Source organism: Bos mutus, chromosome 23, assembly GCF_027580195.1.
Source record: "Bos mutus isolate GX-2022 chromosome 23, NWIPB_WYAK_1.1, whole genome shotgun sequence".
NCBI classification, from domain to species: domain Eukaryota; kingdom Metazoa; phylum Chordata; class Mammalia; order Artiodactyla; family Bovidae; genus Bos; species Bos mutus.
This window is the reverse complement of record NC_091639.1, coordinates 20,280,280-20,336,042: the sequence shown is the minus strand read 5'-3', so window position 1 is coordinate 20,336,042 and position 55,763 is coordinate 20,280,280. Positions and strand designations below refer to the sequence as shown.

Sequence of the window (55,763 nt, the reverse complement as noted above, 5' to 3'; positions counted from 1 at the left end):
AATCCTTTTAGGAAGAGGCAATAATAACACTCGGGTGACTCCAGACATTTTCTGTTCACTTGAGCTTTGGTTTTCCGTAAGATTCTGCTTCAGTTTGATTCTCAGCACTTTGCTATGAGGCCCCAGAGAGTCTGTCTTCTTTCTACTTGTTTGTCCCATTCTCAGTCTTTGCTCTGACAGTAGGGGATTATGTCCTTTAACTAGTTAGTTTATTTCTGTTTTGGGGCTTATAGGCACAAGATTCCTGCCGCTTGGGAATCTTTCTTAGTCCTCAAGTCTCAGAAGACCCATCACTTCCTCCAGGAAGCCCTCCTTAACTTTACCATCTAATTTTCTACCTAAAGTAGCCCTCCTTAGCTCCCACCCATTCTTCTCTATAATATCATCCTGTTTATTTCTTTCATGGCACAACAGACTGCACATGATCAATACATTAAAGGTGATAAATTTCTTGAGAATGAATGAATAAATAAATATATGAATGAAAGATTGAGTAAAGGAAGCTGGGAGCTGAGTTCTATGCTATTTTATACAGTGATTAGCAGAGCATTGGGTTCATGCTTAGTTTCAATAAATACTTAAAACATCTAAATTTTATGTTTAGAAGCTGCCTTAAAGATGAGACAATTTTTTAAAAAGTAAGAATGAAAACTCTATTTTCCTTAAATAACAACAAAAATCACTTTAACTTGCTAGACCACACTATTTCACTGTGAAATGAGGATTAGTACATTTCTTATGAGAAAGCAAGGATACTGAATAAATAAAAGTGTTTTACAAACTATAATAAAAGATATGCAAACCCACGCAAAGTCTTATTTTATAGAATCCAAAACACTGAAAAGCTGTAATTTTTCTAAGATTAATACAGGCAGGTATTAGTAGCACTTATTTCCTAACTTACAGTCGGGTGCTTTTAGTTAAAACTGCTCAAATGTTATCATGTCAACAGCACCAAAAATAAAACACATGCACATTAATAAACCAGTTTTCCATCTCAACAAATCACCGAGTTCAATGTTTCAGATATTTTCTAGAACGTGTCCATCGTGACACCTTGTTTACTGTAGGAACTGCAGTAATACAATTTTGAACTTTTTAACTATCTTTTAAATTTTTCAGCCAAGTTTTACAATTGGATGGCCGAATTACATAAAGTCCAATACTACCATTTATGCCATAATTTTAAATGCCTGACTCAATTCCAGGAGCCTTTATCCTGCTTCTCAAAGGATGTTTCACAGATTTTTTTTTGAGGGGGGGGGCATCTCTGTTACATTTTGAGTCTACAAAGTTAATATTGTTCCATAATAATAATAAGATATTATTTGTCATTTTTCCTCTCATTCTCTCAGTAGTGTAGATAATGCTTTCTAGAGCCTCCATGACCTGTGATTCCAGCATTGAATACAGAGGCAGATGGTGAGGATCTAGCTACCTTCTAGGAGCCAGACATTAGATTTTCAAAAACATTAAAAAATACCACACTTCGCAATAAACTTTATTTTATATTGGAGACAACAGATAGTGATCATTCCTGAAACATGTTTTACATATTAATCTATAATTGACTTGTTCCTTTTTTAATATAAGTTAATAAATACATTAAAAAATTTCTCAGTTTAATCTCTAATGCCACACATATTGATAGATATAATTCAAATGAGCAAAAGCACTTTTCTGTCCTCAATAATTTTTACGTGTCTAAATGCATCCTGAGGCCAAAAAGTTGGAAAGCACTGCTCTCCTCACTGAACCTGAACTTTGAGATCCACTTGGTCCAATGCTTATCTGCTCATCTGGGACCTTAAACCTTAGGCCACAACCAATAACAAAGTATTGACGCCTTGTTTATTGTAGGGATACCTGAGCCAGGCCAGGCCAGGCCCAGATGCATCCTCGTCCTTCATTCTCCTTCATCCTAGATCATCCTGAATCTAGGCCTGTGGAGCTTTATTGTGTGCTCTGGAAATCCTGGGGGTGGGTTAGAAATGGACCTTCTGTCTTACTTCCTCCATCTCTGACCTCCATTTCTGGCTCCCTGCCCTTCTTACATCTCAGTATGTCCCATTGTCCTTGCCCCAGATCCACAGTGAAAGTGCAAGTGCAAGTCGCTCAGTCGTGTCCGATTCTTTGTGACCCCGTGGACTTTACAGTCCATGGAATTCTCCAGGCCAGAATACTGGAGTGGGGAGCCTTTCCCTTCTTCAGGGGATTTTCCCAACCCCAGGATCAAACCCAGGTCTCCCACATTGCGGGTAGATTCTTTACCAGCTGAGCCACAAGGGAAGCCAAAGAATACTGGAATGGGTAGCCTATCCCTTCTCCAGCAGATTGCAGGTGGATTTTTTTACCAACTGAGCTATTAGGGAATCCCCAGATCCACAGTATCTGATGTCAATTCCAGTCTCGGGCTGAATGTGTCATCCGATGTTAAAGCAGCTGGTTCTCTGCCTGTCACTTTCTCACACTTACTTGTTGGTTGGGAGCCATGTGGCAGCACTTAGTGTTCCTGAGACTGGCCCCTGCCCCATGGTTACATGCAACAAGTTACTAAAGCAATAGCCTAATGAGGGAGACACACGCTCTGGGGCTTGAAGACATGTCCGGGGGAACCCCGGGGGAGATTCTCCTGTGACCAGAAGGAAGGAGGGTAGTATTCCTCCAGGCGGTGCTGTAGTAGAGGTGGCCTGGGTTTCCCTACCTGGCTCTGAGACCAGGGAATTGGTGGTTGTGGTGGGTCTCTGCCCTGTGAAGGACCAGGCCCCCCTCAGGCACTGTGACCCCCTGGGCCCCTCTAAAAGATGGACAGATACAGAGGGGGCTGTCATCGGACCCCAGCCTGAAGAAGGGCCTCAGGGGTCCAGAGAAGGGTGAACGGGGACATGTGTAGATATGTGACCTGTCCTTCATGTTATAGAAGGACACATCTCCAGCTTCATAGTCCAGGAAGACGCCCACCCGGTGAAGGCGCTCTTTCAGGGGAAGAATCTTCTCTGGGGAGGAGAGGGCACGGTATTGGTTCTCAAACATATCCAGGGTCCAGAAGCCGTTCTGAGGAACCAGGAGGGCCTCCCCTTTCCTCTCAACGTTGTCTCTACAAACCCCCACAGCCCACACCATCACGTTTTTGACTTCCACCTCCCAGTAATGTCTCCCTAAGGAGTAGCTCTCCAGGCCCAGGACACAAGGCCGACAGTCGAATCTCTCCGGGTTGTCAGGCACGCTCTGCCTGGAAGGGCCCCTTCTCACACTTCTCCGGTCCTCTGACAGGAAGAGCTCAGGATGAGCAGTGTCTGGGTCCAGGACCACATCAGCTGCAGAGGAAATCTCAGGGTTAGGCCTGGGATCTCACAAAACTGTGAGATCCTGAGATCCTGAGACCAGGACCTGACTCCTGTTCCCCTGAGAGATCCCAGAAAGCATGGGGAGAATCCCCTGGGTAACAGTCTTTTCCATGAAAGCCCCTTGATCCCAGATCCCAGGCAGCTCACAGATAGAACTGAATTACTGAGTCTGCACTTCTCTCTCTTGAGTGGCAGGAGCGCTGCCACGGGTAGAGGAGGACTGGGGCTCTAAGAAATACAGAAAGTTCAGCCAATGAGCTGAAATGAATGGCTCCACTTTCTCTCAAAGTTCTCAGATCTGTCAGCTTTTCTATTCAAGATATATGATCTCTGGGGCTCAAGTTAGAATAAAGTTTCCCACTTGGCTTAAACTAGCAAAGAGAATCCATCCTCTTCCCCTCCCCCAATTAAGCAAGTAAGGCTGATTTTTTCCCTATACAGATAAGGGTGATAAAGGGTCCCTACACGGTCCTCTGTGTCCTACTGGTTTAACCCGCTGACAACTGATTTAAATGACTAACAAGAGCACCCTTCAGAAGCTAAAAAAGGAAGATAATCTCCCCCAAAGTCATCCTGCTGCCTGAGGGCAAAAGGTAGGGGAAACTATATCCATCCATTTTGCTTTAATAACATGGGTGTGATGACTACAGTTATGACCTGTCAGATATAAGAAATGTTTCAGACCCCTGACATTCTGCAGCCGTCTCTGCAGTTACTTTTTGGCAGTTACTATTAGTCAGTCTCCATCTAATACAAAACAACTGTGTTAAAATGATTTTTTTCTTTCTCCAAATTTATATGTCTAACGGTGATAATTTTGAAATTTGAAAGAGGAAACGTCTGAGTGCTGTGGGATCCAGCAAAGGCTGGATTCTATGATGTTCTTGAGCAGAAGGTGACAAATCATAAAACTCAAAAGTGCTTACTAGGACCAGGTCATTGGACCCTGTACTTTCCCTCTTGCCCACATCCCCTCCCCTATACACAGAATATCAGTGCTCTCTTGGAGCAGGAAGGCATTTCTGGCCTCTACACACCCCTGAGCCAGGCCTGGGAACTTCATTGCCTTTCCCACACACGGCTCTTCCACTGTGTAGTCTATATACCATCTCCCACGTTAAAGACAGCTAAGCCAGTATTGTCTTCTTTCAAATTAATCAGGACTCAAAGAACAACGGCTACTAAAATGTAACTTTTGGGGGGCTCTACTATGTGTGGTTTCCTGGGTTTTGGCAGCTTGAGTGTTTATGCTTCTTTGGTGGCTCAGACAGTAAAGAATCTGCCCGCAACGCGGGAGACCTGGGTTCGATCTCTGGGTTGGGAAGATCCCTTGGAGAAGGAAATGGCAACCCCTCCAGTATTCTTGCCTGGAAAATTCCATGGACAGAGGAGCCTGGCGGGCTATGCCCATGGGATCGCAAAGAGCCAAACAAAACTGAGTGACTTCCCTCACTCACTATGTATGGTAGACCTTTGGTGATCATGGATGCTGCTGCTGCTGCTAAGTTCCTTCAGTCGTGTCTGACTCTGTGCAACCCCATAGACAGCAGCCCACTAGGCTCCCCTGTCCCTGGACTTCTCCAGGCAAGAATACTGGAGTGGGTTGCCATTTCCTTCTCCAGTGCATGAAAGTGAAAAGTGAAAGTGAAGTTGCTCAGTCGTGTCTGACTCATAGCAACCCCATGGACTGTAGCCCACCAGGCTCCTCTGTCCATGGGATTGTCCAGGCAAGGGTACTGGAGTGGAGTGCCATTGCCTTCTCCGGATCATGGGTGAAATTATTCTAAAAAAGAAAGAATGGTCAGGAGTAAACTATAGAATTCGTTAAGACCTGTGTAGTGTCTCTGACAGCAGAGGTAGAATCCAGCACTGGGTGGGATCCTGCTAGTGCACTAAGCCAGGCTCCTGCTTCCCCAGCCAGCCTTGGGCCCCCTTGCTCCTCTAATGTGTCGTGTTGGCTGCCTGGTGGGGAGAAAGCTCAGGATCTCAGGGAATGTTAGAGGCGCTCACCCGCATGTAAGAGGTTTCTTCTCCATCCTGCAATGGGACAGGCAGAGAGATGAGCTTCATGAGATAATGGCTAAGAGAGCAGAATACAAATCATGCAGGGAATAGTTTAGGAAATGTTAAACTTACGCAATTCTTCTTGAAGTTGCTCTGAAAAGGAAATAGAAACAAATGAATGTCTTTAAGAGAAGAACTAAGAAAGTCTGAGTTTGTCTTAAATAATGAAAAGTTGATCTTTTCTGTGAATACCACCACCCTCCTCCCACACTGCCTAGGGAACTGTCAAGATACCAGAAATGATATATGATCAGGTGGCTCGATACTATCAGTACTTATTTAGATTTGCTTTTGTCCAACAAGATAGGGCTACATGTAGCCAGGTGAATGGATGCAGCATTTGCAGAGTGGAAGAAAGTCAGGTCTGAGGGATTCATTACTAGGATGTGCGAGTTCCAAGCCCTTGGTGCTGCTTTTATTCATGCCCTCTCTGTTTCCCAGGCTTTTAGCTGGCCGAGTTGTGTGACAGTGAACTGTCCTCCTACTCTTTTACCTTTTGTTTGGCATTCTTTCTCTTTTTCCACACGTTCTTTCCCCAGTTCCTTACGTGCAATTTCTTTCTCTTCATTTTCAGCCTCTTTTTGCATGGACAGAATCTTTTTTCCCAGATGGAGTTTCTTGATGAGATAGATGCTCCCAGCAATGAGGAGAAGCAGAGGGCAGGATGACCGCCAGGGCCACCATCCAGGGAGATGTTCTGGGAATAAAGGATTCTGAAAAGGGAGCCCCAAAATCCTATTTAGTGAGAAAAAGGAGCTCCAGAATGAGAGCCCCTCAGGGCACAGATCTGAAGAGCTCTCTCAGGTCCCTGCTCCACCAGCTTCTCTCTGAGAAACCCCAGCTAGGGAAACAAACTTCGACTTTGCACTGGCTCACCCCACAGTAATTGCCAGGATTGGGGGCTCAGCAGACAAAAAAGCAAGTAACACGTTGAGTCACCATGGGTGGGACAAGGCTGACTAAAAGCTAACCAGCCATATAGAATCAGCATAGCCACTGTGTGATATAAGTCACCATCCCTTCTTGCCTGGAACATTACAATACCCTCCTCCCTGCTTCTGTCCATACCTTCTGCCCTTCTGCTGTCTGTCCTCAGCACAGCAGCCTAAGTGAGATCATGTTATTTCTTTGTTCAAAACCTTACAATGTTTCCTATCTTATTGAGATTAAAAGCCAAAGTTCATTTGTGGCCTACACTGCCCCATACAATCCAGACCTATGGCCTCTCTGGATTCGTCTCCTCCAACTCTCCCTGCCTTCAATTCATTCCAATCATATCTGCATCTTAAGGGGTCTTTGAAAACTGCCAGATAAACTGCCTCAGGAGTTTAAATATAATATTTTTCTACAATACTTATCACTATCTGATACAGTCCACAGTTTAATTACTTCACTCCTTGTTTTAATTAATGATTTCACTTATTGTCCTCTGCTGTTCTAGAATGTGAGACCCACGAGCGCAGGCATCTTCTTGTATTTTGTTCACTGATTTATCTTCGATTTCGAGAACAGTACCTTGAGCATATGAGATACTTGTTTAGTACTTCTTTAATGCATTTATGAATGTCTATAGACAGACTTTCTTGAACACTGTCCCTTGGGAAATATCATGGGGAGGAAGGGAGGGCTTCAGCAGACAACACCCACCCACACCACCGTCCATTGTTTTAGGACTGTTCTAAATGTTTGCAAATTGCTGCAGGATAAGGACCATGATCAAACAACTATCAGATTTACCCTTAAGGAGGCTTTCTACCCCTGTGTTTTGAGACAATTTGATTTTCCTCTTATGACAAGGAGAGGCCTCAGCTCAGCTGTAGCTTCCAGCTCTTCAGGGCTCAGGATCCTTCTACCCCATGGCCCTACCTCCCCATCCTCCTGCTGGGCTCCAATCTGTCTGCTGAGCAACCGGCCTCCATGAATTGAGCCTCCAGGAAGAAAAAAAAGAAAGAAAGAAAGAAATGAGCCTCCAGAGAGCAGGGAACTAACCTGGAATGAAAATCACAGTTTCCTTCTCCTGGTCGAGCAGGGTGTTGCTGACAGAGCAGGACATGTTCCTCACTGAATGGTCCCTGATGATCACAGCCATGGTGACCAGGAAGAGCCCATCTGCACTCACAGAGTAAGCCTCTTCCAGGGGGGGCATGGTCTCACCATGAGGGCCCCTCCACACAGCGTGGGGCTTTGGGTACCACCCTGCAGATGTACACTCCAGCCTGATACCTCCATCCTCGGGGCTCTTCATTTCAATAACGGGTTTAGAGCCCAGGCCTGGGGAGAGAGACCAGGGCTCTGTAACAGAGGTAATAGTGTCTTAGCAAAAGTGTATTAGGAAAGCAGCTCTGGGTGATGAAGAGGCAAGAAAGCAAGAGGCTGGTGTCCAGAAAAAACTATTAGGCACATTCCATGCACTCTCTTCTGTGAAGGGAGAAAGAGGGAGGGATGGAAGAAGGAAGGAAGAAGACAGTAAGGAGAAAAGGAAGGAAGAAAACCTTGATTTTGGAGAATACCAGGAGGCCAACATGTTGAAAAAAAAAAAGTGAGATCTCTAAGAGGGGAAATGCTTACATTGCACTCTTCTTTGGGCTCTCCCTACGGACTCCATCACAGGAGCAAGCATCTATCTGTCTCCTAATAAATGTTTGTTGACTGATTCATTCAGCTAGAGATTTTAATTTTCTCACTTCTGGATGGGTGTGTCCACTCTGATCAGAAACAAACAGGTCTAGGCTTTCACTTTCTGCCCTGAGAGGACTTCTCAGCAGCTCTGGCTTCTTGAAGTTTTAAGTTCAATATAATAAGGACAGAAACCTGCCAGGCTGGCAGAATTTTAAGAAACTTTTTGACTTGAAGGCACTGTCTCCCTTCTCCTGGTTTAGGGCTTCTCATCACCACAGCTATCTGATAATCAAAAGGAGGTGTTGGTTTTTAGAATTGACAGAGCTAGTGTGCAAAGCCAGGCTTTACGCCCCAATTTAGAGATATTTACCTTCCACAAATTATACCAAAGACAAAATTAAACCTCACTTAAGTCTTACTGATTCTTCCTCAATTTGATCTTTTCAAGATGGAAAATAAAAAAAACAACTAGTTGCGGATTGAAAGGCTGGCATGGAAACTCTGAAGTGGGATAAGATTCAAAAGACCTCAACAACTTGGGAAGAAATCCTACAAAACATTTCAGGGGGATTCAGTAAAGGCAAGTATGAGACAACAGATCGAAGGACAAAACCAGCCAGCCAATTAACCAAACCAAAAAAACAGTAAAACAAACAAAAAATTGTCCAACGACTCAATTCAGAGTGGGATAGGCCAGGCCAGGTTCATGTTTACCATAATTTGCCAAGCTCTCTTTCCCTCTGCCAAGGTGAACCATAAAGTTCCAGGCAGGTCTGTATGGAGTAGAGCCCCACCAGACTCATGAAGGATATACTTCATGTGTCAGAAATAGATTTTTGTTGATTTAACCTACTAGGATTTGAGGGCTGCTTAGACCAGAGCATAAGCTCAACAATCCTGACTAAAGCATATGTCAAAGATAATTAAAAGCATGGACTGGTAAGAGGCTCATGGGAAAAGATGAAAAATAAAATAGATCTCAGGCTTAGAATAGAGATAGCTCAGGTACGATGTGATGACCACTTACAGCTTTACGGAGCAGATTCATTTATTCCGTCGATAATATTTACTGAGCATCTGTTATGCTTCAGGTTCAGTTCTAAAGATGTGAATACAGCAAGAACAAAAGAGAAAACAACCCTTTATGAAAACTACATTTTAGTGGAAGAGACACAGTAATCTGGATAAATAAGTAAAATGCATACTCTGTAAGATGGTGATATGTCCCAAGGAAAAAAGCAGGGAAGGGAGAGGAAGTGAAAAGCGTCAAGAATGGTGTTTGATCCTCACAGTCATGGAAAATAACTTACTAGAAAGGAAAAAATAGATTGAAGTCACATGTGAAAAACTTCTCTTTGGACTTAATGAAAAAGGTATGGAGCATCCTATACGATCGGTGAGAGTGTATATTGGTACAAACACTTTGCAAAACAAATGTGTAGTATCTATTAAGGATGAAGATAAATATTTCTCATTATATTTTTAATATTAAATATTTAATATTCTCAAAATATTTAAATGTTTTCTCATTATTTCTCATTTTACTCCTAGGAACCTGTCTCAGCTGGGCATTTTGAGAAACAGCATGTTATGGATTGAACTGTGTCCCTGCAAAATTTTTATGCTGCATCCCTAATCTCCAGTCCCTTAGAACGTGACTGTATTTGGAGACAGGGCTTTTAAAGATGTAATTAAGTCAATGTGAGGCTGTTAGGGTGGGCCCTGATCCAATCTGCTGGAGTCCTTATAAAAAGAGATTAGGACACACAGAGATACAAGAAATGCACACCCATAGAGCAAAGGCCACATTAGGACCCAGATGGAAGACCAGGGTAGCCACCTGCAGGCCAAGGAGAGAGGCTGCAGGAGAAACCAAACCTGCTGACAGCTTGATCTTGGATTTGTCATGAGCAAACACATTTCAGCAGAGTCCGTGGCCTTTTGTCAAACTGCAAACTGTCACTGTAGAAGGCAGCATCCTATCTGTTGATATGAGGAGTGGTTGTAGCTCATAATAATTCAGTAATCTGTACATTAATGTTCTACTAGTTTTTCTGCACGAGTACTCTGTTTAATGGGCCTTCCCAGGTGGTTCAGTGATAAAGAATCTATCTGCAATTCAGGAGACGCAGGTTGGATCCCTGGGTTGGGACGGTTCCCTGGAGAAGGAAATCACAACCCACTCCAGTATTCTTGCCTTGGAAATCCCATGGACAGAGAAGCCTGGCAGGATACAGTTCATGGGGTCACAAGGAGTTGGACACAACACAGGGACTAAGCAACAACAAATTCTATTTAACAATAAAAATGTCTAATTCTAAAACATGTTACTGAGAAATATGCTTAGAGATTTCTCAGAAGTAGGCATAAGGATAATCTGTAGGGACTAAGCATTCGCCCCTGCTCAAGATGACAGTTGTGTGTGTCTCAAGAGCTGATACCCACAGTAGCAGAGCAAACCCATTGAGTCCTTGAGGAGGGAAAAGCCACCCTCCCTGTTTACTGGGAATTCTAGGCACAAACTCCCCTGATCTGCAGGGGGCCTGGAGTGAAGAGAAAAACTTTCCCCAAGAGTCAGGCTGTGAAAAAGCAACCTCACAAAACGAAAGCACGCACCTGTCACTGTTAGGTGCATGATGGCCTCATCGTAAGATCTGCCTTCTTGAAAATAACAGCAGTAGATGCCGTTTTCGTGGGCGGTGACGTTGTGTATGATCAGCCCCACGCTCCCCTCGCTGATGGCTTCGCTCACAAAAGTTATTCTTCCCCGGTATTGCTCCATCTGCTCGTCTGTTCTCTCCCTCCTGCCCTTGTACACGAACACCGCAGGGGAAAACTGCGTCCGGAACCATCGCACCTCCATATCCTCAGCGTTTTTCTCAGGTGACAGGTGGCAGCGTAACGTGGCGTCTTCTCCCACCACGGCCAGGATTGGATAAGCTGGTCCCAGGACAGTAAACTGGACTGTTACACAAAGCGGTAGACTCAGACAAGGGCACCAGCCATCAACTCTCTGAGACAGCAAAGGAACTGGGTGTTCCAGGGGACAGACATGTTCTCTCTAAGGCCATAGGGGCTTCCTGGGCTGAGGATTCTGGGGGCGAAGGGATACGGCTGGTCGGTAGTAAAAAACAAAACAAAACAAAAAACACCTAGTAGGTGTGTCTAGCGGGGGTACTAATGCTTCATGAACAACACATTGAGAAGCCTATGCTGATCACCCCTCATGAACCCTGAGCTCACAGAGGTTTTCTTCTGTTTCCCAAACCAGTACAGTGCCTGCGGTATAGGATATAAACTGTAGCTGTCCAGTGTGATCACCACTAGCTAGTCCCTATTGGCATGTGCTGTAATGTAAAAGACACACAATTTTGAAAATTTAGAATAAATTTCATAATTTACATTATGTTCATATTTTACATTAATTAAAATTTTAAATAATAATACTTTGGTTATTTGAAGTTAAAATGTTTTATGAAAGTTTGTTTCATCGGTTGGTTTCCTTTTCCTTTTTAACATGTAGCTACTAAGGATTTTTAAGTTACATATACAGCTTGGCTTTCTGGCTCTCACTGGATTGCTACTGGAGTGCGCCTAGGATCCATCTGATGACTGTGATCCATATGATGACTGTGTGCAGAATGAAAGGGTGAGTGAGCACAACTGCAGCCCTTCTTTACCCTTTGCAGACTTAAGTGTTGATTTTCCTTTCTGAGAAGTTGATAGGAGTTAGTGGCGTACACCCCTACCTGAGATCGGTGCAAACGAGCTGAGGAGGTGGAAGAAGAGAAGGAAGCCTGGCAGGGAAAAATACAGAGAAGCAACTGGCTCCATAAGCATCCAAGAGGAGTCACCCGGAGAGGCACCGACGGGAGACCTAGAGAGACGTGGAGAATCAGCCAAGGAGACTTGGCACCATAGTTCTGATCTAGGTCATACTTTCCTGTAACCCGTGTTGGTATCATCAGCTCCCAGCTTCTCTCTTGGGCCGCCCTCTTCGACTCCCGGTTTAAGTATTTCCCGATAGATTGATCCTTTAAACACTGCATGGAATGTCAACAATACAGCGATCTGGAAGGCAGTTTTCCCCTCTCCTCGGCTCACTTTTCTAGCCAGAGTTGAGTTTCTTCAGACGTCACTTGATACTCTTCCAAACCCTCCCTCCCTTTTCTCCCAGCGATTCAGGCTAGACGCCAAGATAAGTCCACCCTCGCCCCCGGAAGCCTCCCTTCCCCGGGTCCTCGCTTCTCCCCTTATTGGGTTTTGTTCCTCCCATCTACCGCCTCCCACCCTTTGCCTCACCCCGAGCGGTCGCGCATCCCCTCCCCTTCTTACCTTCTAGAATGAACATCTGCGTTTTCTTTTCTCCTCCCTCCGCTCAAATAATGATTTTCTGGCTGTCCCTCTTCCCCCTAAACCCGCCCAGGGGCATATTCGCCACCCTTCGGGAAGGGGAGAAAAAAACTGTTCTTCACCTCTTGTTAGTGGCGGCGTGGGGCTTGCGGGCCCCGGGGCCCGGTCCACCTGGTGATCACAAAGTCACAATATTTTCAATGAATGATTCAGAGCCGGCTGTGGGTCAGCCAGCCAATGGCATCCCTGAGCTTGCTTTCTCACTAGTTACTGGGCAGAACACACAGAAACAGTACAGGAATTGAAATCTTACAGCTGTGCAGAGCCTTTTAATAATTTCTTTTTCTTTTTTTCAGAAGCGTGATACTTTTTTCTTTTGAAGCCTTGATACTTCCCCAAGGATTTTGGTGTTGCTTGTAATCACCAGGAGAGCCCTCCCCATTTATGTGTGTATGTATGTGTGTGTGTTTAGTGGTTGGGGTGTGGGCAGGTGATGATGTCAGCATAGCACATCTCAATTTCACATATTTCTTAGTGCTGGATCGGAGAAGGCAATGGCACCCCACTCCAGTACTCTTGCCTGGAAAATCCCATGGATGGAGGAGCCTGGTGGGCTGCAGTCCATGGGGTCGCTAAGAGTCGGACAGGACTGAGCAACTTCACTTTCACTTTTTCACTTTCATGCATTGGAGAAGGAAATGGCAATCCACTCCAGTTTTCTTGCCTGGAGAATCCCAGGGGCAGGAGAGCCTGCTGGGCTGACGTCTATGGGGTCACGCAGAGTTGGACACGACTGAAGTGACTTAACAGCAGTGCTGGATAGATGGGATGGAGCCCCGTTGCCACATGACAACCAACTGATTAATGTACCCTTTATGTCATTTTTCTTTTAGTTGGCTTTCTCTTCTTATTTATTTTCAAACTTGCAGTTTCTTGGGATTACATCTCAAACAGACAACCTGACACAAAGTCCTTGACTCAGAGTCAGCTTTTGGGGAACCGATGGTGACTGCAGCCATGAAATTAAAAGACACTTACTCCTTGGAAGGAAAGTTGTGTTCAACCTAGATAGCATATTCAAAAGCGGAGACATTACTTTGCCAACAAAGGTACGTCTAGTCGAGGCTATGGTTTTTCCTGTGGTCATGTATGGATGTAAGAGTTGAAATGTGAAGAAGGCTGAGCGCTGAAGAATTGATGCTTTTGAACTGTGGTGTTGGAGAAGATTCTTGAGAGTCCCTTGGACTGCAAGGAGATCCAACCAGTCCATTCTGAAGGAGATCAGCCCTGGGATTTCTTTGGAAGGAATGATGCTAAAGCGGAAACTTCAGTACTTTGGCCACCTCATGCAAAGAGTTGACTCACTGGAAAAGACTCTGATGCTGGGAGGGATTGGGGACAGGAGGAGAAGGGGATGACAGAGGATGATATGGCAGGATGGCATCACTGACTCAATGGATGTGAGTCTGAGTGAACTCCGGGAGTTGGTGATGGACAGGGAGGCCTGGCGTGCTGCGATTCATGGGGTCACAAAGAGTCGGACACAACTGAGTGACTGAACTGAACTGACCTAAGAGATGAGATCAGTAGAAATTTCACCAGATATCATCAACAGGGAAAATCATCTTTTCTGCAAAGGGATACTTACATATATACCTGAGTTTAGTAATTGAATGAAGAACTACAGATTAAATTTCCAAAAAGAGTCACTCTTGTTGAGAGTCACAGGAATGAATCTCCAATCATGGAGGCCCTTAGCATATACAGAACAGAGGCCTCCTTAAGAGTGAGCGAGGCCATGGCTATGTGTGCTAGGCTGAAGAGTTCACACCATAATCTTCATAGCCTCTTATTATGACACATTACATGGCAAAAAGAGACCTTCAGTTCAGTTCAGTTCAGTCGCTCAGTTGTGTCCGACTCTTTGTGATCCCATGAATCGCAGCACGCCAGGCCTCCCTGTCCATCACCATCTCCCGGAGTTCACTCAAATTCACATCCATCAAGTCAGTGATGCCATCCAGCCATCTCATCCTCTGTCATCCCCTCTTCCTCCTGCCTCCAATCCCTCCCAGCATCAGAGTCTTTTCCAATGAGTCAACTCTTTGCATGAGGTGGCCAAAGTATTGAGTTTCAGCTTTAGCATCATTCCTTCCAAAGAACACCCAGGGCTGATCTCCTTTAGAATGGACTGGTTGGATCTCCTTGCAGTCCAAGGGACTCTCAAGAATCTTCTCCAACACCACAGTTCAAAAGCATCAATTCTTCGGTGCTCAGCTTTCTTCACAGTCCAACTCTCGCATCCATACATGACCACTGGAAAAACCATAGCCTTGACTAGACGGACCTTTGTTGGCAAAGAGACCTTACAGGTTGGAATTAAAGTTATGGATCTTAAAGTAGAGAGATTATCCTGGATTCATAGGAAGATTATCTTGGATTACTTCTTTGAAGATGGAGGAAGAGGACCAGGAGGTAGGGAATGTGGGAGCCTCCAGAAGCAGGAAAGAGCCCTAGGCTGACAGCCAGCAAGAAATGACCACCTCAGTCCTACAACTGCAAGAAACTAAATTCTGCCAACAATTTGAATGAGCAAGGAAACAGATTCTTTGCTAGCGCCTCCAGAAAGGCATACAGTCTGCAGTCACCTTGATTTTAGCCCAATGAGACCCATGATGGTCTTCTGGCCTACAAAAATATGAGATAATAAATTTATTTTTGTTTTAGGTCACAAAATTTGTGGCAATTTATTACAGCAACAATAGAAAACTAATACAAGGAGAATTTTCGTGAAAATATTATGAGATGAATTGTAAAACTTGTGGTGAGTAAACTGTAGGGGCTTAAAATCTAGAAAAGTTTCAGTTAAAGAGTGAGGATTATTAACACGTTTATTTAACAAATGTAACTTGACAACCACATGTCAGATAGAGGGGATACACTGGTGAACAAAATAGTGATGATGATGAAGAGTAATTTCTGCCTGGTACCCGTCAGCTGAAAGGAACATCCATTAACATCAATAACTGATCAGGCGTGGAAATATCCCTTTGCTAGAAATGGACTCTGCTGTGTGATTAAAAATACCATTACAGTTCACCCTGCTTATTTAACTTATATGCAGAGTACATCATGAGAAACGCTGGGCTGGAAGAAGCACAAGCTGGAATCAAGATTGCCGGGAGAAGTATCAATAACCTCAGATATGCAGATGACACCACCCTTATGGCAGAAAGTGAAGAGGAACTAAAAAGCCTCTTGATGAGAGTGAAACAGGAGAGTGAAAAAGTTGGCTTAAAGCTCAACATCCAGAAAACTAAGATCATGGCATCTGGTCCCATCACTTCATGGGAAATAGATGGGGAAACAGTGGAAACAGTGTCAGACTTTATTTTTTTGGGCTCCAAAATCACTGCAGATGGTGACTGCAGCCATGAAATTAAAAGACGCTTACTCCTTGGAAGAAAAGTTATGACCAACCTAGATAGCATATTCAAAAGCAGAGACATTATTTTGCCAACAAACGTCCGTCTAGTCAAGGCTATGGTTTTTCCAGTGGTCATGTATGGATTCGAGAGTTGGATTGTGAAGAAGGCTGAGTGCAGAAGAATTGATGCTTTTGAACTGTGGTGTTGGAGAAGACTCTTGAGAGTCCCTTGGATTGCAAGGAGATCCAACCAGTCCATTCTAAAGGAGATCAGCCCTGGGTGTTCTTTGGAAGGAATGATGCTAAAGCTGAAACTCCAGTACTTTGGCCACCTCATGCAAAGAGTTGACTCATTGGAAAAGACTCTGATGCTGGGAGGGATTGGAGGCAGGAGGAAGAGGGGATGACAGAGGATGAGATGGCTGGATGGCACCACTGACTTGATGGACTTGAATTTGAGTGAACTCTGGGAGAAGGTGATGGACAGGGAGGCCTGGCGTGCTGCGATTCATGGGATCACAAAGAGTCGGACACGACTGAGTGACTGAACTGAACTGAACAGTTCATCTGGTTTCATTCCTCCCAAATTCTTGTTCTACAGACAATCTTTAGGTATTAAGTTAGGGTTTCTAGACATCTTGAACATAGGAGGATTGGTTCTGGCTCCAGGATTCCACATCACATTGACAGGGGGAGGAGAGAAGTTAGGGCACACATGCCCTTTAGTAGTTAAGACTTTGGCCTTTAGTCCTTTTGCACTTCTGTGTATTCATTCTCTGGACCAAGTCACCCTGCTGAGCCAACCCAATGAAGTGCTGGACCTATAGCTGTGACAATCAACCCTGAAGGAACCAAGTTGGGTGTGGCTTCCATAGGCACCTGCAGTGATCCTTAACCTGGGGTGCCCTGGGAAGAAGTGCTCAGGGCTGCACATGGTCCCTCCCTCTCAGAGGCAATGGGGCTGGGAAAATAGCTAGGGGTAGAGGGTGGGTGGGTGGGGGACAGGAGCCCCAACAGCACTAACTCTTTGATGAATTATATAACTTGCTTAACTTGGCCCTGCCTCAGTTTCCACACTCTTGAAATGAGGCTGTGACATAGGGTTGCTATGAGGAGTGAAACATTTAAAGCTTTTAGCACAACACCCAGTACATTGTAAATCATCTGTAAATGTTTTATTATTCAATGCCCAGCCATCATTTACTATCTGAGTGACTTCTAGGAAGTGAGATAATAAAGCAGTATCAAGCTCAACTGTCCATATGGAATAAATAAGTGTATTAATATTAGTAGAGTGCTTCACACTGTGTGTGCCTTTAGCATTTTATGGTTGTGATTTGTTGCTGCTGTTAGGGAAGAGACCCTCAGCTGCAGGCTGGGCAGGGAGAAGCAAGGACGTGACTTCAGCCTGAGGCTCTCCATTCTCTTCAGCTGAGCCCAGGACCACTGGGGTTTCCAGGGAAAGGTCAGGTACTAGGCCAGGAACACCAGGACTCCCTGCTCCTGTTGACACTGGGCAAATGGTCAAGGCAGTGGGTTCCAAGGTCAAAATCCTGAAAACAGGCCACAGAGGCCCGGAGAAGGAGGTATGCGGGAAGGTGTAGATATGAGATGCATCCACAGTGTTGTAGAAGGAGACTTCACCAGTCTCATAGTCCAGGAAAACCCCCAGTTTTTCAGGAGGGCTGGCAACAGTCAGTTTGGTCCGGGCCTCAGTGAGAGTCCGGTAGTCATTCTCATCAGACAGCCCTATAGTCCAGAAGTCATTCTCTCATCTCATTTTAATCCAGCATTTTCTCTTCACGTCCTCCCTGTACACCCCCACATGCCACTCTTTCCTGTCCACCTCCACCTCCCAGTAATGTCTCCTTGACGTGAAGCTCTTGCAGCCAAGCACACAGTAGTACCAATCAAATCACTCGGGGTTGTCTGGCAGATTTCAGCGTTCCTCTGCCCCCTGCAGGCTCCTCTGGTCATCAGACACGAGCAGGATGGGGTTAACTGTGTTGGGATCCAAAATCACATCCTCTGCAGAAATTCTGGGGGGGCAGGATCATGGGTGAACCATTGTTCCTAGATCTCAGAGCCTCAGCCCTCAAGCCCTGGATCTGGTTGAGGAAGCCCAAGTCCAGGGCTGGGTGCCCATAGACTGCCCTGAATGTGACCCTCTCAGCAACACCAGAGGAAAGCCCTAAGGGGCTAGTGTTCAGTAGGAAAGGGGAAAGTGATGAGCATCAGGGTCTGCTTAACCAACATCTAGAGCTGGCTCCTTCCAGCTACATTTTTCCTGTTTCTCTCCCTGAAGTGACTCTGCCCACCTGTATTTCATAGGCATAGATGCTTGCTAAGTCGTTTCAGTTCAGTTCAATTCAGTTCAGTTGTTCAGTCATGTCCGACTCTTTGCGACCCCATGAATCGCAGCACGCCAGGCCTCCCTGTCCATCACCAACTCCCGGAGTTCACTCAGACTCACATCCATTGAGTCAGTGATGCCATCCAGCCGTATCATCCTCTGTCGTCCCCTTTCCTCCTGCCCCCAATCCCTCCCAGCATCAGAGTCTTTTCCAATGAGTCAACTCTTTGCATGAGGTGGCCCAAGTACTGGAGTTTCCGCTTTAGCATCATTCCTTCCAAAGAAATCCCAGGGCTGATCTCCTTCAGAATGGACTGGTTGGATCTCCTTGCAGTCCAAGGGACTCTCAAGAGTCTTCTCCAATACCACAGTTCAAAAGCATCAATTCTTCTGCACTCAGCCTTCTTCACAGTCCAACTCTCACATCCATACATGACCACAGGAAAAACCATAGTCTTGACTAGACGGACCTTCAGTAGTGTCCAACTCCTTGTGACCCAGTGGACTGTACCTGCCAGGCTCCCCTGTCCATGGGATTCTCCAGGTAAGAATACTGGAGTGGTTTGCCATACCCTCTTGCTGGGGATCTTCCTGACTCAGAGATCAAACCCTCATCTCTTACATCTCCTGTATTAGCAGGTGGATTCTTTACTACTAGTGCCACCTAGGAAGCTCGTGCTCCATAGGCATATGGGTTTAAATTTCAATCCTTGTGCTACCACTCATGAAGTGAATGTCTTTTCTCTTTTTTCCATTGACCCAAGCTGTATAATATTTTAAGCCTCAATTTTCTTATCTGAAAAATGGGGCTAAAAAATACTAATCTTTAGGGTAGAAGATAACACACATTGTGTATTTGGTTTAGGGCCAGGCATAGAGGAAGTCCCTGATGTTTTAATAGCTGCCAGTCCTTTTCTGTGCTAAGGGGCATTATGTTGAGGGTTTCATGTGCTCCCAGGCCCACTCTCCATGTTCTTCTACCTTTTCTGGACCCCAGAATCTGTCCTCTTTGGACAGTGACACTGGGCTCCCTTGCCTCTGGTCACCTGTTGGGTTTGGTCAGTGGGAGGCACTGGCTGAAGATTGGAAGGAGCAAGAAGAGAGGCATGGCATTTATTTCCTCCTCCACTTCTTCTCTGCCAGCTTCAGGGAGTGATGCTTGACCGAGGGGATGACTCATCTCAGGCTGCCCGCTCTGTGAGCTACAGCTTCCTGTGGGCCAAACACTCTCCTCCCCATCTCTTCAGGCCCAGCATGGTGACAGCACCCAACTGTTGTGAACCCTTGGGGACTGAATAGTCCTTTGTTGGTTTCCCTTTGCTCTCTTTCTTCCCTTTGTAAATAGTTTATTCTTTAAGCCCTCTTCAACCACCCATTTTGAATATACCGTCTCCTTTTTGCTGGCTTTTTGACCAAGTACACGTTCATTAGCTAATTTAGTCTTTACCTCAACTCTCAAATAAATAGGAACTACAATCATTGTTTACAAGTGAGGAGACTGAAGCTCAAAACATCAAATAACTTGAGGACACACAGTGGCAAGAGGTGGCATATGGACCTTGGTAAAGGACATGACCTTTGAACATTGCTTTCTCTCCTTGGTCACGTTGCATCTGCACTCTCATTGCAATATTAGTTTACCCTGCCTGTCTTTCCCCTCACCTCCACCGTTGATGCCTCTTCCTTCCCATAAAGATCTGTGGAAGCCCAGGAGACCAATTCTTACCAGTTCTCTTGGCACTCAGTGGAAGGCTGCTGGAGACTGAGATCTCCAGTCAGAACTCTCCCAGTCACAGGAACTTGCTGTCCCAGAATCTCAAGACGTGGAAAAGAAAAAGGGAATATGGTCCCTCGGGTTTTCGTCCTGGGGGATGTACAGTGATTCACTCACCAGCTTGGAAGAGGGCCTTCTTCCACTCTGAAAGAAAGGAGACACAAAAAGGAATGCTCATTAATTCTGATCTTTCCCTCACCCATTCTCCTCACTGAGCCTTTTCTGTGTCCCTTTCTTCAGTCTCTTTCTTCATCTACAGCTTGGGTAAATCAGGCATAAAACCTCTCAAAACTGGTGGATTTTCTTCACTCTATTGTGCTGGGGCTGCAGGTGACATGGCCAGGCTATACTAGGCTGTGTGTGTGTGTGTGTGGGTGGGTGTGTGGGGTGTGTATGTGTGTGGGTGTGTATGTCGGCAGGGCAGGGAGTGGTTAAACTGCCCAGACACTATATCTGAAGGTCCTCTCTGAGGCTGTAGAAAAGCAGGGATGGTACTCCCTACAGAAAATGAGCCTCTGGGTTAGATCTGAGTATTCCTACTGCAAATGCCAGTGGGTCACGCAGCAGGGAAAAGGTTTAAATGTTTATCTACCTGTGCCAGGAAACTCAGAGAACATCCAGGTCACTCACCTGGATAGGTTTGAGACTTCTCCCCACCTACAATGGAAGAAAGGTAGAGACATTACCTGAACTCTGTCATTTCTGAGTCCTTTCTTTTTACTTTTGCCTCATCTCACCTTCTTTTTGACCACTCCACCCTTCCTACCTTCTGCCTGTGCCTGTTCAACTCTCACCTCCCCTCTCTTCTTTAGGGAAGGAGATTGAAGGTGCCTTTCTCTATTAAAAAAGAAAACACTCTCTATTCTCCCTACCAAATACTTCCCCCTCTCCAGTCACCCATATTTCTTCTCCTGGGAAAAAGGATCCAGAACATTTCTTTATCCCAGTGAGGAACCCGGCTGGAAAATATATGGGCAGAGACAGTCTTATATGTGAATTCAGAGAAAATGTCAGAGCCACTTACAAGTTATGTACTGGACCTTTCTCCACTCTGAAATGGAAGAAAAATGGTGAGTCATTAAGTTGTAAGTCATAGGAAGATGAGCATAGGTCCCTGGGGGAATCAGAACTTACCGAGCTCATACTGGAGCATCTCTGGAAAAGAAGCAGAAAAAAAAAAAAAAAAAAAGTACTGTTATCGGGGTGGAAGGAGGAGGACCTCTAGAAAATAAATCTTAAAGATGACCAAGTGCTGGGTTGGGTGCAAGAGGTAGGGATGGGGTGAGGTGATCCAGCTCCCTCCTGCAAAACAGGACTCCCTCTCCAGGTCAGATACCTTTTATTCTTTGTTCTTGCTCCTTTTCTGCCCAAGCTGTTTCTTTTTCCTTTTTCGCTCTTTCTTTCTCCGTGAATAGAGTCTCTTTTTCTTTCCTCTGTAGACACAGGAAGTAACCAGCTCCAGCAAGAAGCAGCAGAGAGACCGTCAGGGTCCCTGCAAAGGCAATGATCCAGCGCTGGGCCCTGCTGAAGAAGGGGTCTGCAATGGGATCCAGGCTTAGCTTCTCTCCCTCAGGACAGGGTTCATGGCATTCATCTCCTGATGTTAAAATCTTTCTCTTCCTAAGTTCTCAGAGACCTTTAGGTAAGACTTTGGGAAGCCCTGCAAAGGTTTTATAGATACAATAATAACATAATACCAGAACTTGTCTTGAAATGTCTGTCTCTCACATGTAAATCTGTTATGTAAGCATCATAATCAAGTTTTTTTCTTCTTAAAATTTATAATAAGTTACATCCACATGGTTCCACTATCAAATAAAAGCACATAAAACATTATCCGAGTCTCCTGTCCATTCATACAAGTTTTAATATACATTTCTCTAGTGAGTGAGGTTGGACACTCTTTCATGTGTTATTCCTTTTCTGTGAACTAATAATTCATCCTTTGCTCTTTTTTCTACTGGTTTGTACTATATTTTAATGGGATTAGCATTTACTCTAAATTATGAGTTGTACATGGACCCACCTGCCCCCAACTTTGTCATTCGTCTTTGCTTAAGGATCCAATCTTCGCCACTTCTCTCCAGTTCCCATTGCCTGTCACCATTCCTGGCACATAGGAAATGCTCAGTAAATCCTTGTGAAGTAAACAGGAGAAAACAAAAAAAAAACCTAGTTCCATTAAAGGCTCTGGAACTCAGCTCAGTGACTCACTTTCACTGTATACCACAGAGACGCACACATCCCCCTTTCATTTCTTTTTTCAAAATTTATTACATTTTTTTGTTTTTATACTTTTCTCTTTTTTAATATGGCTATACTAGATTTCAATTGGTTAATGTTTAAATTGTCATTTTGTCTAATTTTCTATAGATTAAATTTTACATATGTCTCTTTTAAGGAATTTTTTTAAACTGAAGTATAATTGACTTCCTTATATTATATTAGTTCCAGGTGTTCACATCCTTCTTTTTCCAACAGCCATGGCTCCTCACAGTACACCTGCAACTAAGCAGGGTACTCACTTGCAATGGAAATCCGGGCTGTCTTTTCCTGGTTGAGGAGGGGATTTCTGATGATACAGGACACCCCTTCCCCAGAGCCACCTTTCACAATTAGAGATGATGTGACTGCATACAGGCCCGCTCCATCTGCAGCCGGAGGTGCTGTCACAGCTGGCATGTTCTGGCCCTCGGCATCTCACCACTGAATCTGGGGCTGGGGATACCAGCTGGTGGACTTGCACCCCTGGTGGATCTCTCCATTCTCATGGCCCATCACTTGAATGTGAAGGTCAGAGCCCAGTGCTGTGGAAAGGATGAATGAGCCTCAGTTCTTGGGAGTGTCCTGTGGTGAGGGTCTCAACAGGAGTTGTATGGCACACTCAGATAATTAAACTCGAGTTTTCTAAGAAACTGTTTGCAAAAGGGTGGTCATAATGAGGAGAAAACTACGTGGAATAGAGCAGTACTCCAGGGCCAGGAACAATGGAGTGTTACCACCCACCCCTAAACCCAAAGGGGAGTGAAGAGGGAGCTGTTTTGAAGACCTAAAGTGGGAGAGACATGTAGAGAGAGCTTTCATAAGAGGAGTTGTGATCTTCTGGAAGGGCATGTAGCCAGCTAGAGGTGGCCCTGCAGTGAATAAGCCAGGGGCATAAGTACCCTGACCCCTCTCTCTTCCTGCTTCTACCTTCTGCTATGGCTCCCCATGGACCAAACCCAGCCAGAAGCTACATGGCAAGAGAAGGAGATATGTCCTGAGAAAGAGATATGCAACACTTGACATGGAATATGAGTCTAGTCTTGGTGTTCTCCTGTGGAACACAAGCAATTTCATGGAATATCAGCATCAAAGGGCCCTTTGTCACTATGACAGGTGAAGACACAAGACCAACAAAAATCATGTTTGACGATAGAGAAAAATAGAGCACTGTCCCAAACATAACCTTGACCAAACATTCCCCTATCCTGGCTGAATGACACCACTCCTTTACTAGTCCCAGATTAGCCTCACTCTAGTCTTCCTCCTGCATAAGATTTATGAAGTTATCCACCCACAGAAATATACCTCCTCCTCTCTGACAGCATCCCATCCAGAGCAAAGCCCATTTCCGTAAAGCTTGCCCTAAATCTCCTAACAGAAGCCCAGAGTCTATGCCAAGTCTCCTCTATCACCCTCTTCCTGAGACCCCCATGCTCCCACAGGGCATGCACTGCTCCTCCTGCAACAAGGATTGAAGTCAAATGGTCCAATTGCAAGTGTGCTCTGAGGCGGTGTGGTTTGGAGAACAGTGACAGCACAGATGCTGCCCTTACAGGTCAGCCTCCCAGGGCTCATGGTGGCGAGTACCTGGAGGGGCCCCCAGAAGCCACCTGGAAGGCAATTGAACCCAGACAACCATGCACCATCTCCAAGGAGATGTTTTCCTATCCTTCCCATCCTGACCTTCCATTACCAGTTTAGACCCTGGCAGTTGGCAGGAGGGAGCTCTTTACTTGACAAGATAGTGTACAGGAGGGGGGTCTTCCTGGAGGAAGACCTGCTTCTTTCCTGAGGGTATCAGAGAAACAAAGTCAGAAGACAGAGGAGGCAGTTCCCGATGATCAGCCAAGAGCTTTGAGAGGTGGATTTGGAGCAGAAACTCTGCATCTGTTCCTAGGTCCCAAGAGGAATACACTCAGAACAGAACTTGAAGGCTCACCTGCAACCTTCAGCTCCAATAAGGCTTTCTCATAGAAGTTGCTGTCTTGGAAAATAGCACAGGTAGTTTCCACTGTCCGAGGCTCTAACGTTGTGTATTCGGAGAACAGCTTTCCCTGCAGTGATGTCATCTCTTAAAATCTCAGTTCTCCCTTGGTACTCTGCCGTCTGTCTGTCTTCCACTTCCTTGCCATGTGCATACATGAAAACCACCTGCCTGAGGCTGGATCGCACCCACTTCAGTTCCATGGTCTCCACGCTCATCTTTGGGGACAGGTGACAGGGCAGCTCGGCGTCTTCACCCACCATGACCAGAATGTGGCCAGGGGGTCCAATCACAGCAAACAGAGCTGGTCAGAAAAGTGGGGGTGGGTAATTCCATGAGGACATCATGGGAAGGGGTTGTCTCAGGCTTAGAAAAGCCTAGAGAGGAATAGGATCCTGACAGAAGGACATTTGTCTTAATGGCATGTGAGCCTTCAGTTTGCAACAGGACTTCCAGGAATGAGTGGATCAAAGGTTCTGACTGGGTGCAAACAGGTAATTATCTGCTTCCAATACAAAACAGCAGCATTGTTCCCTACCTGAGCAAGGAGTCAGCAGTTGGTCAGAGATGAGGCAGATAAGGAGGTGAAATGGAAGGAAGTCTAGGCACCAAGCCATTTTCATCAGTGCTGCAGAGAGATAGCAGAAAGAGTCAGGCAGAAATACCACCTGGAAGAAGATGGAGAATTCTGTGTAGGAACCTCTGCCTCCCCAGGGTTGACTCAGGGAGAAACACAGGATAAGTAGTGTAAGGACCCATGATCCTCCTCTGCCAAAATGTCTGCTTGGGAGTCTCTTCACCTTTGAGTTCCCACATGGAAAACCTCCCGTAAAAATATGTATGTTAAGTGTACAGACAGTAACCCTAACCCATCAAGACATCCTTGGCTCTACTGAGTATGTTCAGAATCTCTACACTCGCCCACACTTCCCCAGCTATGTCAGGTCCAAGCCTCCACCATCACACCCTGATTAATATAGGACTCTCCTTTTTGGGTCCTCCAATTCTGCTTGTGTTCCCTACAGTCTCAGTACAACATCCAGAACATTCCTTGAGTCACATCCTGTCACTCCTCTGTTCAGCACCTTCTGTGGGCTCCCATTTCATTCTGAGTAGATGCTGAAGTCCTTCCAATGGCTGGCATGGCCCTCCTGGAGCTGCATGCTTCACTTCATCTCCAGGCACACTGTCCTTCCTACTGTTCCTTGGACAGAACACGATAGAAGACCTTGACCTTGACTCTTCCCTCTGCCTGGAACCCTCTTCCCCATACATCCACAAGCTCACTCTCTCGCCTCCTTCAAGTCCATCCTTTAAAGTCAGTTCCTCTATGAGACCTTCTCTGATCACAGAATTGTGGTAAACTGTTCCCATCCCCCTCAACTTCTCTCTTTTTCCCATTGCATTTTCACCAGTGAACATATCATACATTTATCATCTGTCTCCAGCTGCTAGAATGTAAGTTCCACAAAGCAATGATATTGGTTTATTTTGTTTCCTGATGTGTAAGACACCTGTAAGAACGGTGGTGGTTCACATGAAACCCTCAGTGAATATTTGTTGAGTTAGTGAATGGATGAGGGCTTACATATTAAACCATCAATACTCACTAGCATTTTAGTTCAGTTTAGATGATCAGAATAGTTGGGTGTCATTCAACTAATGAGAGGAGGGGAGGTGGAGAGTTTATGGAGATAAGCATTTTTCTGCATAATGATAATACTCTTTTGGCCTGGCTTAGAGAGCAGAGCCTGGCCTCCTGTGCTTCCACTGGGGACTTAGTTGTATTAAAGCATTTATTCTTATTTTTCAATAAAGTGGTTTCAAAGAGCAAGCCTATCCTGGACATGCAAGTGTTGCAACTTGGTAAGCCTTTAGTGAACTCTTTTCACAACTGTTCTGGGAATTCCCTGGTGGTCCAGTGGTTAGGTCTCTGCATTTTCACTGCCAGCTTCAATCCCTGGTTGAGGAACTAATCTCATGCATGACCAAAAAAAAAAAAGTTCTTTGGGGGGAAACATTTGTTCTTTAGTGGGAGAAACATCTCTGGAAAGAAAATGGTTCACTTTCTTTTTTCCCTTTCCTCCTGTGTTTATCAATGCTCCTTGGCAGATGGCCTGCCTCTGGGCTCACCAGCAATGAATAATTTCCCTATCTTGGTCTTTGCACTGCTAGGGAAGTGCCTTTTAGGGGTGGAGATGTAATTGTTGGCACTTGCACAGAAGGGCAAATATGTCAACTTCCAAACACACAGCAGACCAGTGCAGCTCATGCCTCTATGAAGTGCTGGGGTTCTCCCAGCACAGAGGCAGGGCCCCTGCAACTCCCCAGTTCCAGCCCAGTGTTTCCAAATGTATCTTGGTCCATAAAAGCACCTCCACCTTGTGCGATAAGAGAAGCGTGGGGCCCTTGCCAGCTAGCCAGGCTTGATTATAGCTGGAGTTCTAACTTGGCTTCCACTCCAACCACACCAGAGTTGTCTTCCTCCCTATATAGTGGAGAGCCTGAGAGTCGATTATTCCAAGACTAAGAACTCCAGATGGAACCCTCTCCTTTCTCCCATCATGTATTCTTTCCTTCCCTGAAAATGTCACATGAAATGGTGTGCTGACGAATGACTCAGGGTGTGCCCATCTGTTTCCTCTAGGCCCAACCCATGGCCATCACAAAGTTTACATCACTCTCCCATCAGACTGTGGTCCAAGATCCTGGCAGATTCCCTGGGTCAATCAGAGGCTGAACCTACCACTTCTTTTTTTTTTTTTTAAGTTTGGGCTAAGCTTTGCGGCTTGCAGGATCTGGACCACTGCCAGTGAAAGTGCCTAATCCTAACCACTGGACCTCCAGGGAAGTCCCATGAACCTACCACTTCTTAACCCCAAGGCGAGTGAATTGGAGGGTTAAGCATAAGGCCGGTCTCAACCAGGCATTTTCATTCCTTCAACAAATGTTTATCCAGCACTCACTGTGTGCCAGGCCCACTATGTGTTAGATGTTGGAAATGAAAAGGGTGTGGGAGGTAAGTCATGGCACTACGATTCAGCAGCTCTGTGATTTCAAAAATCTGCTTGAACTTCAGTTACTCATGACACATTATGAAACAGGAAGTTTAGAATGTACACAGTTGATTTAGTAATTTCACTTCCAGATATCTGGTCTAGCAAAACACTTGCATGGGTGCAGAGAGAATTGTGTGTAAGGCTGACACTGAAACATTATTTTTAAAAGTGGAAAAAAAAAAAGGGGGCTGGTAAACAAGCTAACCAGCCACTCTAACCACTAACAGAAGACTGGTTGGTTAAATAAAGGCTGATCTGTATGAGGGAACTCAGTGTGGCAGTTAAGAGTAATTTATAGTCACTAACCCAGAAAATAAAGATATATTAAATAAATAAAAAGCACACTGCAGAGAAAATTAATGATTATATTAAAAAACAAAACCTAAGTTATTGATTTGTATGTACATGTTTATACCTTGGACTTCTCTGGTGGCTCAGATGGTAAAAAATCTATCTGCAATGTAGGAGACTGGGTTCCATCCCTGGGTTGGTGAGGTCCCCTGGAGAAGGGCATGACAACCCACTCCAATATTCTTACCTGGAGAATCTGCATGGATGGAGGAGCCTGGCAGGCTACTGTCCAAATCACCTTAAAAGAGATCATGCTAAACTGAAAATCGAAGACTGAATGAGAGACACTTTTGTGCTTTGCCTCCTACCTTTGAAAATTATTCGGATGTTTTCAGTTTTAAAAGTTTTCATGTTTTACTCAGCAATTAAAATTTTTTACAAATAATTACTCTGACTGCAACATATTGGTTGTTCAGAAAATACCAACTCCTGTAAATCAACTGTATGTCAATAAATAAATAAAGTCTCCTCACACTAATTCACCCTAAACAAACCAGTATCAGGCCCGCATTCACAGTACCTGCTACTCTTAAACCGGCCTTTGAGAAGAGGCCGGCAGAGGGAGGTGAGTGGGTTGAGGAGGAGCTGGGAGCAGAAATTTGTCCAGCTGGGTTTTTTGGGAGCCTGCATGAAACTCAGACATATCCTCAGACAAAAGATTGCCTTTCACCATATCTTCTGCTCTTCAAAACTGCTCCCTAAGATGCTAGAGAGAGGATATTATTATTATTATTATCATCATTATATAGGTAACAATTTCAATGCTGTCCTCAGAGTGAGGAATATATTTTCACTAATTTTGGGGGGATGTTATTGTTTTTTTTTTTTTTTTATTCCTGATTATAGACTGAAGAAGGAATTCATAGGGCCTGGACTCCATCTTAGGCCTGTTCATGCTGATCATGCTCAGTCACTTTTCCAGCGGATTCTGAACTCTGTGTTTATTGCCTATGAAAACAACAACAGAAGGATAAGTCCCCCTCCAGACAGGGGAACCTTGAAGATCGTATCTAGGTTACTCATCGCCTAAGAGAAAACATACACTAATCACCCCTTCCTCCAGCCAGGCCATAAATTTTTCTATATCTATCAGAGTGTAACCTCGGGTTTATTGCTTGTTGGCTAATTGTTTGACTGTTTGAGCACATGAGCACATAGCATGTGAATGATAGGGTTATTGGGATTGTATTTTCCTTGGTTTATGTAAGTTTCAAGGAATTTGGGGTGGTGGGTTCAGACACATACACATGGGGTATAAAAGATTTTCACAAATGCTGGTTAGGGTCCTTGGCTAAGAGGAGACTCTGCCTTGGGCCCGCCGGTGTAATAAACTGCACTCCACTATCTGCATTGTTCTTCTGAGTGAGTTTGTTTCCCGGAACTCGTGGCTACAACAAGACAACATCAAAACAGAGAAAAATAAGAAGGAATAAAATTTAAATAATCTGTGATAGTAATCATATACTTTGCTTCATGGGACTATAAGGATTTCTGGAAGTATTTTGACCATAGATATATACTAAATGCCTGAAAATTGTCAAAATTATCATTTGACCCAGAAATTCCACTTGTAGAAACTACTCTCAAAGAAAAAAAAGTCAAGTATTAACACAAACATTCGAGTTTAAAGCTGTTCATCATAAATAAGATTCAATAGCAAAATGTAGATACAATTTAAATCTCCAAATTAAATCCAGCTTTGTTACAACTAGAGATAAAAACTTTTTTTTTAATTTAAGTTTATTTATTTTAATTGGAGGCTAATTACTTTACAATATTGTATTGGTTCTGCCACACATCAACATGAATCCGCCATGGGCATATACATGTTCCCCATCCTGAACCCCCCTCCCACCCTAGAAATAAAAACTCTTTATTAAAAACATGATTCCAAAATCCCTTTCATGATTGGACAATGTGTTTGTATCCATTCTCCAACTGTTGCATATGTTGATTCAGATTTTTTAAATTACAAATAATTCTATAATGAACATCTTCACATGCAAATCTTTAAGGCATATCTTTTTTCAGAATCTCTTAGAACACATTCCCAGAGATGACTAGGAGAGATAAGAGTCTTTTGCTCCTTTTTGATCACAGTAATTGATCACAGAACATGCAATCAGCAAGCTTTTTTCATTCACACTGTGACTCTCCCACAAATGCTCAAATTCAGGTCTTTAGCCTTTGCATTGCCCTGCTGTCTCCACCCCCTCATCCCCTTACTACAGCACACCGGAGCCCCCATCACTTTCTCTGGGCAAGGCCCACTCTCAGCTCTTCAGCCTCCCTCCTTCCAAGGCTTATCACCCTGGATTTTACCTATTTTCCCACACTTACCTCTTGGCAATCCCATCTGAAAATTACATTCCACAGAGTAAAGATAATCAATAGTTCCTCATTATAAATAAGAGTCTCTTTTCTCTGGAAGAAAGGAAAAAGTGATGCATGCTCTCTCTGACAAAGAGTAAGAATTGGTCTGTGAAAGAATTAGTTTCAGATTGGCTCAGAGGGGTGGTTCTCATCAGCTGCTGGGTAGAAACCAGTGAGGAGGTTTGAAAACTGAAACTATATTGTGTTGTGAAAAAAAATCCCAGCCTAATTCTCACTTTGTATCACTCTGTGTTTCCCTAATTGAATCATTTATGCATATTTATGTATGTATAAATCAGTATTTATTATATACACCTGCTTTATGTCTTAAATATGATAATAGATTTATTTTTTCTCATAAAAGATTTACTTAGTAGAGAAATAAAAGGTTTGAATGTGTGAAGAGGGGAAGACATGCATTAATTAAAACATTTCTGTGGTTTTTGGCTAACGTCTGTTTGCATGTACAGCAGACATGGAGGGGAATATATTTTACAGCAGAGGCAAATGAACAGAAAACCAAACCCTCTCCACCTTTTTTAGAACCTCTGAAATTCAGGTCTCAGATTCATTATCGAATAATATAATTTTCACATTTTCCAGAGCAGTGTTCTGGTGACTGATTGGCATATTTTACATTTTTCAGAAAAATTCTTATTTGGGATGTTGCTGAGAAGGCTCATGAACCCTCTGAGCCTTATTTGTGCTAATTTCATATGTATTTCTTTCTCCTCTGCCAGTAGGATTCTTAATCACCGAGGTTAGAGTCTGGCTGGTCTGTGGGTACTGTTCCTGTTAGCGGTCTTTGGGACAAAGTGGTCCTATCTGTGGCCTAGAGTCCCCAAGACAATTTGTTCGCCTCTTGGGACAATGAATAAAGCTCAAGGGACTTCAATATGGCTTTGCTGATGGAATTTAATTATATATACGTATATATATGCTGCTGCTGCTGCTAAGTTGCTTTAGTCGTGTCCGACTCTGTGCGACCCCAGAGACGGCAGCCCACCAGGCTCCCCCGTCCCTGGGATTCTCCAGGCAAGAACACTGGAGTGGGTTGCCATTTCCTTCTCCAATGCATGAAAGTGAAAAGTGAAAGTGAAGGCGCTCAGTCTTGTCCAACTCTTAGCGACCCCATGGACTTCGGCCTACCAGGCTCCTCCGTCCATGGGATTTTCCAGGCAAGAGTGCTGGAGTGGGGTGCCATTGCCTTCTATATACATATATATATATATACACACACACACACACACACACATATGCGTACATACACATATATGGGATTCCCTGGTGGCTCAGCAGTAAAGGATCTGCCTGTCAATGCAGGAGACACGGTTCAGTCCCTGGGTTGGGAAGATCAATCCCTGGAGAAGGAAATGGCAACCCATTCCAGTATTCTTGCCTGGGAAATCCTTTGGACTGAGGAGACTAGTGGGCTACAGTCCATGGGGTCAAAAAGAGTCAGATAGAACTTGGTGACTAAACAACCAACAACAACAAGATATACATGTGTGTGTGCCCAGACTTGTCGGACTCTTTGTGACATTATGGACTATAGCCCACAAGTCTCCTCTGTCCAAAGGATTTCCCAGGCTAGAATACTGGAGTGGGTTGCTATTTCCTACTCCAGGGGATCTTCCCAACCCAGGTATTGAATCCTCATCTCTTGCATCTCCTGCATTGGCTTTTTATCACTAAGCAACCAGGGAAGCCTATATATATATATAATATATTTTATACAGGAAAGCCTATCTATCTATCTTTTTTTTTTCTTTCCCCAAGCAGGGATCTAACCTGGGCCCACATTAGTGAAAGCATGAGTCCCAATCACTGGATCACCAGGAAATTCTTGGAATTTAATAATATTACAAAAGTTTGAATTTAGGCTCTGTGGTAGAGATAGCTGGATGCTTGTGCAAGTTTCATTTTCTGTCTTTTTTCTTTTTTTAAAACTTACAAAGAGTTAGCATTCCTTCTGCGGTAAGGTTGAAGGAGGAAACAGACAGAACAGGCTCCATCTTGAAAGCAGGACTCCATCTTGGGCCCGACTGTGGACTTTGAGCTATATGCCCAGTATCTATGGAAATGACATACCAACTGGAAGACCAGGCCCCCTGGATGGAAGAGCCCTAGGGCTCGTACCCAGACTCTCTGCTGCCTAAAAGAATACCCTAATTATCTGTGTAACTGAATAGAATCATAAATTCTATTATGCTTATTGGGGTATGACCACAGGCCTATTGATAATTGTCCCCTTTGTTGTATCAAAGATACAACTTTGATTGTATTTTTCTTTTCTTTTGTTCAGACTAGTTTCAGGGAATTTGGGGAGGTGGGTTTGGCACGTACACTTAAGGTATATAAGGTTTTCAGAAAAACTGGTCAGGGTCCTTGGCTAAGAGGAGACTCTGCCTTGGGCCTGCCGGTGTAATAGTGTAATAAACTGCACTCCACTATCTGCATTGTCCTTCAGAGTGAGTTTGTTTCCCAGAACACGTGGCTACAACATTTGGTGCATGGGCGGGAAACTCCTCACTTGGAGGAGACAAGTCCCATTTGGGACTACTCTGAGGCCTTGCGGCTCGAATCTTCTAGGGGATAAGGCTCCTCGCCCTTCTGGAAGGATTCTGCTTCTCAATGTCCGGACCTCTCATGTTAGCAGGTAGTGGATGGCAGCAGGGGAACTGAGCACTCAGGTGAGGAGGAACCCACCTGGTAGGGTGGAAGACGGGGCCTGATCACCCCACTGGGAGGGATTAGAAGGGGCACAGACCCACAGGAGCCTGGACTAGGCAGGTGGCAACGATTGCTTGGTACACAGGTTGACGCGCGTGTTAGGGCTTAGAAAGGAAATTTGTGAAGGTCATTTAGGAGGTGGTGTCCACGCCGTCTTGGGGGAAATTATTACCAAGCAACTGCCAGGGGATTTTTAGGAGAAGAAACTTGGTTTTTGTGTGCTCGTGTTCTGCCCTCCCCAAGGAGGTGTCCCATCTGCTATGAAATTCTTGACCCCCTCGCAATTATCAGGCTAGAAAGAGGGGGATACATAAGTGAGTACGAATTGGCTTTTCCGGAGATGGCCTGGGACATGGGATATTTAACCCATCTGTATTTTCATCTGCACCTGATCAAGCCCACCAAGACACAATGGACTTTAAAAGTTAAGGGAGAAACAGTCTTGGATCATGTGGTGTTCTGGTTCGGCTGTGCTGACCGGCAGGTGAAGACACGCCGATCCTCCTTCTCCCTTTGGGATCTGGCAGGTAAGGCTCTTCTCACCCCAATTAGGAAGGAGGCAGAATGGCAATTTCAGTGTCATTGAATGGAAATATCAGAAGTACACAGGGTACCGAGAACTTTGTAGACAGAACGAAAAGGAAAAGTAGAAGAAGGTCCGAGAAGGTAAACAAGATGGGGGAGTGAATCTAAGGCAACTGTATTGGAGTGCATGATTAAAAATTTAAAGAAGGGATTTGGAGGAGACTGTAGGGTAAAGATGAAGCCTAACCGCCTCCACATACTCTGTGAGGTCGAATGTCCCCCTTTGGGAGTAGGATGGTCACCAGAGAACACCATGAACTCAAAAATAGTGGAAGCAGTCTATATAGTAGTCACAGGAGAGCCAGGACACATGGATCAAAATCCATATATTGACTCATGGCTAGGGTTAGCTCAAGACCCTCCTATTTGGACAAGGTTCTGTATTCCAGAAGGGAAAGGGAAAAATATTAGTGGCACAAAAATTGACTGATGATAAAAAAGGAAATTCTACAGGATTTGGACGGGGATGACCTGACCCCTCCCCCATACTGGATGATGACGCGCCTGCCTCCCAGTGCTCCACCAGGACCTGAGGCCACCTTAATGCCGGATCCAGGGCCAGGTGAAGCTCCTGTAGCAGCCACTGCTCTTCCACCAGCTCTCCCCGAGTTCGTAGAGCCGCCGTTTCGGTGGGCTCCAATCCCAGCAATGGTGACCTCTGGTCAATGCCCCCAGAATTCCACCTCAGCTGAACCTCGTAGATTGTATCCACCTCTCCCGGTGAGTACTGATGGGAAGGGGGAAGAAAACACAGCAATTAGACAGAGGCTGCTCCCCTCCAAGGAACAGGGGGAAAGAACCCCACTACAGATGCCTCTCAGAGAGCTACAACAGCCTCCAGTTCAGGACGCAGTTCAGGCACTACCATCAGCCCCCTGTAGCCTAGTATTACCAGCCATTTCCCTCTACGGATATGTTAAACTGGCAGAGACACGCTCCACCGTACTCGGGGGAGCCACAAGCCACGATTAGGCTAATGGAGACTATTTTTCGAACCCACCACCCTGCATAGGATGACATAATCCAACTACTAGTCTCCTTTTTCAGCACTGAGGAAAGACACAGGATCCTAACAGACCAAAAAATGGTTAAGAGAAATGGCACCTGGGGGTTCTGCAAACCCGCAGCGGTGGGCAGAACTAGCCACTCCCAATAAGAGGCCCAATTGGGACTGTAACACAGAAAAAGGGAGGGGTCACCTGGAGAGAGATCGGGTGACTATTTTACAAGGTCTCAAGAAGGGGGCCTGAAAAGCTATGAGTATTGCAAAACCCTCTGAAGTGATTCAAAGGGAAAGCAACTCACCCTCTGAGTTCTGCGAAAGACTGTGCAAGGCCTATAGACTTTATACGCCAGTAGACCCAGCCAGAGGCTGCTGGGTCTCAGATGGTGATAAATGCAGCCTTTGTGTCTCTAGCCTACCCGGAAAATGTCAGATGGGGGGACACCAAGTGACTCACGAATTTTTATACATCCTTGAATGCCCAGTACCTTTGTTAGGAAGAGACTTGCTGTCTAAATTGGGGACACAAGTGACCTTTCCCCCCACGAAAGACCCATTGTTTGAGTGGGCTCAACCACCTATTTACTCTTCTTCTCAATAACCCCTCAAGATGAATGGAGGTTGCACGATCTCCCAGAAGGGAAACTGGACAGGCTAAACAGTCGAGAGACAAAGTTAACTCAACAATTCCTTGAGGTCTGGGTGGAAGACAACCCACCCCAGGGTTGCAAAACAAGTCCCACTGGTAATAGAACTCAAACCTGGTACAATTATGTCAGCACCCGCCTTGGGCCTGCCAGATCTTGCTAAGCCGTTTACTCCTTACATGACTGAAAAGGACAAGGTGGCTACGGGAGTGTTGTTTCAGACTATGGGGACATGGGACAGACCCGTGACTTATCTCTAATCAGCTGGACAGTGTTGCTGGACTGGGTGGCTGGGATGCTTACGGGCAGTTGCTGCAGTTGCCTTACTGGTCCAGGAGGCAACCAAGCTGACTTTGGGCCAAGATTTGATCATAAAAGTGCCACATGAGGTCAACACTCTCCTGCGAGGGGACCCCATAAATGGCTGTCAACATCCCGGATTACTCAATACCAGGGACTGTTATGTGAGAACCCCCATGTTACTACTGAGCCTTGTCAGGCCCTGAATCTGGCCACTCTCCTTCCTGTGGGAGAAGGTGGGCCCTCACATGATTGCAAGGAAATACGCCAACAGACCTGACTTGAGAGACCACCCAATCCCCGACCCAGATTTGGTCCTGTACATCAATGGCACCAGCCTGGTGAAACAAGGACAGTGATTGTCGGGATATGCAGTCATCATGGAAGAAACCATCATTGAGGCTAGCTCTCTGCCATCACACTGGTCCGCTCAATGGGCCAAACTATATGCTCTAATCCAGGCCCTCCAGCTGTCAAAAAGTAAGAAGACAAACATTTACATAGACTCCAGGTATGCTTTTGCCACACTACAGGGCTCTGTATAAGGAGAGAGGGCTTTGACAGCTAGTAAAAAAGATATTAAAAATAAGAAAGAAATTAAGACCCTATTAGATGTTGCCTGGGAACCAGAAAGGGTTGCAGTCATACACTGCTGAGGACGTCAAAAAGAGGATACCCCCAGGGCTCAGGGAACAAACTGACAGATAAGACCGCTAAACAAGCAGCCGAGGGCTTGGGGGTGACAAGTGAAGCCCCTATTAAAGCTCTCCAAAATACACTGAAGCCCAAAACCAACTAGCCAAAGCAGAAGGGGCCGTCAAGACTGAAAAGAGATGGTGGGAGTTGCCAAGTGGCAAATTATTGGTACCGGAGGAGCTGGCACCCACTCTGGTAAGCCAAACACACCAAGCGACCCATCTAGGCCGTGATAAACTGGAAGAGCTAATTTGAAAATATTTCTTGGTCCCCTGCCTCTCTTCCCTATGCAGGACAAAATCTCAGAACTACACTGCCTGCTCACAGGTCAATATTGCCTCTTGGCACAGACAGAAACCTCCAGGGATTCAGGTAAAAGGCACACTGCCCTTTGAACACCTGGAAGTGGACTTCCCTGAAATGAAACCTCACCGACACTACCATTACCTGCTGGTCATAATATGTATGCTCTCAGGATGGGTAGAAGCTTTCCCTACCTGGACTGAAAGAGCATCAAAAGTAGCCTGTTGCCTGCTTAGGGAGATAGTTCCCAGATTTGGATTTCTTACCAGCATTGGACATCCCTGGTAGCTCAGACGGTAAAGTGTCTGCCTACAATGCGGGAGACCCGGGTTCGATCCCTGGGTCAGGAAGATCCCCTGGAGAAGGAAACAGCAACCCACTCTAATATTCATGCCTGGAAAATCCCATGGACCTAGGAGCCTGGTAGGCTACAATCCATGGGGTCTCAAAGAGTTGGACACGACTGAGCCACTTCACTTTACCAGCATTGGACATCTTTTTGGGTGTTAGTTCTAAAAGGTCTTTTAGATCTTCATAGAACATTCAACTTCAGCTTCTTCAGCGTTACTGGTTGGGTCATAGGCTTGGATTACCATGATATTGAATGGTTTGTCTTGGAAATGAACAGAGATCATTCTGTAGTTTTTGAGATTGCATCCAAGTACTGCATTTCGGACTCTTTTGTTGACCATGATGGCTACTCCATTTCTTCTAAGGGATTCCTGCCCACAGTAGTAGATATAGTGGTCCTCTGAGTTAAATTCACCCTTCCAGTTCATTTTAGTTCACTGATTCCTAGAATGTCGACATTCACTCTTGCCATCTCCTGTTTGACCACTTCCAATTTGCCTTGATTCATGGACCTGACATTCCAGGTTCCTATGCAATATTGCTCTTTACAGCATTGGACCTTGCTTCTATCACCAGTTGCATCCACAACTGGGTATTGTTTTTGCTTTGGCTCCATCCCTTCATTCTTTCTGGAGTTATTTCTCCACTGATCTCCAGTAGCATATTGGGCACCTACCAACCTGGGGAGTTCCCCTTTCAGTATCCTATCATTTTGCCTTTTCATACTGTTCATGGGGTTCTCAAGGCAAGAATATTGAAGTGGTTTGCCATTCCTTTCTCCAGTGGACCACATTCTGTCAGACCTCTCCATCATGACCTGCCCGTCTTGGGTGGCCCCACAGGGCATGGCTTAGTTTCCTTGAGTTAGACAAGGCTGTGGTCCGTGTGATCAGATTGACTAGTTTTCTGTGATTATGGTTTCAGTGTGTCTGCTCTCTGATGCCCTCTCACAACACCTACCATCTTACTTGGGTTTCTCTTACCTTGGACGTGGGGTATCTCTTCACGGCTGACCCAGCAAAGTGCAGCCGCTGCTCCTGACTTTGGACGTGGGGTAGCTCCTCTCGGCTGCTTCTGTGCCGACTTCACCTGGCACTCCCGGCCACCGCCTTGACCTCGGGCGTGCGGTAGCTCGTCTTGGCCGCCGCCCCTGACCTCGGGCAGATGGTGATTACAGCCATGAAATTAAAAGACGCTTACTCCTTGGAAGGAAAGTTATGACCAACCTAGATAGCATATTGAAAAGCAGAGATATTACTTTGCCAACAAAGATCCGTCTAGTCAAGGCTATGGTTTTTCCAGTGATCATGTATGGATGTGAAAGTTGGACTGTGAAGAAAGCTGAGCACTGAAGACTTAATGCTTTTGAACTGTGGTGTTGGAGAAGACTCTTGAGAGTCCCTTGGACTGCAGGGAGATCCAACCAGTCCATCCTAAAGGACATCAGTACCGGGTGCTCATTGGAAGGACTGATGCTGAAGCTGAAACTCCAATACTTTGGCCACCTCATGCAAAGTGTTGACTCATTGGAAAATACCCTGATGCTGGGAGGGATTGGGGGCAGGAGGAAGAGGGGACGACAGAGGATGAGATGGCTGGATGGCATCACGGACTCGATGGACATGAGTCTGAGTGAACTTGGGGAGGACAGGGAGGCCTGGTGTGCTGTGATTCATGGGGTCGCAAAGAGCCGGACATGACTGAGTGACTGAACTGAACTGAACTGACCAGCATTGGATCGGACAATGGCCCGGCTTTCGTAGCTGATTTAGTATAGCAAGTGAGTAAAATTTTAAACATCAAGTGGAAATTACATACAACATATAGGCCCCAGAGTTCTGAGATGGTGCAAGGAACCAACTGGACACTTAAAGAGACACTCTCCAAGTGGATCTTAGAGACTGACTATTTCTGGGTGGACTTGTTTCTCACCATAGCTCTGCTCAGACTCAGGATGACCCCACAGTCCCATGGCTCTTCTCCATACAAAATTGTATATGGGAGGCCCCCTCCCATAATAAAACAGGTGTCAACAAATTTGCCTCAGGTAAGGGAAGATGAGATTCCCCAGCAGATGGAACAACTGGGTAAGGTAATAAATCAGGTAACTAAGTTTGTACAAGAAAGGGTGCCATTCCCCCTTGGGGAACAGATTCACGAATTTGTACCCGGGGATCAGGTGTGGTCAAAGACTCCTTGGCCCCACATTAGAAGGGTCCATAGAACTGTTGTTCTAAGCAGCCCTACTGCAGTTAAAGTTGCAGGTGTCACTCCCTGGATCCTCCACATGAGGGTGAAGAGAGCATACCACGAGACCGAGAGGACGCCGAGCAGACTACACAAAAGGACCCCACTGATCCCTGTGAAACCAAGATCATCATAAAGAAGAAAAAGAGATGAAGCTCTATAATCAACTGCTGCTACAAGGACTTGCTTGTATCATCTTGAGTCTAACCATAGTTTCAGTACAAAGAGGGACCTGTGCTATAATTAAAGTTGAATGTTGTGTATATATTCCTGATTTATCTGGCTATATATCAGCCACCCTAGATGACATGAAAAGTCAGGTAAAGTTATGTCTGATGATAATCTTCCTTTTTGGACTTCGGTCCTATCTTGGGTGAAGGGTGATTGGTGGAAAACTATATTTACCATTGTTATAGTTGTCTTGATAGTTCTGCTTTGTGGACCCTTTATTTTACAATGTATTATGAACTTTGTAACCCAAAGGTTGATATCGTTCTCCCAAATTAGAGGTCGGAGAGTCAGGGTGCAATATATCCCTATGAATGATGCTCATACTATGAGTTAACAGCATCAAGAGTGGGGAATGAAGGAGGAAACAGACAGAACAGGCTCCATCTTGAAAGCAAGACTCCATCTTGGGCCCGACTGTGGACTTTGAGCTATATGCCCAATATCTATGGAAATGACATACCAACTGGAAGACCAGGCCCCCTGGACGGAAGAGCCCCAGGGCTCGTACCTAGACTCTCTGCTGTCTAAAAGAATATCCTAATTATCTGTGTAACCGAATAGAATCATAAATTCTATTATGCTTATTGGGGTATGACCACAGGCCTATTGATAATTGTCCCCTGTTAATTACCTAGGCTTAAGGCACATGAATCACGGGATAACTTTGATTGTATCTTTCTTTTCCTTTGTTCAGACTAGTTTCAGGGAATTTGGGGAGGTGGGTTTGGCACGTATACTTAGGGTATATAAGGTTTTCAGAAAAACTGGTCAGGGTCCTTGGCTAAGAGGAGACTCTGTCTTGGGCCCACTGGTGTAATAGTGTAATAAACTGCACTCCACTTTCTGCATTGTCCTTTCTGAGTGAGTTTGTTTCCCAGAACACGTGGCTACAACAAGGTATGATGTCTTAGATGACCCATTCAAGGAAGTTCAGCTTAATGAAGAGTCCAGCTTAATGAAGCCTACATACCTTGCATCCTGATAGAACACTAAAGGCACATATTGAGGCAATATTTCTGGATCAGACTGTGTGGGTTTGAGCAGATACAACAAGACAGCTTTTGCCAAATTTTCTCAGATGGTTCCAGTAGATCTGGTGGTGATCCTTCTTGGTTTCTTATTTGCAATGAGGCAAAAGGTCCCTGCTTCTTAGTATTCAAACCCAGTTCGGGGGAGTAGTACAATGAGTCCATTCTTATAGATAAGAGAGTCCAAGGGACTTAAAAATCTGCCCTCCAAGTCATCAGGCTGGGAAAACAGACAGTTAACAGGAAGTAGTGTTTCTCCCAAGGTCATAAAACAACTGCAAAGGGGCATATCAACCACTTTCTCAGAGTGCTTCCTGCTTCCTAACTCACTAGGGAATTTCATTTTCAAAATTCATCATCTATCAAAAAGCTTTGCTGCTGGAAATCGTATCAGTAAGAATGAAATAGTCCCCTCTTATCTGGAGGGTCCAAACTACTCTGACACAGAGAAGCAGCCTTGAGTTTCAGCATAGACCCTGGAGAAAGGGTTTCTAGGCATAACATTTTGTCCTCTTAACTTTACAGTTTCCAGAGAAATAGGCACCAGATCTACTTATTATCCAGACCTTTACATAAAGTCTTGAGAGAGAAATACATATGAAATGGAGCAAGAAAGAATTCATTGATTTAACACACTTTTATTGAGAATACTTTTATTGATTTACATACAAAGATATTTATAGTAGCATTATTTGTAATAGGGAAGAAACAAAACTATCTTGATTGCAAATAATGAAAGATTAGTATTTAAGATTTGTGTTAGTCACTCAGTCCTGTCTGACTCTTTGTGACCCCATGGACTGTAGCCTGCCAGGCTCCTCTGTCCATGGGGATTCTCCAGGCAAGAATACTGGAGTGGGTTGCTATTCTGTTCTCCAAGGGATCTTCCCAACCCAGAAATTGAACCCCAGGTCTCCTGCACTGCAGGCAGATGCTTTACCATCTGAGCCACTAAGACTTGGTATTAAGTAAGAGAAGCATGTCATGGGACAATTATATAACAAAGCCCAATTTTCATTAGAAAAACTCTGTGTGTGTGTGTGTGTGTGTGTTTGCATAAGCATAGAAGAAAAATTAATATGTACTTAACTGTTGATGACGTAAAATAGTCTAAAGGTAGGAAGATAATTAGGGAGTAGTAAACAAATTCACAAACTGGAAAAGTAAATCTTGGATCTGGGGTGAAAAGTGTCATTGAATGGGTCATTGCAATTGCTTTATAAGGAATGATTGGACTCTTAGAGGCACTATGATTGGCATTAGATATAAGAATGTTGAATGTGCCATCAAGTCCCAGACCAACAGAGTGATCTGGAGAAGTGAGTTTTCTCTGTGAACTTTATTTAGTCTCTCCCCAGGTTGTACATAGGTCAAAATGAAATAAAGTCTTTGTATGAAAAGAGGGTGAAAACAGCCAAGTGCCATCCAGATTCAGCTTCCAGCTGTTCTATTATGCAGACATTAAAGACAGGAGCTCAAGACCAGAGATCACATTCCATCCAGGTAGTCTTTCCATGGGTATCTTGTCTCTGGTTTCTCTAAAGGTTCCTTTTTCAGTTTCCAGCTAGGATGGCAATACCAGACGTTCTTGACAACATTCTATGGGGTTACATTGTCCTTTTTGGCCTCTGTACCACTCAGCTCTGGAGAATGATAAACTGTCTCCAGTCTTTATCTGCAGAAAAGGTCAGAGGGGCTCAGCCTTCACTGCTGGCTCAGCTGGAGCCTTGGGGCATTGTCCCCAGAAATGTGACTTCTCAGTCCAAATGATGGGTTCATCCTTGTACATTCAACTGAGAGAAAGGGTGGGGACAGATGGGCTCAGTGGCAAATGGTCAGAGGGGTTGGGTGGTAGAACCAGAGGCAGAAGAAAGGCCGAAGAGGCCCAGAGAAGGAGGCCTGGGGAAAAGTGTAGATGTGGGACCCATCAGCCACACTATAGAAGGAGACATGCCCAGCTTCATAGTCCAAGAAGACCCCCACCCGGCTGGGGGGCTCACTCAGGGGAAGAGCAGTCCGAGGGGAGGTGAGGGCCTGGTACTTATTAGCGTAGAGTTCCACAGCCCAGAATCCATTCTGAGGTGACTCTGCGATCCCCCAAGCCCTATCCACGTTTTCCTCACAAACCCCCAGCTCCCAGTAAGTCCTGTCGCCCACTTCCACCTCCCAGTAATGTCTCCCTGAAGAGAAGGACCTGTGGCCCAGCACACAAGGGTCAAAACAAAACCTCTCAGGTTTTTCAGGAAGATTCTGCCACAAGTTTCTCCGCTTCACACTTCGGTGATCTTCAGACAGAAAGAGTTCAAAGAAGGCAGTATTTGGATCCAGAGTCACATGAGCTGTGGAAAGAGTGAGAGAGAACAGAAGTCCTGTCAACTCCAGTATCCCAGGGATCTCAGTCACTGGGAAGTGGGGAGAAAAGAAGCCATTCCTAACCCATGAAGTTGCCTTCCTTTCTCCACAAAAGAGCTGGAGTGATAAACATCTCCTCAGATGTCTTCAGGATCATACGTCAAAGAGCTATTAGGAGAGTTCAAAGACTTACAAGGAGGAGGTAATCCAGAGGTTACAGGTCCCTGGGAGCAGGTGTGGCTAATCACAACCCCCCCCAATCCTCTCATCCCCCACAGCATTTTGTACAACCCCCTCTCATGTCATTGCACTATTATTGTTTATTTCATATTTCTGTCCTCTACTAGACCAGGACCCCAAAAAGTGAAGACTATATTTGTTCATCTTTGTATTCTTACTGTCTAGCATCGTCAGACTCTGTCTCACAATTGGTGCTCAGTAATGTTTGCAGAATAAAGGGCTGGGGAAGGTCCTTGGACAGCCTCTAGCCACACCTTTCTACCAACCTGAAACCCCAGGACATTTCACAGAGAAGTATCTGGCCAGAGATTTTTGGCCAACTGTGTAAAACATCTGGAGCAAACGCATACCCATCTTTAATAGACTGTCCCTGAATCTCACAGGTTAGAAGTGTCATACGGGAGAAACTTTTATGGGTTCATCAAACATTGGTTCCTTTTCCTCCGGGGTACATAGTGAGATGACATTTTCCAGTCCCTCTTGGATATCCAGCAGAAGAGTTGGCTGCTTCCAGGCCTCACCAATAAGAAAACCTTTACACAATATTTGCATTCCTTTTTCTGCCATTTGCTGGCTCAATGTAGAGTAGAGTGAGGCCCTAGGTCAAAATCTAGCAAAGCTCCTACATCCCCATTTGATCTGTCCTGAACACTGAAGAGATGGAGTAATATGCTGTTGTGGTGTTTCCCTAATGAGATGCTCTGAGGGGAGAGAAGCTAGGTGGACAGAGTCACCACATCTCCTCTAAGATGCACAGAACACACTAGAGACTGAATGTTATTTGAATGAAACCTTTCTAGTTGTACCCTTAGGTCCATGATGCTGAAGATGTTGAGTGATAGTTGCTCAGTCATGCCTGACTCTTTGCAACTCCAGGGACTGTAGCCTGCCAGACTCCTCTGTCCATGGAATTCTCCAGGCAAGATTACTGGAGTGGGGTGCCATGAATAGTAGAGAAACTCAAGAGAGAAAGTAGATGAGGAGCCCTTTAAGAAGGAAAAGAAAAAAAAAAAAATGGTATAAACTTCTGGAAAGGAAAAAGGTGCAGGTGCTGAACTGAAACTTGGTAGTACTTGATCTTGATGTTACTTGGATCTTCCCTGGGTCTCCATTCATTGCCTGCCCAGCCAGGCCACTATTTGGGGCTGGAAGATGGAGAAAGACCACTAAGATCTTCTTTTATGGAGTCCTGGGTCTGAGACCGTAAGAATTAGTCACTCACCAGCATAGGACCGAGCTTTTTTCCAATCTGCAATAGAAAAAAGAGACGTGAGTGCTCCCTGGTGAGAGCCGTGTATTTCTTGGCCCTTTCTGTGCTCTGGTTGCCTTTCCTTCTCTCCTTGGCACCCTCATCACTCATCTCCAGAATTTGTCTGGGCTCCTTCCTGGGCTCATGTTCCTAAAAGAGAAAATGTCTAGGAGGAAAGAGGCCAGACAAAATGTACTCTTCTGTTTCCCCTTCTTGGTTCCTAAGCACAGGCTCCAACTCCACCGGGAGCTCTTTACTCATCTCTCTATATTCCCCATACTGGATGGCTTTGTGCTTCAGTAGCTGAAAGACACCAGCTTATGCAAACATGAGAAGGCTGCCATCACAGGGGACATGGTCCTGGACATAGGACAGAACTCTGAGGGATTCACTCCTTTCTTCACTGTGATCATGCTTTAGTCATTCTCACAGTCAGGCACCTGACCCCATCTCCTGCATCTTTTCCATGACCTCCATACACTGTCCTGCATGGAGTAAGGATGGCTGCTGCTGCCTGGAAATCTGTCTCTTATTTAGCTAGTCTCTGCAGGAAACATGTCTTTTTCATAGTTAATATGCAACCTTTTGCTGTGATTAGGGAGTCCCACACACTTATTTATTTATTTATTTTTGTACCCTCACCTGGGGGAGCTGCCTGTGTGCTCTGGGTGCTGTATCTGCTATTAGCTCACAGCTCTTGCCTTGATCCCAATGTGTTATTAGCCACAACTCATTAGCCATGAAACCCAAAGCCAGCTTAATTAACTATTCAGTCTCCATTTCTACATCTGTAGGATGGAGATCAGACTAACACTTGCTACTTATAGACTAACACCTGCAAAAATACTGAATCACCATGCTGAACACCTGAAACTAACACAATATTGTAAGTATGAGGGAGGTCACAATTAACTTCATTACCTCCACCATAGTTTGAGTGAAGTGAAGTTGCTCAGTCGTGTCTGACTCTTTGTGATCCCATGGACTGTAGCCTACCAGGTTCCACCATCCATGGGATTTTCCAGGCAAGAATACTGGAGTGGGTTGCCATTTCCTTCTCCAGGAGATCTTCCCGACCCAGGGATTGAACCCAGGTCTCCCACATTACAGGCAGATGCTTTACCATCTGAGCCACCAGGGAAGTCTAATTGTAACTATATTATACTCTAATTAGTAAAATTTTTTAATCTAAAAAAGGCATTTTGAATTATGAAAGGTCACACACACAAAAAAAAAAAAAGAAGAAGAAAGAAAAAGATACAGAGGAGAAGAAAAAATAGCTTATATTTCTAGCCCTGACCTCCTGTATGGACTACACACTTGATTATCCAACTGCGTACTCTGCATCTTCACTTGGATCACTAATACCCTCTTTAACATTCTGACTCGGTGCTACCCCCTTCCCTTGCCCTGACTACCTGGTTTTCTTTTGGCTTCCCCGTTGCAGAAAAATGGCAATTCCATTTTTATAGTTTCTTAGGCCTAAAAACTCTGGAGTCATCCTTGATCCACTCCTTCACTTTTGCACTACACTATCAACAAGGGTATTTTTACTCTGTTTTAAAAATAAATCCAGCACTGAAGCCCCTCTCACCACTTCCAGCACTCTCCCTTGGTAAAAACCATCCTCATCTCTCCCCTTGATGTCTGCAGTAGCTCCCAGCTGGTCCAGTCGTGTCCAGCTCTCTGCAATCCTATGGACCGTAGCCTGACAGGCTTCTCTGTCCATGGGATTCCCCAGGCCAGAATTCTGGTGTGGGTTGCCATTTCCTCCTCCAGGGATCTTCCCGACCCAGGGATTGAACCTGAGTCTCTTATGCCTCCTGTATTGGCTGCTAAGTGGCTTCAGTCATGTCCGACTCTGTGCGACCCCATAGACGGCTGCGCACCAGGCTCCCCCGTCCCTGGGATTCTCCAGGCAAGAACACTGGAGTGGGTTGCTATTTCCTTCTCCAATGCGTGAAAGTGAAAAGTCAAAGTGAAGTCGCTCAGTCGTGTCCAACTCTTAGCGACGCCATGGACTGCAGCCTACCGGGCTCCTCCATCCATGGGATTTTCCAGGCAAGAGTACTGGAGTGGGATGCCATTGCCTTCTCCACCTGTATTGGCAGGTGCGTTCTTTACCTCTAGCGCCACCAAGTCAATCTCATTGTAGCATCTAAAGTAACTTCTCAAAACATAAGTCAGGTTCAGCTTCCCTTCTGCTCAAAACCCACCACTGGCTCCTTTCTAGAAGCAAAGCCAAAGCCAGCATGGATGACTTTCAAGGCTGTGTGATCTGGCCCTCCAAACCCCTCTGATTCTACCTGCTCCGATTCTCCTGATCACTTCCTGCCTTCTAGCAATACCGGCCCCCTTGCTACTCTTCAAACAAACTAGTGTGTTTCTGACTCTGGGCTTTGGCACTGTGGTTCTCTCTACTTAGAATGCTTTTCCCTCGGCTATTCCTGTGGCTTGCTCGTCTACTTCACCATCACTCTATTTTATTATAATTTTTTAAATTGAAGTATAGTTGATGTACAATATTTTGCTACAGGTGTACAATTAACCACCTTATTTTAAACTGCACCTTCCAATGCAATATTCTGTTATCTCCTGAGTGCTTATTATCATGTGCCAAACTGTATATTATACTATTTCATTTTTTTTCTATCTTCTTCCACTAGAAGGTAGATTCTTTGTGAATGGGATATTTCTGTTGTGTTCATTTCTGTGCCTAGGGCACTTAGAAGAGTAACTTAGTTACTAGTTACTAGTAACATAGTTAACAGTTGTGGATCTTTGTTGAGCTGATGAATAAGTGAATGAAATGAATAGAGAATCCATGAGGGAAGCTGGAGAGTGAGTGATCCAGGACAAGAATGAAGAAATAGCCTCAGAAAGGGAAAAAGATGCCTGCTCTGTTGAAGTCGGAGTCTACAGATCAGAAAGGGCAGGTGCAGGTGGCAGGGCAGGAAGTTTGCCCCTCTCCCTTCTCTTTTTTCTCTGAGGTGGGGGGTTGCATCACCTTTAGAGGTGTGGGGAAAGGATGTGGTGATGAAGGATCAAAGCTAATGCTCACTGAACTTAGCTACGTGCTACAACTCTACTAGGTGTCCCCACCTTTATCTCATTTCCTAACATCTGCTCAAAGTAGTAGTTGCAATTAAATCAATTGCTAGGTGGGAAAAGTAGAACTTCAAAGAGGTTAAGGAGCCTATCCCAGTTTGTCTGACTGAGTAGAACAAACAGGGTCAACAGATGTGATGAACAGACAAAGGAAATGGGCACAGAAGTGGGAAAATGAATGATACATGTGGGGCACTGCTGGTGGTGTGGTCAGTCCAGTGTGGGGTGGCGTGTGCCAGGGAGTGTCCAGGGATGGAACAGAAATCAGACTGGACCATTAAGGCTGACTGCATAGTGGGGATAAAAATTGCAGATTGGACTTTACCTTTTAATGTAGTGTTTCTTCAATTGAGTTATGTAAAAACCTTGATTAGACACAAATTAATTTCCTCTGAAAATAAATCTTCAAAGTCCTGAGGGAGCCAATTAAAAAATGTAGCAATGAAAGTTAAAATCTGTCTTTAGACAGTTCCTTTGTCACTAATGCAATTATGAACACAGCAGTTAGCTTGGAAACTAGAACCATTCACATAATAATTGATTAACAACAACAAAAAAAAGGATATTAAGCAGGTGATGTAGAATCTTAGGTTGTGTTAGTTTTGACAAAAATTGACATTAAGACAATTTTTCTTAGAAATTTGAAAATCCTTTTAGAATTTACAAATATCCACCCCAGTAAGACGGCAGAAGGCAATGGGAAACCACAGATGGTTTGGGGCGTAAGAGGAATGTAATCAGATTTCTATCTTAGCAAGCTTACTTTGAAACTCTAAACTATGGAAAACTTTTCACAGGCAAGGTCTTGTTTATGCTGGTTGTTTTTTTAGATTTTTTTTTTTTGTCTGTTTCCTAACATTTATTTAGGAACTAAGTCTTAAAGGAAAAGGGCAGCAGTAGCTCTTGAGGGAACAGAAGCAGCTTGCTGTTGAGAGAAGGGTCTTGATAATCTACTCCCAGGGATCTTTGACAAAAGAAGAAAGAAAGATTGGGGGAGGTATTCTATGCCTGAGTCGGGGTCCTGGGCTAAGCAGTAAATGGACTTGCCCTGAGGGAAGGAGAGAAAGGAGCCCCCTTGGGTGGGTGGTGGTAGCATTGGATGGTGAGGGGAGGGGAGGAGGAAGGGCAGGTTGATAGCAAAGGGAATGAAGTTCAGTGTTGGCAATAGGTTTGAAAAATCTTTGGGGCATCCATGACATATCAACAGAGCTACTGGGGTTATTGGCTTAAGTCCAGATGGTGCAAGAATGAGCAAGGCTTCAGAGGAAAGAATCAGGAGAAAGGAACTTATTAAATGAAGCAGATAAAGTGTTAGATGAAAAACAAAAATTTCAATTTACTCACCATCCACTTTCTGGGCTTTTCTCCAGCCTAAAGTAGAACAAAGAAACTTCATGAGATCAATGACACATGAGAGGGTCTCAAATTGTACATGAGCGGGAGGAGGAAGTACGGAACTTACGGAGCTCTCTTTGGAGTTGCTCTGCAAAAAAGACAAGAAATGAATCAGTACGGTTCATAGGAGAAGGGCCAGGTTTACATGGAAAGGGTCTGTGGGAGACCCTTTCCTGCATCATGTGTGCAGTGAGTCCAGTGAGCTGTCCCCAAACTAGAAAAACCAGGGCACAGTCAGGGTCCCAGGATCGGGGAAGTAAAGAGGTGGGGGTGCTGGTATTGAGGGAGGAAAGACTGAATGTAAAAACCTTAACTTCAAATCCCCTTCGCCCTCTTAGTCCTGGTCCTCCCCTTTCCCCTCTGTCCAATCCCTTTTCCGTAGTCTTCTTTGGACCTCACTGCCTCAGTCTTCTGATTCCTTTACCTTTGGTCCAGCATTCTCGATCTTTCTCTCGGCGAAGTTTCCAGATGAAACCAAGAGCAGTCAGCAGGAAAAGTCCCAGAAGAAGCAGGATTGAGGTCTGAGCTGTTGCCCAAGGAAAGTCCTTCAGGAAGGCAGTGCCTGAACTGGAAGTGCTGGACATTATTCCTGCAGCAAAAAGAAGGAAAGGACCAAGGCCTGGGGGTGCTGGGGAACACAGGATGCTGGAGGACTCCCCGAGATGCCTGGGTCAGCCCAGTAGCAGAGGGGCCTGGCTGGGAGAATGAGTGACTCCAGCTCTGCCCCATTCTCTCCCACAGGATGACTGGGAAACCAAGATACTTTGAGAGACAGCATGGAATGACAACAAGTAAGTATAAAGGCTCTGGGTGTGTGTGTGTGGGTTAGTTGCTCAGTCTTGTCTGTGTCTTTGCAATTCCACAGACTATAGCTCGCCAGGCTCCTCTAACCATGGAATTCTCCAGGCAAGAATACTGGAGTGGGTAGTGTTTCCCTTCTCCAGGGGATCTTCCCAACCCAGGGATCAAACCCAGGTCTCCTGCACTTCAGGCAGATTCTTTAAGTGTTAAATCAAGGAGGTCCAAATCACTCCTGAAATATGGAACTAAAACTGGGATCTGGGGGTAGGGGTGGAAATTGCCCCCATTTCCTCAAATCGTGAGAATTTGCCTTCCAGTGAAAATCACCCTGAACGTGGGAGGAATGTGGGAGCCCCTGACTTTACTTGCAGTTGTTAAGAGAAGTGTACTTTTGGTAGGGAAGTGGATGATGCTGGGAATTAGAAGCCCTGAGTACTAGTCCCACCTCCACTGCAGACTCGTAATTTCAGCCAAGCCATCCTGTGTCCCTCTGTCTCCACTATAATGGGGAGAGTTCAATAATATTACCTGTGCTATCAGTACCACCAGATCAACAAGCAAGCTGCCAGAAGAGAAGTTGGATATCTATATGAACTTTTATGCATGTGTTTCTTTTAAATATCCCTTAGCACCAGGCCATGCTATTCATTTAGTTGTTGTCTAGTTGCTAAGTCATGTCTGACTCTTTTGAGACCCCATGGGCTGTAGCCCACCAGGCTCCTCTGTCCATGGGATTGCCTAGGCAAAAATACTGGAGTGGGCTGCCATTTCCTTCTCCAGGGGATCTTCCCCATCCATGGATGGAACCTGCATCTCCTGCATTGGCAGGTAGGTTCTTTACCACTGAGCTACCAGGAAGCCCAATAAATACACTGAGTCCAAAAAAAAAAAAAAAAGAGTGTGTAAACCTTTCATTTCTCTATCAGCAAAAGGATTCCATGTAACTAGAGAGCCTTTCCAAAGAGGTTTTGCAAATTCAGCGACACGTTTTATGTGCAGGAAAAGTTAAATTAATAAAATAAAAACTACCTATACAAGTCAGAACAGAGTCATAACTGACATAAATATAACAGCCTAAAGCCAATGCCATAAGCAAATTTCCTCCCAGTATCTGATGAATGTCATTGTTGTGAGGATTAAATAAACAATGAACAATCAGTTGTCGTTAACCTTCCTAATACAGTAGAATTTTTATTGACAAAATAGGTTCTGGCAATTTTTCCTGAGACTAAAGCATCATGGCTTTTTGTTTGATTACTCATTACTTCTCACAGAGACCTACTTCCTTATTTGTATATATTTGTCCTTTCTCCAGAAAATTTAAACCTAGATTGTGGACTGTTTTGTATCATTTCCTAGCTATTTTGTACTGGTAATGGCTTTACAATGAATACTCTGTATGTCTTAATAAAGGATAATTTTTTAAAAGGTAAATATACAAAAAGACTGTGCAAATAATTTATTTAACTTATTATTTAATAAGAAAACCAGTAAAAATGTTAAAAGTGGTGTAAATGAGGATTTGATTTGCAAAATCTTATATTCTCTATCAGAGAGAAGTCATTTGCATCACTAAGGACAGGAACAATTTGTATTACTCTCAGTGTTCTATAATTTAACATCTGTCTCTACAAAGTTGTAAATGATCTAGAAAAATAAGCAATGGCTTAGTCCTATGGAATCAGAGATCCCTAACGTGAGAACTACCAGACAGGATTAGTATTCCTTAGAAGAGACACCCAGTCATCCTTTTTAACCACTGAAAGTCTTTCACAAATTTTCCTGGCCATTCTTTCTTCCCCCTAGTGTTGAGCACAAAGCAGTCAGGGATGATTTACACAGAGGCAGCAAATATTTGTTAAACAAATAATTTCCTAAGAAATACTGCAAAGTGTGCTTTTAAAAAAACCAACAGCAAAAAAAAAAAAAAAAGACCAAGAGGACTTCCAGAAATGATTCAGACCATTTGCAAAGAGGCTAAAAGAAAGGCAGAGAACTACACACGTGTACCTCCCTCTGTCCCTTTAAAAGCCATCTTCACCTGCATCCTTCTGCCCAGCAGTGGTGGCTTCATGGAAGTCCCAGCCCTGGGCAAATGGTGAGTACTCAGGGACTCTGACTTGGCATCTCCCAGTGGGAGAGCTACAGGCCTGCCCTTTGCGGTGCAGATGGGTCCCATCCTTGTCCAAGCTCATGACCCGAGAGGACTGCTCCTGCTGCTGCTGGATGTCCATGGGCTCCTGTCTCACTTGCAGGGAGAGGGAACCAGGAAGTTCACTGTCCCTCATGCCTCGGCTGCAAAGTCTGTCACCTCAAGGGTTGCTCCCTGCCAAATGAGCTGCTTCCCAACCAGTAAGAGCGAGAAGAGGAGAAGACAGGTAGGAATGAAGGATACTGGGCCAACCTTGAGATGGGTCACACCTCTCCCTCAGGAGTCTGGGAGAACAAATACATCTGAGTCTCTGCTTTATTTTTGTCCATAACTCTTAAAATGTTTTCATCTCTCTATATTGGTAGGATCACTAGGTAAAATACCTTGTATTACAATTTGCTAAATCAGGGAACTTTAAACACAGGAGACTCTCAGCAACCATTTTGCAGAATGAATGAATAGTTTTCTGCCTGGAGGTTTAATGGGAGAAACAGAGAATCCAAGCAAGGCAGCAGGCAGAGGGGAGCTGGCCTGGGAGGCAAGGAAGCTGGCTTGAGTTTCTAAGCAGAGAGCACTGTTTGCTGTGGGCCAGACCTGTGCTGAGCATGGAGGCAGGAACAGAGGAGTAGAGAGAGGAGTTGGAGGGCCTGGGCCTTCCAGAAGCCTGCAGCTCACACCTGCTGGCTGTCTCCCCACTGTCAATTCTCATGCACTCACATTTCTCGGCTCCTCATGGTGACTCAGTCTTTGAATCACTTTTGTGATTCAGAAACTAGGCTGGACCCGGGCTCCAGTCAGGATTGTCCACTGCCTGGTCTCTCAGGCGGGAGCACAGGCAGAGGCTGGGAAATACTCACGGGCTGGATCTGCCCTTGGCAGGGCACCCCAAGAACTCCAGGTAGATGTGTCTGATCACAGTGCCCCTGCCCCGATGGTGACACTGTCTATTATGGGGATGAACTCTGGACTGTGAAACCCTTTCCTCTACATTTATGATGTAAGATATCGATGTTTTCAGGGAGAGAAGCGAAGTCTAGAGATCAGCCTGCACAGACCTGAGTTGGTCAGTTTCTCCACAGCACTGCCTACTGGGAACGCATATCACTTGCCATGAGGCCTTTGAGCTCAGCCGGCTTGTTGGCCATATTTCATGGGTTACTGGAGATAGGGCAGTGACATGGCTGGGGGACCTAGGAATGAAGAACAAGCTGGAGGCAAATAATTTTATGTTAAAACAGAACCAGAAAGAAAGCTCAATGCAGGATGTATCTGATAAACATTTTTCACTTCTTTAGTCCTATAGGGCGGAGAAGCCAATGGCACCCCACTCCAGTACTCTTGCCTGGAAAATCCCATGGACGGAGGAGCCTGGTGGGCTGTAGTCCATGGGGTCGCTAAGAGTCGGACACGACTGAGCGACTTCACTTTCACTTTTCACTTTCATGCATTGGAGAAGGAAATGGCAACCCACTCCAGTGTTCTTGCCTGGAGAACCCAAGGATGGGGTAGCCTGGTGGGCTGCTGTCTATGGGGTCACACGGAGTCGGACATGACTGAATCGACTTAGCAGCAGCAGTCCTATAGGGATTTGCAGGATGATGAGAGGACAACAGGGACAGGAGCTAGTGCTAGGAAGAAAGGTCAGGTAGAGGGGTGGAGTCAGAGAATGTACGATTTTCTTATTAATATCAGGAGACAACGTTCACGGCGGGCAGGCAAAGTGGGTAAAAGTATAAAAATGATGCTCTAGAGCAGTTAGAACCTGGGAAAGACACAGATCAAATGAGTCACCAAGTATTAATACCCTCAGCAAACTTCAGTGGGATAAATGCTCTGCAAAAGTCCTTTCCAAACCTGAGCCTCTCTCTGGCTGGCAGATTTTAAGGCCCACAAACCAGATGATACCCAGATGTGGGTAGTAAATGTGTTCTTGACCTAGGGGCACAGCATTTTGGCTAAAAGGGCAAGTATTTCTAGGGTTATGCCATCTGGATTCATGTTTGAATCCACTTGTTTTGCTGGCTGTGTGAACCTGGGCGTGTTATTTACTTCTCTAAGCTTCCTCTACAAAACACGTTGAACTGTAGTGATGGCTTCATAGGAAGGCTGTGAAGATGGAACCTGGGTGTGTGTGTGAAGCCTTGGTGCAGTGCCTGGCACAGAACGCTCGGTAAATATTAGCTATGGCTCTATTAGCTCTCACCCCAATCAACTCAACACTGTGGTTGTTGATTAACATTGAGCTATCCCTCTGGATGGCAAATCCTTGAAGAGTTGTCTGGGCGGTTAATCTTTATTTGAACTTCTCTCACTCTCCCCCAACCCCAATCTCCTCCTTACTTTTTCCTAGTCCGCTGACCCCTGAGGGCAGATTCAGCAGTCTTTGCAGTCTGGTTTCTGGAGGGGACCTGCCCAAAGGGGACGACAGCAAAATCCAAAGGGGATAACTGAGACTCCAGGGTCTCAGTCCCAACTGGTCAGCAGGTGACAGTGGCGGCCTCCCTGCTCTAGAGTCAGAGCTCTGTTGGGACACTACTGTGGCTACAGACTTCACCTGCTTGGAAAATACTCTCCCTTTGCTCTTTCAGACCCACCAGTGATATTCCTGCACTGGCCTCAGAGTATGTCACTGTTCCTTGCTGGTGTCCCTTCCCTGACCTTTGCAAATGGCCCCTCCAGTAAGCTCTCTTCAATTGCCTTTCTGGACTGTGCCAGGACTGTGACTGGTCTGGGCCTTTGTTGTTGTTCAGTCGCTAAGACGTGTCTGACTCTTTGTGATCCCATGGACTGCAGCACACCAGGCTCGTTTGTTTGTGTCTTCAGATGTCACCTCACCCATGAAAGTCTTTGATCATTATAGCGTCTCCCTCCTAAATCTCCTTCCTATGAACCTTCAAAACATTTTATAAGTCAGGAGAGAGGTCCTCGCACTCCATTACCCTTATCAATGCAACTGTTTTAGAGCCTAGGCTTTCTCAGAATTCATAATATGACAGATCTCATCTAGTTCCTCTCCCTTTCTCCTTATCCTTTTGCAGCAGACATCCTGGCTAAGATGCTTTAATGGATGTATCCAAAGTCATAACATAATTGGTTTTCAGATTTTTAGCCTAGTGATCTTTCCCTGGCCCCATGCTACTCCTATTTTATTCTGGGAATCCAATCTGGAGGACTTCAGAGGGGAAGAGACCCTGGGTCCCAGGTATTTGGAGACAGGAATTGGCAGTGTTGTTTTTGCATCTGGCTAAAAGATATCCCACTGAAGCGATCAATACATAAATAGAAAATGAAAGCAGCCCCTGGTGGTACAAAGGCAGGTGATCCCCAGGCACAGGAAAGAAATGTACTGGAATCGACTGGAGAGGCAGGGCCTGGAGAGGAAAGGAAGTGGTGGAGAAGGTGGAGGGCAGGGTTGCTGGCTCACTTCTGATGTGACTTCTTGCTGTGGGCAGCACCCTTTACATCCCATCATTAGTCTCCTTTCAAAATGCTTCCATCTCAAGTCTCTCTCTTCTCCATCCTTTCCTCCCATCTCTGCTTTGTTGTTCAGTTGCTAAGTCATGTCCGACTCTTTGTGACCCCATGGACAGCAGCATGTCAGACTCCTTTGTCCTTGCACCAGACCTCAATTTTCTGAAAAAACTGAGGCTGAGAGAAGTTGGATAATGGAGCAAAGTCACTCAGCCAGACAGCAGCAATGCCAGAGTGAACCCTGCTCTGTCAACCTCAAAGACTGACTTATGAACTGGTTCAGCTGTGCAGCAGGCCTGCCCTGTTGCAGAGGCTGCACGTGCTGACCCTGACCCCGACCTCAGCTCAGACCGACTGATTAGGGGGCCAGTTGACTTTTGTGCAGGCTGGTGAGTCAGGCAATGAGAGCAGGAAAGGAAGCTCCACCCAGCTGAGAAGTGTCACACAAATGCATAGTTCCTTGGCTCAAGCCCAGTGGATCTTTTTCTTGCCCAGACAGAGTTTATTAAAGAATAACATGAAAGGAAATTTTTTTGTACTCCAAGAGAAGTGAAAGGCAAAGGAGAAAAGGAAAGATATACTCATTTGAATGCAGAGTTTCAAAGAATAGCAAGGAGAGATAAGAAAGCCTTCCTCAGTGATCAATGCAAAGAAATAGAGGCAAACAACAGAATGAGAAAGACTAGAAATCTCTTCAAGAAAACTAGAGATACCAAGGGAACATTTCATGCAAAGATGGGCTCAATAAAGGACAGAAATGGTATGGACATAACAGAAGCACAAGATATTAAGAAGAGGTGGCAAGGATACACAGAAGAACTGTACAAAAAAGATCTTCATGACCCAGATAATCACGATGGTGTGATCACTCACCTGAGATAGATATCTTGAAGTGTGAAGTC

The 55,763-nt window shown here is 45.0% G+C and overlaps 2 protein-coding genes across 2 annotated transcripts; both read right to left on the bottom strand.

The window, feature by feature from the left end:
• Positions 1-613: 613 nt before the first annotated feature.
• On the bottom strand, positions 614-13,676 carry LOC102286846 (butyrophilin subfamily 2 member A2). The gene is given in 9 exon segments (XM_070360948.1): positions 614-3,317; positions 5,358-5,384; positions 5,484-5,504; positions 5,905-6,068; positions 6,070-6,124; positions 7,401-7,682; positions 10,647-10,994; positions 11,780-11,907; positions 12,506-13,676. Coding segments are annotated over 8 exon segments (1,605 nt in total). The 5' UTR covers positions 11,871-11,907; positions 12,506-13,676; the 3' UTR covers positions 614-2,700.
• A 2,035-nt stretch (positions 13,677-15,711) lies between these two features.
• On the bottom strand, positions 15,712-30,084 carry LOC102286267 (butyrophilin subfamily 3 member A1). The gene is given in 13 exon segments (XM_070360882.1): positions 15,712-17,838; positions 20,055-20,081; positions 20,568-20,594; positions 20,962-20,988; positions 21,072-21,092; positions 21,274-21,474; positions 21,964-22,074; positions 22,463-22,744; positions 24,142-24,193; positions 24,195-24,490; positions 24,725-24,814; positions 27,784-27,834; positions 29,937-30,084. Coding segments are annotated over 13 exon segments (1,905 nt in total). The 5' UTR covers positions 29,953-30,084; the 3' UTR covers positions 15,712-17,134.
• Positions 30,085-55,763: the final 25,679 nt, after the last annotated feature.